Genomic DNA, 72,089 nt, shown 5'->3' with positions numbered 1-72,089 from the left:
TTCCTTTATGACTGGGCCTTTAATTTTGCCCAAACCAGAAGCTCCTGCATCATCTATGTTACCAGGAGAGGACTGACATATCACTTAGGGAGCAGACAATCTGTCTTCCCATATGGCTTTCCCTTTTCCAAAACTAATTTGGGAAGAAACAGATCCACAAGTGCAAATTTCCTTAAAATTGAGGAGCTCTGATGCTATAGTACCATAATGAAACTTGTACATACTGAAAGGAATGTTTACATCCATGATGGTATACTCAGACCAAGGAAATGCTACAGTGAGAACTGACAAGTATTCAAACTCCTTGGCATTTCTTAAAAGAACTTCAGTAGTTCTCGATCATGAGAGATGCAATATCCAGTTTAGTTGCCATGTGTGTAGACCTGCTTGTCCTAAGACAACAGTTAAAAGTCTACACACGTAGTCCAGGCCTTTTCAACCTTTTTACCCATTGTACCACTTTTAGGATATGGCAACATCCTAGTACCACCAGTCTCCTAGCAAGGTGTCAAAAACCTGATGACCAGAAAGAAAGAAAGAAAGAAAGAAAGAAAGAAAGAAAGAAAGAAAGAAAGAAAGAAAGAAAGAAAGAAAGAAAGAAAGAAAGAAAGAAAGAAAGAAAGAAAGAAAGAAAAAGGTGATGAAGTACAGGTAGTCCTCGACTTACAACAGTTCACTTAGTGACTGTTCAAAGTTATAATGGCACTGAAAAAGTGCCCCCCAAACCACAGCCAAGCAAGACGCCTGCCTGCCCGCCTGGCAGCGCTCTTCCTCCTGTCCCAGATTTTCATTGTTGTGAGCATTTCTGTTGAGGATTGGCAGTGGGGTGGTGGGTGGGGTGTTTGGTTTTTATTCCCCCCCATCTGCTGGGTGGTTGCAGCAGGTTTTGGTCACTTCACATGACCTTGACCGTCATAAATATGAATCAGTTGCCAAGCATCTGAATGTAAATCACAAGACCCTGGAGATGCTGCAACATTCCAGCTGATCAGCGCTTCTTCTGGGCTTAACAGAAGTGCCAGGATCAGCGCTGAGCTCCAGCTGGAGCCTGGTGCTGATCCTGGAGGTTCCACTGAGCCCTGACAGCCCCAAAGAACCACTGATCCTGGTGCTTTTGTTTAGCCCTGACAGCCCTGCAGCTCCCGCCGTCTCTCGCTCAGGCTTGTGCTGTGCTGCCACCGGTTCAGCTCATTCCCCTCCTCGCTACCACTTTTCTAGGATGGTCACGTACCACCTGGCAGGTGCCAATGTACCACAGGTGGTACCCGTACCACTGGTTGAGGAGCCCTGACGTAGTCTACACCTCATGCCCCAGTTCTCATCAGTTGAAGTATAGTGGCTCACTGCTCCAATCCTCAGATGTTTTCTTTAGATATCTCTATAAGCTTGCATTTGTTGTAAGTATATGCCAATTTGTTTTCAGCCACTAGAACTGCAGATTATAATGGCAGATACTTCTCTATTCATTTTCACTTTTGTTTGTATTACAGAAAGCTTTTATTTCTTTTGGTTCCTTTCTGAGGCTCTTACCTTAGCTTGGTACAAACTCTTGATTTAAAAAGAAAAATTGTTAGGGACACATCCTTAATTAGCCTATGAACTCTCTACTTATGCAGCAATCTTGTCTGAAAGTTCATGACTAGCCCCCTTTTTAAAGATGACAACATAAAAGAGTACAGCTGAGACTTGATCTGGGTAGCCTTTATTGAAGCTCGATGCTTCTCCTGACCATACACAGTAGTTGCCACATCTGCAGAAAATATGAACTGAGGAAAAGTTATTTTTAATATAAAAACAACATGATACTGACTATAACATTTTATTTGACCGCTATATTGTCCAGAGGTGGTACAAAGACCCACTCATTTAATTTCAGTTTGCTTTAGATTCGACATTTAAATAGAATTATATTTATTTGTTTGCTTGCTTTATCATAGATCAATTGAAATTGCTTTTTTGTCTTCAGGACTGTAGGAGGCAGTCTGAAACACCACATTCCCACTGAATTTACAAAATTTTCCAAACCTATATCAAGAATGATACCATAACTGTTTTCATTTGTTTGATTGCCAATATGACCTCTTCTTCCTTTAGATCACTGTCTTCTTCTCTTCTCATATGCACTTTCTTTAACCACTGAACCATTTTCCATTTCTACTAAAATTCCTTAAATTGAGCACAAAACATTAAAGGAAGGTTATTTGTAACTGTGGATGCACAGCATTCTGTTTTGGATTATTCTAATCCAGCATCAGATATATGAAATATTATCTATTTAGATCAGGGGTGTTAAACTGCCAGACCACGGACCGGATGCATCATAGTGAAACTGCACCCACCACATTACCAGCAATGGCAAAAAAGTCACAATATGTTGTGACACATCACATGATATTGCGAGTTTGACAATCCTGATTTAGATGAACTTAGTGGGAAAAGTAACAGGCAAAAGTATTTATCTAAACCAAGAGGGAAAATGCTACAAAGAGAGAATGTAGGATTTCTGGCTGCATGACAAAGAACTATTATCTAAACTCCTTTTGGCTGAATGGAGAATGAAGTAATTGGTAACACTTATCAGGTGTTGTTTTTTTTAAAAAAAGAGAAATGTTTTAGCAATAATTCTTAAAAGTATTTTTGGTATACAGGTAGTCCTCGACCTATGACCACAATTGACCCCAAATTTATATTGCTAAGTGAAACGTTTGTTAAGTGAATTTGCTCCATTTTATGACTTTTCTTGCCACAGTTATTAAGTGAATCACTGTTAGGATAGTAACCCAGTTGTTAAGTGAATCTGGCTTCCCATTGACTTTGCTTGTCAGAAGGTTGCAAAAGGTGATCACATGACCCCAAGATACTGCAATGGTCATAAATATGAGTCAGTAGCCAAGTGTCTGAATTTTGATCATGTGACCATGGGGATGTTGCAAAGGTAAGCATGAAAAATGATCATAAGTCACTTTTTTCAGTACTGTTGAAATTTTGGTTAGCAACAGCAGCATTAACTAAAACAATGTCATGAATAAATCAGAAATACTAAAAAGCAATATATTTACTTTCTTGCAATTAATATAAATAGAAAGCTTTGCACAGCTAATCCAAAGGGAAATATTTCAGTATTCTATAACTGAAATCCAAGAAATGATATTTGAACATCTGTATGAATTTAAAATGTTTGTTCCTGCCTCTTTTAGTTCTTCATATACTTTGGATGGACGGATCTGTGGACAGATCTATGTGATGATGAAAGGCATGGTGGCCTTCATAACATGGGAACTGGATGTAAATACGTCCTGCATCGAACTGCAACATGTTAACTGGTTTTTCAGATACCATCAACTATATTTAAAGCAGCCTGATGACTGAGTGCTCTTTGCGGCTGGTATGTTATATATAAAATATGCCAAGTCAGTGATAGCATTCTTATCTAAAGACAGAAGCCAGCAAAATTTCATCTAGCGGACTTAGTCAGATTGTTCCCTGACACAGACAGCAGGCAACTCACTGTGAAAAATGGATGATTGCATCTGACTCTTGAGAGAGGCTGTTTTCATTCTCTCTCACCTGCTGTCTCTGTTCCTACTTTCCTAGATATTGGGATGAAGGAACAGAGATGTTATTAACCATGCTATCAAAATGAGCATACACATATGCATGTATGCAGTCTTTTCCGATTGGGGCTTAAAGGAGAAAAAAAAAGGTCCTCCAGTGTTGTTGTATAATGTATCACAGATTGGTATCAGATGGACATAAGCTAATTGTTAAGGAAATGAGAAAGCTGTTCCTCTCTATTCACTTTTTAGAAAGCTAAGACAATCATATCCACCAAGGCTTGACATGCTTGCTTCAGAATAGTTCTTAGTCTTCTAAATATGTGTATGCATACCGAGTATACACACCATTGGGGTTGTTGCTAAACTGAAGCATCTTTCCAAATGATTAATTCAGGCTTAAGGCCAGATAGTGATGAATGAGGTGATTGGTAGCCCTGTTTTTGAGATGGTAATTGGTATATTGGGATCATGGTAGACTTTTTACTCTCAGGTCATAGGAAGATGAGGAAGAGCAACCAAATCAAGATTATGTTGTGCTTGTCAGGTGATACTTCAAGATTCTCTCCCTCTATTTCTTTGTGTGTGTTTCTGTGTGTTCCTTCTCACCCCTATGGGTAGTACGTGTCTTTCATAATTTGAAGTCCTCTACTAGAGACCTGGGGGTTTGAGGCTTCTCTGCAATATCTTAGCTATGCCTAACTCTGCACTCTTCTGTAGAGAGAGCTATAATGTTGTTCCTGGGATCTGCTGGAGACCCTCTCCCAACTTAGGAGTCACAGTGCACCATTAAGACCACTTTGATCTTTATTTTCTTTCATATCCTTTCTTGGAAAAGGAACAGCCCTATGAAATATATGGTTTGTGGGCACAAATAAAAAATGGCATATACATTACTTAGCAAAGACTCATGGTCAGACTTCATAATTTTGAAAACTTTGAGGACCTCAGTGTAGTGAGGCCATACTTCAGAGGATAGATTTTTGGAAATATTTGGAAAGTTTCTTTCCTTTTTTAAAATTTTGATATACTTATTTTAATTTATGCTACATTTTAAAGATATATTTTGTACTTAGTATGATGGGAACATATGCCTTTAATTTCAGGAACAGAATCAAGGATTACAGAAAGAAAATTTGGCAATTTATTAGGTTAGGTCATGATGTCTACTTCTGATGTTTTGAATTGAAATATTTGGTATATATTAAACCACATTTTGGAAATCTAAGGAACTGGAACAGAAAACAAAGCAAAACAGAAAACTAAGTTACAAGGACTGTTGGGGCTTGAGAGTTTAAAAAAAAGAGGAAATGATATTGCTATTGTTAAAACCAAACTTTTTTTGGAACTCCTTGGATCTTCCTTTAGAGTAATGTAACAAGAACGGGCCTTTTGGTCACTTTGAAGTACAAGTAAAAGGCAACTTGAAAAGCAACTCAAGTTTGTTTCTTTTAGCATTTTAGGATCTTCTGCCTTTAACAGAAGTCTTTCCAAGGGAACTCCAGAAAGGACAGAGAATTTACTCTTCCTCTCCTTATTCCCTATTCCACCCCCCCCCTCCACTCCTTCTCCCTTCTCAGAAAGTAATCTCATTCTTTCGTCACATATTATTGAAATCCCAGCTATTTTTAAAAAGTCTCATTTTTGCCCAAACTGAGAGCATGTCATTTGGAAGTGATGTGCAAGGCAGGAGATAACCAGGTAGAACTCAACGATTCGCCACAGAAAATGGCTCCACGTATGCCTGTAATGCTATCAGAGTCTGTCCCTCGATAGCTCTTTACTTCTCTTGAGCTCACAATCTGCTGATTCAAGAACTTTGTCTGCAAGGAGGAGGAGGAGGAGGAGGAGGAGGAGGAGGAGGAGGAGGGGAATTGAAGAGGAGAGGGGAGTTGTGAAGAGAGATACAAACAGAGTGTTTTGGGGTCTAACTAAGCACATATTAATGCAGAGGCTTTCCAGGAGTGGGCTGGGGGAGAGCACTGCTACTTCTCTCACTCATTCAGTCTTCTCATTTCATGCTTTAGCTGTGCTGATTGGACCAGCCGTATCCTCTCAGCTCCCTGCTTAGGACAAAACAGTTGCACTTAGTTTAAAGTAGTTAAGTGCCAGAGGCAAGCCAAACTGAGAATGAGAACTATGGGCAAGAATGATTTCCAGTCACCAAAGGATCAGGTGACCAAAAGACCAGATGCCTCCCAGATGTTTCTCACATTGCTAATTAAATATATTCTCATGTATTTGCATGTAAAAATGGTCAAGTGGACTTCTTTGCTCATTTTGGGATGAGCAGTTTGTTTTTCCAGGCAGGAGCTAGATGACCAAACTGAGAATAGCTCCCTTGGGAATTTGTTAATTATAAATTATCATTAATCAAGTGATTATAAAGGCCTACTAGGAGCATTTCAATCAGAGTCCTAGTTTAAATTAAAGTCTCCTAATAGGAGTGAGAACTTTCAAACCTGAGGAACTTTTTGGCAGAGTTGATGCAACATATTGAGCATGAACTAGCCAACTGCATTTTAGCCTATTGGGTTAATTTATGGTATTATATTATATGAATCCAGAATATTCGGTTATTTGATTGTTAAATATATTTCTCTGCTGCCACAGTCAAATGACTTTTAGTGGCTTACATAGAAAAAATAGAATTTGAAATAGCCATAGTACAACCCTCCTCCCCGCCCCTCCCCAACCCCCCCAATAACAACATTAAACCATGGAAAATAAAAAATAAAGGTGGCAATGTCAGATCAGCTGAAGGCCCTCAAAAATTTCATTGAGCAAAGTTGTCTGGGTATCAGTGTAAGGCTTGGGTGTCAAACTCGCCATGTCATGTGACATGTCACGACGTATCATGACTCTTTTTGCATTGCCAGCAATGCGGTGTGTGTGGCTTTGGTATGATGAAACCGGCCCATAAGCCAGCAGTTTGACACCCCTGGCATAAGGCAAGCATGAATTTTCCCCATATTCAACACAAATAATTATTACTTTTTATATATATTTTATAGTTATATGAATCGTGGTGGTTAGAATACAGTACTGCAGGCTACTTCTGCTGACTGCTGGCTGCCAGACGTTTGGCAGTTCGATTCTCACCGTCTCAAGGTTGACTCAGCCTTCCATTCTTCTGAGGTCTGTAAAATAAGGACCCAGATTGTTTGTGGCAATATTCTGTCTCTGTAAACCACTTAGAGAGGGCTATAAAGCACTGTGAAGTGGTATATAAGTCTAAATGCTATTGCTGTTGCTATATTTAGAAAACTGGATGGGGCAGCTGGATGAATTTTCAGTTGTTTTTTTTTAAACAATATTCCCTGGTAGTAACACAGGTAGTCCTCAATTTACAACCGTTCATGTGAATGTTTGAAGTTACAACAGAGTCATTTGTTGAGCTAGGGTGCTCTAAAAAAAAGAACATATTTGACTCCACCATGCACCCAATGAAGTGGACTGCAATAATAATCTTTAAAAAGCTAAAAGATGCTTTGTTTGCTTTCAGAATGTCACAGGAAGATTAGGTCAAAGAAATATATAATTTTCTTCTGTATTTCATAAAACAGTAATCTTACAGTTCTAGAAAAGCATTTTTTTAAAAAAAATCTTGAACTTGATGTGAATTCATGGCCTTCTACGACTAATATTTACTAACTCTTTCCAAATGGGCTTATTTGTTCCAGTGAAAAGAAGTTAGGCTTTTATTTGAAAGAGAAGGAAAAAGTCAGGGCAGCTTAGGAAAGCCACTAAAACATCTGCTGGTGAAAACAACAGGTCAGGGGTGAGAATTATGTGTCATAAAGTCCAGTTTTGAAAACACAGACTGATTCTTTTGGATTGATTTCTAGATCTAGTATAAAAGTCAACAGCTAAAAAGAACCACCAGCTCTCTTTGTGAATGCTTAAGTCCTGCTGAGAGTTGAGGCTGTCAGCAAAGGCCAGCGCACATCGCAAGACCTCAAGATCCTCATCTATTGTACTCTAAATGGCATTGTGATTAGATACAAACCAAAACTGTATTTCCTGCTTTTTAGTAATTACACTGGCTTCTGGGAGCTTGAAACTTTATTATTCTGCAGAATGCAGTTCTGTATAATTTGCTTCTCTTTTATGGCACGAAAGAGGAAGAAAATCATATTTTGGTCAGAATTGAGAAGAAAGCCTCTGTTATCACTAGAGAGTGTGATGTTATTTTCCTCTTGGAATTAAAAATCCATCTGGGTGTATGACCTCTTTCACCTCGGTGCCTCTCTATTCAGCCTTTTGTATGCAGATGAATGGTAACAATTTCTACTGACTCAGAAAAATGCCCCCTTTCCCCCTAGCTGAGCTTCCTCAATGAAATGGAATATATAGGGGGGATCGGAAAAGGACTGAAGAATTGCTGAGACCCCTGTAGATGCTTTTTCTGCTAAATGGGTCTACATATCCATTCTACTGCTAAATTGTCCTCATATCCGTCTTAAAGATACTTGTAGTAATCACAGTTTGTAAGGCTGTACACATAATTTATAATTTCAGTCAGCTACATCCTTTACATTAGATGGAGGTAATTTTAATAGCTTAGAGCAGGGACTGGCAACTAGTTGAGTAGCCAATTTACTTATTTCATTATTTTGTCCTCTGAGGGCCTGCAGGGTAAAATGATGACGCTACTAAGAAGAGGAGGAGAGGGTTCTTAATGAACACTTTAGTTTAACACACCTATGCTTAGTTCATCCAAAATCAAGCAAACCTTTATGTTACTTCACCCATTTTTATATCCAATTTCAGCCATTCAGTGCTAAGGAACTCTGACAATCTCTCTAGGAATTGCATATGCTAAAGAGCTGCAGGTTGGCCACCTTTGATGTAGAAGTAGGTAAACAGGCATCCTCCAGAAATTTCTAGTTGCAAGGTAATTATAGACTTTTTTGGATCAATTTTTGGCCAATTGTGACTTTTTTTCTTTAAATTTATTGGATCAAAATGTATTTTTCTAATTCTTTGATCAAGGTCAGTGACAAATGGAATTATTTCTTCAATCATTAAGATGTCTTGTGGAACTTTTCATGTTCTAAGTCTTTTTAGTCTTCTAATTTAATATTGGAACTATTGTCTTGTCAGGCACTGATAGCATAAAAGTGGCTGGATTTGCACACAAGCTGCTATTATATTCTGATAATATGTGTCATGGATAACTATGAATGCTTGGTACCAAAATTTAGAAACACATTACAACAACATGGTTAACTATCAGACTATTCTATTATATCTGGATGTAGTTGCATTAGAAGCTAGAGAAAATACGTGTTATTTCAAATTAAATGTATTTAAATTAAATTAAAATATATGTGGTATCAAGTGATATAGGAAAAGATTTGCTATTATCATTCTATGTGGAAAAGAATTAATGCTGTATTTAGAAACTGGAAGTAACCATTCTGTTGGGCATCACAATCATATGACTCACAGAGAAGTGGATCAACCCAGCACCCATTGAACATTTCAGACCAGAGTGGACCACCCGTTCTTCTTCACCATCATTCTTTTCCTATGCCTATTGAAAAAGGCAGGCAGTGTAGAAGACTGAGATATGTTCAATAAATTTGTGGAACAAGAAAGTTTTGAACAATGGCTAGACTGAAGTCTAAATACCATTCAAAGTTCACTTCCTCCATGAACTAGTTCCATGATGAGTAGCAAGCATAGTAAAAAAAATGGTTTAGTCACCTGTTAAAACTTATTGGTGGATGATTTTATACTACCAGTAGCTGGTGATATTCGAGAGTCAGACATGACTGAACAGCTGGTGACGATGGTAATAATCAGAAAAGTTGGGGGACAGCATAGTTATCAGGCTTAGCCAATTGCTTTGCTTAATACTCCTTGTACCAATGAAATAAGGATACCAACATCTGTAGAAAGCCAAAATATAGGTAATTGATATAGAGTGAGGATTGGCAATGGGTGCATGGATGGATAGCATTTTAATTTAGCAGCAGGAAAAGATCCAGAGTGACTTGCTGAAATGCAAGTTTTCCCATTTTAAAAATGTTGCTCTTATGTTAGGCTAGCCTGATTATTTTATGTAGAATGCAGAAAGGCATAGCTGAAAAAGGCATGAGTCATTGGATGGTGAGCAGTATACTTTTCTAGGTGACTATGGAGGGCATTATTAGATTCTGTAATCATGCATCCAGAGGACACATGGAAGTAGATTTTATATATGAATTGCCATGGATTCTGCTTTCTGTGTCTTTATGCAGTCTGTTGTTACTAGTGAACAGCCATTTCATGCTGAGAAGTAGTCTATCATCAAAAGAATAGGTTTGCCACCTAAAGTCTGTAAAGCGTAAAGTGCTGTAATAGACTGTAGATTCTTAATGTACAAAGTGAAACTCAGTACAAGACACAATAATACTTGTGGGGAAAAATCTCATATAAGAGTGAATTTTTCTTTAAGACTTTTCTTAATTGATATCCATATTTAAAATGCATTTAAAGTAAGCAGAAATGCTGAAGTCCTATAATATCACAAAGAAAGCAAAGTAGGAGTCTTATAATTTACTGAATAGGACAGTGCAATTGTTTGGATTTGATTCCATAAAACTGCTTCAGAGTGTGTAGAAGCATGAATTTAACACATAGTCTGAGACTCTTTGAAACAGCTGTGTATCCTTTTTTCATATGGCAGCTCCAAAGAGCAACCATGTAAATTGCAGGAAAAGATGTTGCTGTTTTAAAGAATTGTAGACAATATTATGTTCATGATCCCATATTCTGCAAACATTTTTGGAATAAAATGTAAAAGTCTCCAGGGGCTTATTATTAAAATGCTCACGAACCATTTGTAAGGAATATGGTTTTCAGAAACAGATTGCTTCACATGTGCTTGTTGAGAATAAAGGCATCCAACCCAAAGAAATATAAGTATTCCTATCCCATTATGGTATCTGATCAAATCACATGTTATGAAAACCTGCAACAGATGATATAGTTATCAATAATGACAATAGAAGAAAATATATTGAACAGGTCTATAAACTAGACTGATAGTCATGATCCAATAACAGATATTATTTTATATTTAGATATGATGCAATTTGTTAGCTCTCCCCAAGGGTCCATCTATTAAGACATCTTGTTTCTAAAAAGAGAAAAAGAACAAATAAGATTTGGTTTGGATCCAGATGTAATTAGTTGTACTTTAGTAGAATTAAAATAAGTAGAATTAAAGCATGATTAATATAGACTGGGTACAATCACTAGATCTTTGTTTGAAGACAATGCCCACGTATCACTTTGGTGTCTGTTTATTGGGAGAAAGTATAGCCATTTACTGCTTTTCCAACCTGAGAAATCTTTCTAGAATAGTGAACGTCTAAAATGAGCATGAGACAATTGCTTTCTTTACACGTTTCTAACTTTTTTGTTTGTTCTGCCAACTGTTTTCCAAATATATTGGAATACAGTATTATGTGGCATCAAAGTGCCAAGTACAGTGACCAATGCTGTACTGAGTTGCAGTGAAAAAGCTGTATTGCAACCTAATGAGGTTATTGTGGCCCCATTGATCTGTGTGTGTTTACGTATTGTAGCGCATTGAAGAACATTAGGAGGAAATGTGGAAATGCCTCACCAACATGCCACAGAAGCCTTCTGACTTCCCAGTCCTATCAGAGCCTGTCCTAGCCAGGCCAAGTGGCATTTTATTTCTGATTTATTAGTGATAATCGTATGGTTAGCCAATTGTAATCAAATATATAACAAAGATATTCCCATACTGAGAAGGAGTGATAATGCACCATTTCATAATTTTAGCATGGCTGGTAATTTGGAGAATGAATGATAATTTCTAACTCTGTGAATCTGCAATGACAGTCCTTGGTCTTATTCACTCTATGAATGAGAGACACTTCCTCTACATGTCTGGTGATAAATTCCTTTTATTAAGGCCACTTATGCAGGACTTTATCTTAACAGTCTTACATACAGGGTAGTCTCCATGGTGAGGTTGAATCATTTTTCACAACAAGCTGCAACATGCAAGAGAAAATAAATAAATGGCTGTCATCATAGGAGAACAGGCATTTGAGTTAAATGGGCTTTGAATGTGAAGTCATATGACTCAATGGGCAATGTCACATTTTAACATTGGAAATTTATGATTTCAAACTTAAATCATTGTCTTTCTAGCCATTTGTATCACATCATCATATATGTGGAAGAATAAATAGGCAAGCATGAGATCTGGAGCATATTTTCATGCACTGATTATCTGATATAAAAAATAAATTCTGAATGAAAAGGTTGAACAAATGTGATCTACTGTATATATTTAGCATGGCCTGGAAGAGAAAAGACTAAGGAAGAACATGACAGTGCTCTTCAAATCTATAATGAATAGCCAAATAAGGTGAAGAAATACTTCTTTCCCAATGCTAGTTCTGTTTGGTTTTGGAGCTGGCAAAGTTTCAGATGTGGTCCAGACCTCCCCCCCATTCTTTTAACGTGTGGCTGTTGGCTGATAGGTACTGTCAGTTAGATATGTCAGTTACGTCAATAACCAACAAGTGACCAAAACCTAATTTTTTTTATAAACCATATTTTGAAAAATGCTTATCTTCTTCAAATCTTTACAATGAAACAGAGTTAAAATCAGCATTTTTTAATGTAGCCATCGATATCCACTGAATATGCATGGTTTTAGTAGCTTGTTTGAAATAACAGGATTTTTCCATAAATCCAACACCAATGTCACATCCATAAGCCCTTTTAAGCTAACACAAGAAAAGCTGTCTGAAAGGCTGAGAAATAGTTTGGAAAGGGCAAAAGGAAAGACATCCCTCTTAAGGAAAAGTAATCTTTCAGTCCGTTTATAAAAAGAGTAACAAAGACTTCAGTTTAAATTTTGATAAAGACAGAGACAGATGCAAAGACCAAACTGAGTGTGGGCCTTGAAAGGATCTTGGGGTACCAAAATGAAAACACTAAGTGGTATATAAAATTGCATCTCGTACAATGTTTAGTCTGTATATTTAAAATTTAATTACAAAGAATATTATAAAACAATAGGTTTCTAGTGATTTTCTTCCAAAGAGGAGCAAATCTTGCTGTATCCCCAACTTAACAGTACTCTACCAAGTCAGGATTTAGGAAGAATATAGTCAGTTGGAAGTCAAAGAGTCTAGATTTCTTGGATTTCTGATCATGGAATATCATGACAGGAGATTATAAAGATAGCTTCTCTTTACAGTTTGGATAATCAAGTCCCACCAAAGTCCAGCAAGCTTGCAATACACACACAGTTGGAACTCATTATTTCTAAGCAGCATGATTATAAAGTCTTATGCTGCAGTATTATTCAAGTTGTTCAGCATGTACTTTATGGTACTATTATTGTTTCCTATTCAGGAACCCAGGTGGTGCAATCGTTAAATTGCAATATTGCAGGCAAACTCTGCCCACAGCTTGGAGTTCGATCCTGACAGGCTCAATGTTGACTCAGTCTTCCATCCTTCAGACCTTGGTAAAATGAGGACACAGATTGTTGGGGGCAATATACAAATAATGCTTACATTGTAAATTATTATTATTATTATTACATTTATATACCGCCCTTTCCCAAAGGACTCAGGGCCCAAAGATTGCCCAAAGATTACTGTAAAGCAGTGATCCCCAACCTTTCAGGCTCCATGGACCACCAGCAGCTGCAACTGTGGCAATGTTGGGGGGAGGGAATGGTTTTATGTGTGCACTTGCTGCTTGCACGAACGGAGCTTCGCATACTCGTCTGCCTCTTAGGCAGCCTGGTTCCCAATAGACTGCAGCCTGGTACCAGGCCGTGGACTGAGGGTTGGTGATCCCTGCTATAAAGAGCTATTAATAAGCCTAAATGCTATTGCCTTTTCTGCAGTTTTAGCTCTAACGGAAGTGTCTGGAAGAGGTTCAGAGGTGACATATTAGGGAGTGAGTCTCTGAGGGGATTCATTAGCCTCAGCTTTGGGGCATTTGAGCTCTGCTTTTTCTTCATCCTCTGAGTATGATATTGCAAATAGCCAGCCTAAAAAAAAGTGTGTCTCTGTGTGTGTGTCTATCCCTGCTTGAGGGGTTCATTGTAACATGAACCTAAGGAGATTTAGCTTAGCAAAAAGAATTATGGGAACATAATTTTCATGAGATCAATAGTGGTTAGAGACAGCACAAGTTTAAATCATCCAGTTTGAGATGTAGTAAGCAATACCTGCTGGCTGTGGAGGTTTCCTGTGTGTATATCATACTGTCTTGCTTCTTATTCTTAATAAGAACTTAATTTGATCTCTACCAACATAGTTCCTCTAGCAGATGGAAAAAAGGCTAGCGGACATTCAGTTGAATCACTACGCTTTTTTGAGTATAAGAAACCAAAGCAGGCATTTATCTTATTACTTCTTGCATACAAATTGCAGCTGGGGCAGATTTGTAATGGAAAAATGCTGAGGAAGGAGGGCAATTCATATCTCATCTGTAGTGCAGTTTCAGCCTAGCTCAGAGTTGCCCAGGAAAAGCACATAAGGAAAGAGATGCAATGGGTTCAAATACACTTTTAATGTGATGAAACATTTGCCCCTGGTATATAATTCTAACTTTTTTCCCCAATTCATTCTTTATAACACAGACACGGACACGGACACGGACACGGACACGGACACGGACACACACACACACAAATGGCAGCTTACATTGGTTGCATGATTTCAGGCTGAACTGAAAGGAGAAAAAATAGTAGAAACTGAACAAGTTATTTTAGTATATTTGGGCAAATGTTTTCTGTTTTCTCTGGATGATAATGCTTTGTTCGCCATTTAGATAACTTCAAATTAGCATTGAGGTACACCTGGTATATCATATGTTGGTATTAGATAACTGATTCAATACATAATGCTTCTCATATATTTACCAGTATAAAGGTTTCTTCTAAAGATATCTCTCTTTATTTGTGATCTCTTTCATTTCCTGAATTTCACATTTCTTGTGCTTAAACTTTCATATGTTCAGTATAAAATGAATTGTAGATAGTAGATCTGAAGTTAAAATAATTGCTAAAGTGAATGACCTTCATAACTATAGTTTTCCCACTTCAGTGTCTAATATTGTCATTACTTGGCAGTATAATTAAAAAGGGGACAAAATAAATGCATGCTTTTTATTTATTTATTCTGATTAGTAGTCCTGGTACAGGTGGTTCTGTCAACATCCTGCTTGAGAATCCAAATAAAATTTCAGATTAATCCCATTTCGAAGAATCTTACAGTTTATTGAATACACTCTGTGGTTATGTCAAAGCAAAGCTAACTCTGAGATTCCCACACCTGTTCATAGACTTAAACAATAGTTTTCCAAGCCAAACCCCCAATCATTTATGTAATCCATATCAATGTCAACTTTGTTATGGGAACCATTTGCTTCCAATCCACACCTGTTCTGGTGTCCTTGACAAGACTTCAGGCTCCCATAGTCTGCAGCTGAATCAAATAAGCTTTGTTTCTCCATCTACCCACTTGAAAGTAACACCTCTCACCCCCTTTATCTAAAAGCAAGTTGAAATGCAAAGGGATGTAGCTGTCAAAGTTTCCTGCTTGACAGGTTCTCAATTAACAAATACTCATTCAGCAACTGTTCAAAGTTGTGATAGCACTAAATGAATGAGTGATAGTTAAAACTGGCAAATATAGTGTCAGGGCAATTGGGTGATTGTGATCAGGGTGTTTGGTGCTTAGCTTGCAATTACAATATTGTGGCATATCACAGGGACGTGGTTGCCATTTGCAACCTTCCTTTCTGGTTTTCAGCAGGCAAAGAAAATGGGAAGCAGGCTGGACACAAATGGCAGCCATGTGACAGCCTTGATTAATAATCTGTGCTGATTCACTTAACAATGGTAATTGGGAATGCCAGAATTGCCATTGCTAAGCAGTGTGGTCATGTGACATTGCACATCATAACTGCACCCTTAGCCCTAATTGTCATTGTTATCCAAGGGTTACCAATACAGTATCTTTCTATGACAATCTGCTGTCAATGGATGTGCCATTCTGTACCAGACCTGGAAAGTGCCACGCTTTGCTATTTCACCAGCATTTAGTCACTGCAGTACCCTGTTGAAATTAATGTCATGTCAATACCATTGTACAGCCAGATTCCATCTTCACTTGCATCCCAATGGACCATAAACAGTAGCATAATGTCAAGAGCTGAGATTTTATTACTGTAAAGCATCTTTCTCTGGTATGACAAATGCAGTATTTCTTTAAATCTTCAGCAGCAGATAGGATAAGTGGAGACCTGGGATGAACAATAGTCTGAAGGCAGAAATTTACCAAACCTGCAGCAGCTTATAGCTAATTGATATATTCAAGAAAGCCATATAGTACATCCCTCGGCAGACTTTTATCTTTTCATTAAAATGGGTAAAAACAGAGTATTTTGAAATTCCTCCTTTATATAAAACAAAATATCAATACGCAAAACTATTGCATATAGAAAAAATCCTTTTGTATCCAGCTTTAAGACCTTGGGACAATAAGCTTAAATCTCAGGACCATCAGCTGGTTGCAAAAGTTTACCTTTCAGTCTTAGATTTCTAGTTTAACAGTGTGATTTCTTTTTTTACAATTATTTTAAGCTATGACTTTTAAAATATTACATTTATTTTTAAAAAAAAAAATAATTGTAAAAGAAAATCCACTACTCACCTATAGTGTATTAACACTATAAGAAAGAATGGAAACTATACAGAAGAGGTTTAGTTTATGTATGTATGTATGTATGTATGTATGTATGTATGTATGTATGTATTTCAGTGTTTATATTCTGCCTTACCCCTGGGAGCTAAATGGAAGCAAACATGGGTTTTCCTTCAGTTTTCTTCCAGCTCTATAAGAGACATTGGAATGAAAAAGAGAGTCTGCATAATTGGCTTAAAGCTATCTAATGTGTTCTTCCAAGTACCAAACTACAATCCCCAGGATCCCTCACTATTGACTTATTAGAGAAATTGAGGGCTGTAATACAGTAACATCTGGCAAGACCCATCCCTAATGAACTGGTGATGATCCGATTCTAGTAAAGTTAACAAAAGCTTATTTTCATGTGGAATAAAACCATATCCCAGATGCAAACCAAAAATATCTTGAGTCTAGCTGTAAAACCTTTCAGTGCTTTCACCATGAAAGGGTCCTAGATTTCTGCACTGTCTCCTGTCAGCAAAGTGCTGAGACAACAAACTTAACCTCTCTGTCCACAATGCACCTCTCAGCCTCGGCTATTAAATCCCACAAAGGGAGGGAGACAGAAAGTGAATGGGTCCCAAAGAAAAGCACTTTCCCCATTTGGATTACCTCCTACTGAACAGGCTCTGCCAGAGTGTAATTGTTGGCCTGAAAAAGAAAGACAAACTATAAAAGGAAAGAAGGGGAGAAAATTGATAATGAAAATTTATCCTCTGAGCTAACGGTTAATTAATTCTGAAAATATCTGTCAGGCTAATAAAAAGGGGGGAGAGCACGTGCCACATAACACAATTAGTAAAATAATAATAACAAAGAAAAAAAAAGGAAAGCGGGAAAAAGATTTTTGTAAGGTGTTGCTATCTTCCTTCAGAGCAGGCCCTTGGCTTCCCAATGTCATTCTTTACACAGTTCCCCCCCCCCCCGCCCTTCGTCTCTTTTCAGAAATTGTACTCATGAATGATTTATATATGTCTAGTTATCTGGAGTGATTTCTATGGACCCGGGTGCGCTGCTGCATAATTGTTAATTTTAATGCCATAATAGCTTCAGATGGAGGAAGAGATTAGGCGTTTATTGCACAATTAAATGAAACATACTTGAGAATCACAAAAGGTTCCGTAATTATTTCAGACCATTAATAAAATGGGCATTAAATTATATGGGACACAAAAGGGAAAGGAAATAGATTTTCATTACAGCAATAGAAGCCGAGAGTAGTAATAGATCCTTGTTGAATTCTCTTTCTCTCTCTCTCTCTCTCTGAAATTAATTGTTGCCCAGCTTATTTCAAAGCAAAATAAAAGAGAAATAAAGTGTGTTAAAGAAGCCCTGATGAAAGGGCTTTGTTTGATAAGGACAATAACTACAGATAAACCTCCGAATAAAAGGCTGTGCTTTGATTTTGCGTTCTGTCCTGAAGGCTAGAACGTTTTTACAAACAGAGGGTTTTCTAGCAGAATAATGCTAATATGGCCGGAAAAAGAAGGGGAGCCAGAGGTGGGCCCCCTCTTTTAATTCCAGAGGGGAGGGAATTTGAACCTTTTAACTCCTGCCTTGCTGCTTCCTTTTCACATATTACATTCCTCCTTGCCCTTCTACTATTTGGCTCTCCCAGAGGTCTCATCTCGAAACAAATGCCTCAGCCAAAGTCAAGCCCAACAGGGCCGCACCATTGTTTAGCAGCCCACTCGAATACATTCCCATTGATTCATTCTGTCTGCATTACTCATGTCCTGATTTCATACCTGTAAAATGCTAGATTACAAGCAGCTGTCATATCAACTCTGAAGAACAGAAATTATATCATTAGTAGCAGACTATTCAGTAAGAAGGCCAATGGGTTCACTTAATCCAGCATATGCCTCTCACGGTGACCAATCAATATCCAGAGGAAGCAAACAATGGATGAGGGCAATAGCATACTCCCTTGATTTCCCTGAGCAACATGTATCAGGAGACATACTGCCTCAGTTATCTCATGCTAGATCCCACCCTGAAAGACAGTTTTCATCCTGTTTCCAAACTTTCCTTTCTGGGGAACAGCACAAGAAGCAGTCACACTGTAGCTCCAGAGGATTCTGGAAGAAGTGGAGTATCTGGAATCTATTCAGCCAGAATTGAGGCCTAGATATGGGGTGGAAATGGCACTGGTCATATTCTTGAAGATCTCTGGTGAGAGAGGGTCAGAGGCAGTGCATCTATCCTTTCTCTACTTGACCTCTCAGAGGCCAACAGATTAAAACTGAACCCTAGAATGACAGAGTGGCTTTGATGCAGAACTCCTTGACTCTTGGGGAATTGCCAGCAGACAGACCCAGTGCATAATCTGGGATTCTTCTGGATTCACAGCTCCTGCTCATAGCCAGGAGGGCCTTTGCACAACTGCATGTTGTGTACCTGTTACATCCATTCTTGGACCAACACACCCTTCTCACAGTCACCTACTCCCTTATCAACACCCATTCGGACTATTGTAATAAGCTCTATATGGAACTGCCTTTGAAAAGTATACAGAATTTTCACTTGGCTCAATGCAGTGATCTACATAGTTTTGGGCAAGCCCAAATTTACACATGTGCTACCTCTTTTGATGGAGTTGCATCAGTTGCCAATTTGTTTTTGGGTGGAATTCAATATGCTGATTATCACCTTTAAACTACAGCTCTTGCAACCAGGTTATTTGAAAGACCACTTCTCCCCAGTTACATCTACTTGGCCCACCATAGCAAGAAGGCAGGATATATAAAGTGGGACCAAGAAAAAGGGTCTTCTCTGTAGTGGCTCCCTCGCTTTGGCACATCATTTCCTCAGATATAAGATTGGTGCCACTTTGTTATTCTTCCAAAATACCTGAAGACATGATTCTGTCATTGAACTGGGGAACTTGGAGACCTGGGTTGACACAGAGGCGATTAAGTGGTTTACTTGATTGTTTGTTGTTGCCACCAGGGGGGGGGGCTTTTAGGGGGATTAAATTGTGGCTCTTTATTGCTCTGTGCCATCTAGAATTGTGTTTATTTGTTTAATAAAGAAATGAATTATAGAAGATAATATATTTCCATCCTAACAGGTCCTACTGTGGTGCCTCATTGTGGCACAGGGGTGTTGCTGGAAGGGCTGAACAAAGAATGTTGGGTGTGTATGCCAAGAGTATAAATTCCCAGCAGGGTCACCCAAAGTGTGAAGGTCATCTCAGCTAAAGCAATCATTCACCTGTTTGGGGTAGCAGTGATGTAGAAAGATGCTGGAGGCCGATGATCATTTTAGTGACAATGGGAAAGGCATCATCAATTCATACTGGGTGAAAGAGGTCAATGGCAAACTACTTTTGTGTTTTTTTAAAAAAAATTACATGGGTAGAAAATACAAAATTATTGGCAAAAATTATGTGGCCATTAAGAGTTGACAACAGCTTGTTGGCATATAATCAGTCAATGAATCAATTAAGCAAATAATAATAATAGAATGAATATTCTTAACCTTCATGCTTGATTTGGATTTTAGAATAGAACAAAATATAGCTGGAAGGGACCTTGGAGGTCTTCTAGTCCAGTCCCCTGCTCAAGCAGGAGAACCTATACCATTTCAGACAAGCGACTGTCTTGTCTCTTCTTAAAAACCTCCAGTGATGCTTGCCCACGATTTCTGAAGGCAAGCTGTTCCACTGGTTAATTGTCCTCACTGGTAGGAAGTTTCTCCTTAATTACAGGTTGCTTCTCTCTTTGATCAGTTTCCATCCATTGTTACTTGTCCTGCCCTCTGGTGCTTTGGAGAATAATTTGACCCCCTCTTCTTTGTGGCAGCCCCTCAAATACTGGAATACTGTTATCATGTTGCCCCTGTTTCTTCTTTTCTTTAGACTAGCCAAACCCAAGTCCTGCAGCCATTATTCATATGTTTTAGTCTCCAGGTCTTTGTTCATCTTAGTTGCTCTGAACTTTTTCCAAACTCTCAACATGTTTTTTTATAGTATGGTGACCAAAATTGGCTGCAGTATTCCAGGTACAGTCTTACTAGGGTTTTATAAAGTAATACTAATACTCCACGTGATCTTGATTCTATGCCTGTTTATGCAACCCAGGATTGTATTAGCTTTTTTGGCTGTTGCTGCACATTGCTGGCTCATGGTTAACTGATTGTCCACTGAATTCCAAGGTCCCTCTCAGAGTTACTAATCTGTACTTATACTTTGATTTTTCCTGCCTAAATGTAAAGCTTTGCTTTTCTCCACATTAAAATTCATTTTGTTGGATAGGGCCCATTGTTCAAGTTTGTCAAGATCGTTTTTGATCCTGAGCTTCTGGGGTGTTGGAGATTCCTGTCAGTTTAGTGTCATCTGCAAATTTGATTTCTATTCCATTATATAAGTCATTTATGAAGATATTAAAGAATACTTGGCCTAAGACGGAGCCTTGTAGTACCTTACTGCTTACTTCCCCCCATGTGGATGTAATGCCATTGAGGACTACTCGTTGAGTATGGTTTGTCAGCCAGCTACAAACTGTATAACTGTCATCTGTGTTTATTTCCAGATATCATGTTTTTTCTTCTTGCCCTAACCCTAGGTTATTTTGGCAATCTTTTAAGCATTACTATATTCTTTTTCATGTGCAGCAAATATATACTTTACACTATACATAGTGCTGAACAGTGGCTTAAAGGCACGATAACATTGGCAGTTTTATTCCTGATTCATTTTTAATGACTTTTAACATATAATTTGCTTTTTTCACAAACCACATGAGAGCTCACAGATTTCCTGCCTTTTTATCCCTTCTAAAAGTAACCTCTGAGAAAGATGACTAGGATCAAAATTGTGATATTGGGAAGGAGGGAATTAACTCGTCCTCTGCTGTGTTTCTCTAATGGAAGTCATGTTGCCATATCTACCATTTCTTGCAAAGAGGGGGAAAATACTGTAGTTACATTTTCATTGAAAATATTATCCATTAATACTATACCAAAAACTGACTTCCAATTTCTCAAAAGCCCATGCAAAAAGGCTTCTATTTTATTTTCAGGGTGCTTTAGAATTTCATTTGTTGATGTTTATGAGTTCATTTTACTGTTAGAGCTGGTGTAAATTGCTATTCCTATTGCTACTCTTTTCTGATAATGCATACAGTACAGTATTTCTGTCATTTCTTTCCCCAGACTTCCAGTTTTAAAAATCCTCAGAAGTAGTTCCCATTGAACATTTTCTTTTGGGAGTTAATTGAAGTACGGGAAGCCAAGGTAACTACAGCCCTTAAGACAGGTATAAAGGAACGTCACCACACCTTCAACAAAATTCTCTTTTACTCTGAAGGGATTTCTGAAGTGAATTTTTTTTCATCAAATCGAGTAAGAATTGATAGACAGAAAGAAAAGCAGAATTTTGTTGCATAATTTTAATCTTTTTGCTAAATGATGACTGAGTGCAAAATTAGGCCTTATTCACCTGAGTCACCTGTGAAAATTTGTAATGGCATTTCCAGAGACAAAGCTTATAGACCATACACCAGCTTGCTAATGTATGGCAAGCTGAAATCCACGTGGGTTTAATGACAGAAACTGAACCCATCTTTGCAGTGTTTAGTACTGGCATATTGGTGACTGTTGTAGTTCTTGGCATCAGGTTTAGGAGTTGACATAATGGCCGAAAACTATAGCTGCTATAGGTCAAAGGGGGCATAGGAAATATAGGTATGTTGGTGATGAATTGCTATGTTTTTATAAGTTGCAGTGTCTAGAATCAAGTAACGATAAGAGTAAACAGTCTTCAGATCACGAGCTCTGAAGCCTTGTGTGTTTGGTCAGTCTGTTCTACTGCAATTTGTAGAATTTTAATATCTGCTGAGCAGAAAACAATTGCGATGACCTCCTCCAAGTTTAAAGTTTTAAAATATCATTGGCACACGTACACATTCTTCTGAAATTGTTCAGAATTTTTGCATAGGGATCTCTGTACAATGTAAGCATTTTTCCTTTCATTTCTGAAGAAAATCCTGGGGCAAATCAAGAGGAATGAATCACAGGTTCTCTTTCTCTCTTTTTTTTTTCTTTCCTTTTCCTTTTCTTTTTTAAAGGAGGACTCTCCATTTGCAAGAACATTGTTGTGTATCCTTGCAAGCGGTTTGGAAGAACTGCTTCAAATTTGAATGACCACAACACCTTTCCTTTCTTAAAGCAGAGCCTATTTTTTTCCCCCAGTGTTCTCCACAGCTTCCATTGAAGCTGGGAGGGAAAGGGAGGGAGGGGAGGGGGAGGGGAGGTTGTTTCCTTGAATAACAATTTAGTGTTGTGCTCATTTGCCCAAAATTCAAATGACTTTTAGATTATTTTCAAACTATGCAGAGTTCTGATGGCCGTTATTTTTTTCTTAAACTTCGCCAGTTTAACTAAAGACACCATTATGCTGTCTGTTATTTTTTTAACAATTGCCCACAGAATAAAATAAACTTTAGTGCAAAACTGCAAAATATAAATGCTGTTGGATAAAATTCTCTAAGCCTTTGAATCTGAAGTTTAGCAAACGTGATCTTCCTAGGAAGGCTGTGTATGAAGAAATTCCACGAAAAATAAATATTAGCAAAAAAGAGGAAGAAGAGGGGGACCTGAATACTCTACATATTTGAATTTGGGCTGCTTTAGTTTCCTAGTTAAGCTTTATTACTATTGCAAATTTAGTGCAAGTGTTAAATGAAAAAATACTGTAGAGGTTCGTTACTTTCTCAAATATAATATATAAATAGAGATTTAAGTTTCTTAATTAAGATTCAAAATTCAACACTGATAGGTCAGACTGTTTTGTCTAGCAGTGAATTAGTATACAAGACAGTTTTTATTTTCAGATATGTTAGTGAACTAGAAGGGTGCCAATTGCAGAGTGAAGACCAAACATTTCCAGAGGGCTTTAGAGCTATGATAATTTTAGAGCTATCAATATTTTACATTGTTTCAATTTGCCCTGTGGTTATTATCTGGGGTTTTGATTTATCAAGAGTGTATTAAGGTAAGATGTTAGGTTGTGAGTTAATTTTTCTTACTGTGGGCATTTTATTGTATTTATATATATTTTTATTACGGTTGATATTTCATTGTAGGTTATATTATAAACTCCTGTGAGACTAGATAATTTGGTAGCATACTATACAGATGGAGATACCCAGTCAGTTTTTAGTACTGACTCCTTCCTGGATATTACTTTGTGTTAATAAATTACTCCAAAATTATTTTTCCCCTCATGGCTTTAATAGTGAAAGCAGTTTACTAATGAAAGAACTAAATCAATGGAAAAGGTAGAAGAAATAAGGAAAGATTAAGCAGGGTGTTCATTACTGTCTTCATTGTATTCCTAATAACATCACCACTCAATTTGTAAATGATAGGGAGAGTACAAGAAAAGACTATCCTAGTATCAATTTTATTTAGCACTTGGACCAGTCTTTACCCAAGCAAAGTGGGTTTTTTTAATGCATGCAGTCAGAATTCTGTTGTAGCACAACTTTATTGCATAGTGTGATATCCAACTGAATGTTTGGTATGCATGTTCAAGACATAGTTTTATACTTCAGATTCAAATACCAGCTAGACCCCAAGAGGCGCAAGAAAAAATTAAAATGTCATACATTATTGTAAATTTGTTTTAGAAACTAAGATACAGAATTAAACAGGTATGTATTTTTATGTTACAGTCTCTACCTAAAGCTGAAAATCTATTTAATCCTTGCATCTTTTATCAAGAATTTATAAAAAAAAAATACTCAAAAGAATGCCCAGATGTATTTTGCATAATGCTATTTTATGTTTCGAAGCCACTGTGACTGGGAGGCTTCAAAACTGTCCTAATTCAACTATTATTCAGTTAAGAATAGACAAGAAGAATGTACCTAGGTTTTCTTTTCTTTCCCCAAACCTACATCAAGGTGCATCTACTGTGAATCCACATTTTGAGTGAAACAAAGTCCTTCTTTTACCCGGACTTAATGTAAAGGTTATTTTTATTTTCTAGGTTGTAATGATTTCATATATTTTTATTCATTTATCCTTAATCTACTAGTCTACTATCATTTTTCCAAATATATCACAACAAAATCATTCAAACCTAATGTCTAGACATCAAATTACAACTATGTAAATGGAAATTAGACAAACAGATGAACACAATAAACCATGTATGTCTTTCCAAGAACATTTTGTGGTGCTACTGTGTTGGTTCCCATTTACAAAAGGGCTGCCATGCTGGGAACAACCAGTCAGAAAATTTGTTCTTCTTGCTGTCTCTGGCAACTCTTTAAGAGTCTTCCTGCAGTTCCTAAAATATTTCTTTCCTAAGAAAGGAGGTATATAAATCTAACAATAAATAAATATACTCACTCCTTCACAATGCCATGAGATCGTTTACTATTGGTTCAGTGGTTGATTAATATGGCTACCACAAAGATTTCTAGCATGAGTACACAACGTTTAAGAATAGTGGTCTTTAGTTCAAGAGTACGGTATGACTGCCATGCTCTCTCTGTGTGTGTTTGTTTCTGTTTAATATTTTAGAAGCACCAGTTCTATACATATGCCCATCATTCTTTTTCAGTGCCTTCAGACTCTGCCTGTTATTAGTTCAATTCCTATTTCATACTAATGTATGGTTATAAAAGAAATACTGCTGAGTTAGACATATTGAAAATGCAGACATCTCAAATTCCTAAATAGAAAAATAGCTAAACTGAGATTCAGATGTATGTATTCTTGTAGCTAAAACTAAGGTGACTTTATTCTCACATCAGGTACGGCAATCCACTGCAGAGAACTGAGTACTCCTAGTTTAATGGTGAAATTGCCACTTAAACTCCAGGATAGAACATTTCCCACTTTTTTCCCCAGACATGCATTAAGAAGCTATCTGATCACATGGTAAAAATAAAATGTTTTTTCTCTATAAAATATGTTAATTGTTGCCAAAGTCAGCATCCATTATTGCCTCAGTAACTTGTATTTTATTCCATATCAGTGTATTATTTTTATTTATTTTAGTCATTCATTCATTCATTCAGTTTCTAGAGCTGCCCAACTTAACCAAGCTAACAATTCTAACGATTATCCTCCTTTTTTAGACAAAAGACAGACTGTTAAAAGAAACATGAAAGAGAGACTTCCAGTGAGCTCCACCATGTCATCCTTGAATTGTTTAAAAGTAGATGCAGCTCAGAGAGTCATCTAGCGGTTGGAAAACAAAAATCTCATCAGTCCATGTAGATCTCATCTGAAGAAAAAGTCTCTCTCTCTCTCTCTCTCTCTCTCTCTCTCTCTCTCTCTCTCTCTCTCTCTCTCTCTCTCTCTCTCGTTTTGCACAGCTTACACAGTTGTGACAGCTGAGACAAGAACTGCAGATTCCTATTCCTTCTCTTGCCTCAAGGGAACCCTTTATTAAATTATAATCCTTCTGCAAATTTACTGAAGGGCTGTAATTGGGAAACACTATGTTTGTAAAGATTTAACTGACAACTTAATTTGGCCTTAGGAAGTTTATATTGTAGCTGATGATGACTGAGGCAGGAAAAATTCAGGTTTGCTTTTCCACCCTAGAAATAAGCCTTGCATAATCTTACTGGAATTGAGACTCAAGTCAGGAGATATGGCTCAGTCGTATGCAAATCTAACTTGCCTGTTGTGTCTAATCAAGCCACTTGGGTTTTCTGATGCTTGCTTTACTGAAACTGCTAGAAGAGCCTAACTCTAGAAAGACTTGAAGAATCAGAATGTAGACTAACAATCACTTTTTTTTAAGGCTCTCAATGTCTGAGTTTTCCCCAGGCACTAGGAGAGGAAGCATTGTGTTTCTTGATTGTTTTTGAGCAGGACAAAAAACAATGGGTGGAAACTAATCAAGGAGAGAAGCAACCTAAAACTAAGGAGAAATTTCCTGACAGTTATAACAATTAATCAAACCTGCCTCCAGAATTTGTGAATGCTCCAACACTGGAAGTTTTTAAGAAGAGATTGGACAAGTATTGGTCTGAAATGGTATAGGGCTTCCTGCCTGAGCAGGGGGTTGGACTAGAAGACCTCTAAAGTCCCTTCCAACTCTGTTATTCTGTTAAGGGGGAGAGTGATTATTTATGTTTTTTAACTGTGCACATTACCCTGAGTGGCACATTATTTGGGCAGCTATATATAAACCAATTAAATCAATAAACAGTAACTGAATACATTGCTGTGTTAAAGGCCATTAATACCAGTGTAGCTGCCTGAGAAAGTTGAAGTCCAATTACCTTCAATTGGCCAAGGATGCGAAGCCTTGGTCTAAGTGATACCTTTCAGCTCTATGATGCCAGACCAACATAGTATGTATAACTGAATTGATTGTGTATACTTGTTATATCACCTTTTCTCCTTTCTATCTCTCTCAACTACTGAATTTCAAATGACAAGTGCCCCACGGAAGGTACATTTTTTAAAAAATTATTAGTTTGTATTATATTAATATTACTATAACAAATGTAATAGTCATTTCATTTCAGCATGAATTTCTCTTTAAGTAAGTAAAAACAAGTATTGAGGGGGAAAAATCAATATTATGGAAATAGGAACTGCAGAAAGTTTTATTTTGAATGGGAAGATCTGTAAAAATGATAGTGGAACTTTTGCCTTTGTGTGGTCCCCACACTTAGATATATTTCTTTGATTTATGTTCTGTGAAACAGGTCTGGTTTAGCTCACTATCTTAAAAGCATTCATGCTTTCTTCTTTCTTTCTTGTTGCTTCAGAGTGATTTGCCTTTGAAAGTAAAGAGTAATTGCTGTTATCAAAGTTAGGAGGACACACAATAATTAGACCCAAACTGAGGGCTTCCTGAGTAAACTAGAAGTTGTGTTGCTTCCCCATCTTCCTTTGTTGCAACTGAAGCCTAAAATCTTTCTCAGCAACCTGAGTGTCTTCCTGCCTCAGAAATGATAAAATGAAGCAGTGTGACAAGAAGTTCATATTGTTCTCTTCTTAGACTCCAGTGCATCTCTCTCTTTAAAAAAAAACACACGTCCCCCTGCAGGTCTGGTGGGAAGAACACAGAGGCTTTGATCAATGCAGTGGAATATGACTGACTTTTTCTATTTCATTCAGACCCAAAGATTGCCAAGGTAGTGCCTTGAGGGAACAGAGAGAAGGCAAGATGCAATCCATCTGTCAATAATGGCTGATAAAGAGGGGGATCAGTGTGGCTACAGGGCTGCTAAGTAGTTATACTGGAGAAAAGTTGTGAGTAAGGGCACAGTTGTACCTGTACAGAAGAAAAGTCTCATGAGAATCATTGTACTTGGGCATTTGACAATCAAGATACTATAGCTTCAGGAACTTATTCAGTGTAACCTTTGCTGGGAAAGATCTGTACCGGCAATCTGAATTCCAGAGCCCTTTGTGGGGTCAGCAAGAGAATTGGCAGTAGGGTTATTTAGGTGCCAGTAGATACAGTACATCTTTGCTTTGTTGCAATGGTGGTAGAGGCAATATTATAGCATCATTGAGATGTACTCAGAGGAGGTGAGGAGTTCAGAAATTTGCTTTCAAGCTGCTGTTTTTTCAGAGCATAAAGTTAGATTTAATTATGCAATTTTCATTGACTTATATATTAATCAAATACTTACTCATGAGCCACGGTTTTCCTTTCATGAGACTGAAATAGACATCAGGCTTTGCATTTGATTAAAACTAAACGAAAAATTGGCTGGAAACTACAATATGCCTATGTAACTTATCTCTTCCCCTTTCCTCAATCATCTATCAGGTTTGTTTTTTTTAAAGAGAAGCCTTTGCAGAATGTCTGTTTCAATATTTTCAAGATTGTTCAAGCTTTCTACTTCTACAAAATATATCATTTAGATCAATGTAATGTAGATCAGCCAAACACTCAAATATAAAGTTTCACAGTCTGATGCAGAGAATCCCAAAAATAATCAAATTGTAAGATTAACCCCCCCCCAATTCTATTATTCTTTAGTTTAATGTAGAAAAAACATAAATGTCTATAACACACTGGGATGCAAACTATAGGCAAATTTGGATCCCATTAATTATACTGAATGGGATACTTTTTTGTTAACATTCATGGAAATTAATTCAGAGACATTCCAGCAACATTCCTTTAAAGAGTGATTTTTTAAAAAAAAAAAGTTCCAGCTTTGTTGGTGACAGAATAAAGTTGAGAACTTGACTTTAAAAGCTAGTCTTCCTTAAGAAAGACTTTTGGTATAATTTTGATATTATGGTTACCTAGAAATCCTGAGCTGACATGGAAAATCTGATTAATGGAGTGTTGCTCCTCTTCCCACTTCTTTCTGCCTTTTCCTGGCAGAGAATCAGCCTACCTACTTCCTTCCAGTTTTGCTTGCAAATTGATGTCTAAAGAAAATAATTCTGAGGGTTTTTTAAACTGCATCCCCTTGAAACATGATATTATTTGCATCACATTCTAAAAACAATTGACCTTTTGTTTGGGCCATAATTGTATCACGGTGCAAATAATGTGCATTGGATAAAAGATTACTTGACTCATTTACATGGCTTCTCTTTCTTTCTTTAGTTCTAAAATACAGAGCCAGTGATTGTTGTCAGACATAACATCCATAGAGATTATCTGCCTTTTTAGTGATAGTTGGGTAGATCTATTATGTTTGTGTTAGTTTGTGTTAGCTTATTTGTGCAATCATCATAGCTATGAATCACCATTCTGCTCAGAAGGGGATTACTGATTATCAATAGATTTAGAACAAAGCAAATTAAGAATCGAACAGAGGCATTTGGAGAAAAAGTATGTGTCTCTGTAAAGGTGTTCAACTAAAAACAGGCCTGAAGACCATTGTTAGACTGAGAAGCTCAATACATGACTTGGGGCCTGTCAGTAATTTCTAATAAAATTTACCTCACTGGGTGGTTGTTCTGGGAAGGAAAATTAAAGAGGAAGTGCTATGTATATATCTTGAGCAGCTGGAGGAGAGGTGGGACATCATCACCATTACTAGCTATCACAAAATAATAAAATGATTAGAGAGCAGGCCTAATCCTATTTTTTAAACATAGGAATTGGGTATCTAATTCCTTTCATTCTACTCAAGACTCAAGTAATCTTTATTCAATGACCAGCATATAATAAACAGATCAACAAAATACAGATCAACAACCACTGTCCCAAAACATCTCAAGCAGGGGAAAGAAGTAGCGTAATAGTACATTATGACCCTAAACTATGGTCTATAAGACCAAATTAATTCTCAAGAACTTTAACATTAAATTATAATTTCTAAGATTAAAGCTTAATGAAATTAAAACCCTTATAAGATATATCCAAAAACAAAAAAATATAGTAATTTAACAATATTACTATAGCATTGTGGTACTGAAAAAAGTCAATTAAATTTATACCTCTACCAGCTTTTGACGTATTTCCATTGTGGTAGCATAAAACCTAGTTACTAAGTGGATTGTAGAAGGTTTCAAACCTTATAAAAGAAACTTCACAAGGTGTTTCTCTGATCTTTTAACATGTTTGTGTAAACCTGTTGAAATGGCCTTATAAAAATTGCAGTGTAGTAATATATTATTATTATTATTATTATTATTATTATTATTATTATTATTATTATTATTATTTGTAATGATTTCTATCTCATTTGTACCATAGTAGTTTGTAGAAAATCTTCCAAATACTGTTTTTATTATGTTGCAAGTTTGATGCTTACCAGTCATTTTATTGTTGTAGTTTTCATGTTACAGAATCTTTTATTTAAGTTTCATTCAAAGCCATACTGTTAGGATACTAAGAATTTTTTCTTGTTTTTATTACCCTGTAATCCCTTTCTTTGGGTGGGGTGGGGACAACTGAATGAAGCTGAGCATTAACTGGCTGGATGCCCTTCCTGACTCCTATGCAGAGTTCACAGCAGATATTTTCTCTTGGCATCCTGATAAACAGCTTTAGCTGCATAGGATTGAACTCTCAACCTTCCGAGTGGGAGGCGAACATTTTTAGCTCTTGGCTACCACACTGCTCTAGCATAGTAAGAACTATAAGGGTACTTTAACTTATATTATTTGGTCCTGTCCAGCCTTAGCCCTGTTTTAGTTTTAGTTATAGTATATGTTAATACATTTTTGAAAGAAATACATCAGACAAAGTTGTGTTATATTAAATTATATTCTTAAGATATGGAAATTGTCATTTGATTAAGAATTTTGGCTTCATCAACTCAGAATCTTAGCAAAGAAGGTAATTTTTACATAAATGGGGAAAAACTGATCTTCCTGAGTTAAGGGATGAATTTAAGATATGTTTGTTATCTATTTTTAAATGTTCTTATATTCTAAAGATGAGAAGATGATATTTTTCTATAAGGTGTCGACTGAATAAATTTAAGGATTGAATTAATTTCATATTGATAACAAACTATATCATACCAGTTTTATTCCATCACTGTAGTGTATGTAATATTTTTATACCCCATAATCACTAGTGTATTTTTATAGTTGCTTCTTGTCTCACTAATAAAACAAAGAGATAGACAGATAGACAGACAGACAGATAGAGACTCATGACTAATGATATATTTATACCTTCCTCAGGCCTAGCCTGGTTATTTCCTACAGGCATTTTGTGCAAAATTCCATGCTTTAGGAAAACTGAGATGATGATAGGTTTATTATACAAATATTTGTATGCCTTCTATTACAAATATTCTAGACAGCTTACAAATATAATTAACACAACATTTCTAGCCTTTCATTTCAAAAATAATGGAGTATTATGCCAACAGTACTGGCATGGAACTAATAATAATATTGACATGCCAGCAATACTAATGTGAAGGTAATTTAAATTGTTTGCACATCCTTAATATAGACTACCATCAGTCATTGTCTGATTGACTTCTGAAAGTTCACAGTTCACTGTTCAGAGCAATAATAATGAGTTCAATTTGATGGAGTAGAAAACACTAAGAATTCAGATTTGTGCCCAATCCTACATGTATGTATATAGCATTGAAGATTCAGTTCCACAAGGAGTTGATTTGCTGTGATTAACCTTGAATTGTCATTTGCCCAGTGAAGCTGCTTTGAGATAGCTCCAAACTCATTATAACTCATTCATATTGTTAATGAATCTTACAGATTTTGAGGCAGTATGTTATATTTGGAAGCCTATCAGTCTATTACCATTGTAGAAGCTTTTATACAAAATACATCCAAAGGGCATCAAGTCACGGAAGGTTGATGAAAGGGATATACATTGAGTGAATGCAAGTAGGAGGTGGCTCCATATTGTTTCCATTTAACCAACCTACCATAGGGTTAATTCATGTTTCCAAACTGAGAACAATGGCAGAGGAAATAGTAGGCAAAAATAATACTAAGTATAAATCCTAATTATACACTTGGAGTGTTTATTTCTTAATTAGCCATTCCAGAAATAACTGTATGGGTCATTTAGCACAGGCTTGTACAACTTGTGACCTGTCAAGCTGAATGAAGCTAACAAGCCATGTATGGTGGCCCATTAGGTGTGCAATAAATCTGGGACTGCAGTATGGAGAGTTTTTCAAGGTGCAAACTAGTGGACAATCACTTAAATATAAGCCAGCAGTATGCTACAGCTGCCAAAAAATCAACACAGTTCTAGGCTACATTGAGAGAGTGATAGAATCAAGATCACGTGAAGTCTATAAAATGCCTTGGTAAGACCACACTTGGAATACTGCATCCAGTTTTGGTTGCCATGATGTAAAAAGATGTTGAGACTCTAGAAAGAGTACAGAAAAGAGCAACAAAGATGATTAGGAGACTAGAGGCTAAAACATATGAAGAACAGTTGCTGGAACTGGGCCTGTCTAGTTTAATGAAAAGAAGGACTAAGAGTGACATAATAGCAGTGTTCCAATATCTCAGGGGTTGCCACAAAAGAAGAGGGAGTCAACCTATTCTCCAAAGCACCTGAAAGCAGGACAAGAATCAATAGATGGAAACTAATCAAGGAGAGAAGCAACCTAGAACTAAGGAGAAACTTCCTGACAGTTAGAACAATAAATCAGTGGAACAACTTGCCTCCAGACGTTGTGACTGCTACAACACTGGAGGTTTTTAAGAAGATATTGGACAACCATTTGCCTGAAATGATATAGGGTTTCCTACCTGAGCAGGGGATTGAAGTAGAAGACCTCCAATTACCCTTCCAACTCTGTTATTTTGTTATTCTGAAATACATAAAAAGAACCTTAAAGTAAAATAAAAAAAGACAGATAGCTTTGGCTGAACCCAAATAACAGAGATTAAGTCACAGAATAAACTGAGTAACACCAGCATCTTGTAGCTGTGTGACAGATTTCCCCCATGGATTCTTACAGAGATAATAGAAATTCAAAAATATCCAAATAGGGAGGCTATCACGTCATCTATGTGGTGTTCAACAATTTTTGTGGATGTTCTGTACTGGTAAATACTAGTAATATGTGACACATGTATTTCTGGTTAGCTGTGAAGAATCCAGCAGCATGGTTAGTGACACATCAGCATATTTTTATTCATTTTTACTGTCTATATCATAATGCTTTCAATATATTAAACAAAATTTTATGTTCTAAGTATCATAAAATATTAATAGAAAAGCTAGAAATAGCAAAGATATTTTCTGAGTAGTAGGATTATGGAATAAGCTCTTAAATGAGAAACTCCTAATCCTCAACTTTCAGTTTTATAGCCAAGCAAGGATGGCAGAATGGAAGAAGGATAATAATATGCAATAGCCTTAAGCAAATGGAGAAAGGTATCATGGGAATTTCCATTTGCTTTAAAAAAAACACCTAATGACCATCTTTTATTCTTCTAGATACCAGGCTGACCAAAATGAGTTGATACAGAAATGGAACATACAATAATTATATAAAACAAAATTATAAAAGCAAATGGTTCAAAGAAAGTTAATAGACAACTTACCATAGCACACACTGGGTGACTAACAGAGGACCACTTAAAACAGAGGGAAAATTAAAAAGAAAAGTGTTGACATAGCAGTTGAAAGTTTTTCAAATTTTGACTTTTGATTTGCCATTGTGGCTGCCATGGATGCTGGAAGGCAAGCCCCGTCTTCCGCATTCAGTTTTGCTCCACTGGTGGACCCTGGAAAGGGTCAAGAGTTGTCCTGTAGGGGCAACAATCAAGGAGGGGACTCCTGCTTGATCTCGGGAGGGCGGTAGCCCTTCTGCTCGATCTGGGGCAGCTCTCCAAACCGGCGGATGAAAGACCGGCCATAGAAATATGGCTCGTCACTAGGCTGCAGACAGCCCAAGTCAAACTTACCACCAGACACTTCTAAAGCAGCACTCTTCAATCCCAAGTATTTTCTTTTCCTGTAAAAGCTGCCCAAAAAGAGCCTTGGTGGAGCAGAGGGCTAATGCCTCCTTAAGTAACACCAGCTGCCTGCAATTAGTGCAGGTTCGCATCCCACCAGGCTCAAGGTTGACTCAGCTTTCCATCCTTCCGAGGTAGGTAAAATGAGGACCCAGATTGTTGGGGGCAATAAGCTGACTTTGTAATAATGCTTCTTGGGGGGGCCCAAAAGCCCTAATAAGCAGGCATATACATAGAATGAAGGCTACTGCTAAGCTTGTAAGCCGCCCTGAGTCTTCGGAGAAGGGCGGGATATAAATGGGATTAAAATAAATAAAATAAAATAAAGTATCCCCACCCCCACCCCGTTACAGGGAAGGGAAGACAAACATATCAGGACAACTATGGGGATCTGGAATAATAGAGAGATGATTCACTAGACCTTCCAAAAAAATGGCGACTGGATGGTCTCTTTTATGTCAAATAATATATATAACAACAGAGGGAGATCTATTTGATGACTTAAAAGAACTGACATGGAAGGTGAGCTGGCAAAGGAAGAAAGCCAGAATAAGGCTGAAGAAAATTGGGGGTTTGATTTATTAGAGAGGATTTTATATTACTAATTAAAATAGAATATACTCAAATAGACAAGATGTGTATTTTCAATACTAGATTTTGTTATGAGTTGAGATGAAGAAAACTTTGATCACTTAAAACTTGGAAGTATAAATATTAAAAGTTAAATTTGAATATTGATGGGAAATTAAAAATTGGGAAAAACAAATAAATAGGATATTGATTGTCTATAAAGATTGAATGTAAAAGTAATTAAGATATGTATAAGCTAAAAATGTATTGATAAATGTAATAAACATGTTTTTACTTTGTTGATATAATAAGAACTGTATTAGCTTAAATATGAGACAGTAGATATTAAGGAAAAAAGAAAGGAAATATTAATGTTGAAAATAGGGGAAATTTTGATTATTAAATTTAAGACATTTGAAAATTATCTGAAAATAAGGATGTTATACTGTATTCTTAACTAGATGATGTAAGATGGTGGGAAATAGAATATACTCAAATAGATAAGATGTGTATCTTGAATATTAGACTTGGTTATGAATTGTGATAAAGGAAACTTTGGTTACCTAAAACTTGGAAATTATAAATATCAGATGTTAAATTTAAATATTGATGGGAAACTAAAAATTTGGAAAAACTAATTACAGGACATTGATTGTCTATAAAGATTGAATGTTAAAGTAACTACGATATGTATAAGCTAAAAATTATTGATAAATGTAACAATGCTATTTTTACTTAATTGATATAATAAGAACTATATTAGTTCAAATATGAGACAGTAGATATTAAGAGAAAAAGAGAGGAAATATTTGATGTGGTAGCTTGAGATTTGTATTAAAGATTTTTGTATGTTATTGAATTATCGATTAATCCAGCCACCACATTGCTTTTTAAATACTTAAATGTAAAATTAGGAAATTAATAAAATATTACAAAAAAGAGAAAGTTTTTCAAATTTTAAACTAGACAATTTTTTTGCAAAAAGGGTAATTTCATAAATGAGAACATTACATATGTGTGTATGACCCCATGCAGCCATACACATACATATTTATACATATAACCTTGTAACATATTATGTTTCCTATAAAATGTGTACTTAGAGAAGTATCTTATCTGATAATCTCAAAGCATGGACAGATTAATATTAAAAACCAATTTTCCCAAATTGTAAGATAGCCCATAATATAGTTAGGCATGAAAGCTAAATGTAATTGAATTTCTTTCCAAACATTTTAAGCTAAAACAGTTGCAGTAAAAAATAGTTTGATAAGGAATATTATCAATAATAGTTGACAATTGATATTCCATCTGGAATCAAAGACTGCCTGAATGTATATCAGAGTTATTTTAAATGATTAGCCTTAATTTACTTCACAAGATTGCAATTATTGTATGAAGACAAGCACACAAATGTGATTCTAGTAAATCAACTAACAGCAGCTTCCATGCTATGCTAACTGCAAACTTATATAAATTATAGAACATCATTTAAGTTTTATGAGGAATATGACTGGCTGTTTTTACAGGAGTGGGTAACATAAAGAAAAACTGCCCCCAAACATTATTGCTTTCCTCCCCAAAACATGTATAGCATAGGACTGATTCAATAGTGTAGCATTACTTTGTGCACATTCAGTATTTTGAAGACATTTGAAGCAACCATGGCTTATAAGGAAGATGTCTAAGATTTCTCTGCCAACTTTTCACAGCCACAATTAGTTTAAATATTATAAGATGCATTTTAAAATTGTATTGACTTAGGATATGTTTACAGCTACATGGAAAAGGCTGCCTTTGCCCAACCACTCATCTATTATGATTGTCTCTAGAGACTCATTTTAAATTGAAGTCTCCAAAAATATGAATACAATCAGGAGACCATTTTCTTGACTGTACTATAGTTTTTAACCTTTCTTCTTAAAGTAGTTAATTAGCTTCCTTCCTAAATGGTTTAAACGAGTTGAAAACAACAAGAAGAACAACACATGATTCAGAAAAGGCATTTCGTTTGAAAGCTTATCAAACTGGCTTTAACTATTTCTGCTGAATTGTGCCCCTGTAGACATAAATCTGAAGGATAAGGTTATTGTGACTATTAATCATGACTGCTACACATTACCTTCAGTAATAGGAGGAGTCCCCTTCATGGATTACTGCCTTGTCGTGGCGAAGGGGCTTGCGTAATTCAATGAAGCTATGAGCTATGCCGTGCAGGGCCACCCAAGACGGACAGGTCATAGCAGAGAGTTCTGACAAAACGTGATCCACTGGAGAAGGAAATGGCAAACCACTCCAGTATCTTTGCCATGAAAACCCTATGGACAGTACCAAAAGGCAAAACGATATGACGCTGGAAGATGAGCCCCTCAGGTCGGAAGGCGTCCAATATGCTACTGGGGAAGAGCAGAGGGCTAGTACTAGTAGCGCCAGAAAGAATGAAGCGACTGGGCCAAAGCCGAAAGGACGCTCAGCTGTGGATATGTCTGGTGGTGAAAGGAAAGTCCGATGCTGTAAAGATTTTTTCTCCATAGGAACCTGGAATGTAAGATCCATGAATCAAGGAAAACTGGACGTGGTCAAACAAGAGATGACAAGACTGAACATTGACATCTTAGGTATCAGCGAACTAAAATGGACAGGAATGGGTGAATTTAATTCAGATGACCATCAGGTATACTACTGTGGGCAAGAATCCTTCAGAAGAAATGGAGTAGCCTTCATAGTCAATAAAAGAGTAGGAAAAGCAATACTGGGATACAATCCTCAAAATGACAGAATGATCTCAGTTCGAATCCAAGGCAAACCATTCAATATCACAGTAGTCCAGGTCTATGCCCCAACCACCAGTGCTGAAGAGGATGAAATTGACCAGTTCTATGAAGCACTACAGCACCTTATAGAACTAACACCAAAAAATGATGTTCTTATCATCATGGGGGATTGGAATGCTAAAGTAGGAAGCCAAAAGATAACTGGAATAACAGGCAAGTTTGGCCTTGGAGTGCAAAATGAAGCAGGGCACAGGCTGATAGAATTCTGTCAAGAGAATACGATGGTCATAGCAAACACTCTTTTCCAACAACCCAAGAGACGGCTTTACACATGGACATCACCAGACGGTCAACACAGAAATCAGATTGACTATATGCTCTGCAGCCAAAGATGGAGAAGCTCTATACAGTCAGTAAAAACAAGACCAGGAGCTGACTGTGGCTCAGACCATGAGCTTCTCCTTGCAAAGTTTAGGCTTAAACTGAAGAAAGTAGGGAAAAGCACTAGGCCACTCAGGTATGAATTAAATCATATCCCTGTTGAATATACAGTAGAGGTGACAAATAGATTTAAGGAATTAGATCTGATAGACAGAGTGCCTGAAGAACTATGGACAGAGGTTCGCGACATTGTACAACAGGTAGCAACCAAAACCATCCCAAAGAAAAAGAAATGCAAGAAAGCAAAATGGCTGTCTGAGGAAGCTTTGCAAATAGCTGAGGAAAGGAGGGAAGCGAAAGGCAAGGGAGAAAAAGAAAGATACACCCAATTGAATGCAGAATTCCAGAGAATAGCTAGAAGAGATAAGAATGCCTTCTTAAATGAACAGTGCAAAGAAATAGAAGAAAATAATAGAATAGGGAGGACCAGAGATCTTTTCAAGAAAATTGGAGAAATGAAGGGAACGTTTAATGCAAAAATGGGCATGATAAAGGACCAAAATGGCAGGGACCTAACAGAGGCAGAAGAGATTAAGAAGAGGTGGCAAAATTACACAGAAGAACTATACAAGAATGAGCTTAACGTCCCTGATAATCACAATGAGGTGGTCACTGACCTCGAGCCAGACATCCTAGAATGTGAAGTGAAGTGGGCCTTAGAAAAGCTGAGCAACAACAAAGCTAGTGGAAGTGACAGTATTCCAGCTGAGCTATTCAAAATCTTAAAAGACAATGCAGTAAAAGTGCTACACTCAATTTGCCAGCAAATTTGGAAAACTCAACAATGGCCACAGGATTGGAAAAGATCAGTTTACATTCCAATTCCAAAGAAAGGCAGTGCCAAAGAATGTTCAAACTATCGCACCATTGCACTCATTTCTCATGCTAGTAAAGTCATGCTTAAAATCCTACAAGCTAGACTTCAGCAGTATGTGGATCGAGAACTACCAGAAGTGCAGGCAGGATTTCGAAGAGGCAGAGGAACTAGAGATCAAATTGCCAACATACGCTGGATCATGGAGAAAGCTAGGGAGTTCCAGAAAAACATCTACTTCTGCTTCATTGACTATGCTAAAGCCTTTGATTGTGTGGATCATAACAAACTGTGGCAAGTTCTTAAAGAGATGGGAGTACCAGACCATCTTATTTGTCTCTTGAGAAACCTATATGCGGATCAAGAAGCAACAGTGAGAACTGGACACGGAACCACTGATTGGTTCAAAATTGGGAAAGGAGTCCGGCAAGGCTGTATACTGTCGCCCTGCCTATTTAACTTATATGCAGAGCACATCATGAGAAAGGCAGGGCTAGATGAATCAAAAGTTGGAATTAAGATTGCCGGAAGAAATATCAACAACCTAAGATACGCAGATGATACCACTCTAATGGCAGAAAGTGAAGAAGAACTAAAGAGCCTCTTGTTGCGGGTGAAGAAGGAGAGTGCAAAACTTGGGTTGAAACTTAACATTAAGAAAACCAAGATCATGGCATCTGGCCCTCTCAATTCCTGGCAAATAGATGGGGAAGAAATGGAGGTAGTGACAGATTTTATTTTCCTGGGCTCCAAGATCACTGCAGATGGGGACTGTAGCCAAGAAATTAAAAGACGCTTGCTCCTGGGGAGGAAAGCCATGGCAAATCTAGACAGCACACTAAAAAGCAGAGACATCACCCTGTCAACAAAAGTGCGTATAGTCAAGGCTATGGTCTTCCCAGTTGCAATGTATGGCAGTGAAAGTTGGATCATAAGAAAGGCTGAGCGCCAAAGAATTGAGGCCTTTGAACTGTGGTGCTGGAGAAGACTCCTGCGAGTCCCTTGGACTGCAAGGCGATCAAACCGGTCAGTCCTAGAGGAGATCAACCCTGACTGCTCTTTAGAAGGCCAGATCCTGAAGCTAAAACTCAAGTACTTTGGCCACCTAATGAGAAGGAAGGACTCACTGGAGAAGAGCCTAATGCTGGGAAAGATCGAGGGCAATAGAAGAAGGGGACGACAGAGAATGAGGTGGCTGGATGGAGTCACTGAAGCAGTAGGCGTGAGCTTAAATGGACTCCAGAAGATGGTAGAGGACAGGAAGGCCTGGAGGAATGTTGTCCATAGGGTCGCGATGGGTCGGACACGACTTCGCAGCTAACAACAACAAACAATAGGAGGAGTAGAACTCTCGGTGCCACTTTCTGGGAAACATAAATGGAAAGATGCTGCTGGACTCAAGTTTATAATTTCTACTGGTCTTGGCTGGTCACCATGAGAATTGAACCCCAAATCAGAGGCATTGGTCAGATGGCTCAGAGTCATTGTTCGACCATACAAATATTCCTGGTTATAAGTACTTGTGATTTCAATTATTCTCTAACTAGACAAACTTCCTTAATTTGTATATTGTTTGTTTATGGTTAATGGTTAGTTAATGGTTTTCTCATGGCTATAATATCTGATTTATTGCATTTTCCTATATGGTAATCGAAGTATTATTCTAAAGGAGAGCAAGGCTGATCAGTGATTAAATAATTTAATCATCACACATATCTTTTTAAATAAATTTAAAGCTCAGGATGTAGAAGAAGGAAATATGATTGGCATAGAAGCCTATGCATTCCTGCAAGCATGTTATTTAAGGGAATCATAGTTTCCAAGAAATAAAACATTGTAACCAGAACACTACTGGGAAAATACAATGTGTTAGAAGCAGAATTACATCCTGAGTGAAGTTATTTGAAATTTTCACAGGAAATGGTGCTAACTATATTTTTATGGCCCCAAACTATCATGTAAAATTTATTTATGATGTTAGGATTTCATGATTAGTGACAGCAAAAAACTACTAACAAATATTAACAGTACATAAGTTACTACTAAATAAATTAAATTCTTTTTTTCTAGTAGAAACCTGTATATATTCACAGTACTGGAATTAAACTTAACTCAGTTTAATGGGACCAAGTCTCTGGAAAATTATAGTCTTGGCTTTTAAATTATTGGTTAAAAATCCACCACATTGAGATATTATTAAAATGTCAGACCAACAAGCACAAAATCATCTCAACCAGCCCAGTTCTCTAGGCTGATCCAAAAGGATACCATGGTTAATGGTACTGAAAGCCACAGAGGTCAAATAGAGCAAGGATGGATGCACAATCTCCTACCTATATTTTTTGCAGGAAAGCTGCAGTAGTTAAAAGTTTATTAAAATATCTTGCTTTCGGATTTTGGCTTATTGGTGATCATTTTTTAGGCCTGCTTTGTAAGAAAAATGTTATTGAGTTAATTGTTGGTACTAACTCCAGTATAAATTTTCTTAAAGTCTAATGCTATTTGTAACTGTTAGTCGAATAAATGTCTGTGAATATTCCATCTGTGAATGTCAAGAAAGTAGATCAGACTGAAGACCAAGTTAGCTTCAGAAGATTTAATTTTGAAACGTTATCTGTGGCCTTCCAAAGACAAGTGTTTGTTTTACATTTACTGATCCTGAATGAAGGAGTAAATAAAAAGCTATAAAAACAGACAGCCTAGAAAGAATGTTTTAAAAGCTTGCTTATTTACTCATTTCTCAATCACATTTATAGACTGATTTACTCATGATGACGCCAAGTGGCATACAAGTTAAAAACAGATCCAATTACTGGAAGAACTGAATGCCAGTCTGCCTATGAATTTGCTTGTAAGTTTTTTGGGGGAAATGAGGGGGAGAGACAGAGAGGCAAAAACAGAGATATTGTACATAAACCTACTTAGCATTTTCCTTTAGATAGAACATAATATGTCCAACCTTTTGGCTTGCTTGGGCCACACTGAGTGAAGAGGAATTGTCATGTAAATATATCTAAAAGAATTAATATTTATATAGTACATAACAATGTTAAAATTTTATGATCTTGTACGGCTGCATTACTAGCTGTCTAGGGCTGCATGCAGTCTTCAGGGCTTTGGGTTGGACATGTCTTTTTGAGAAGCTCCACTGTTTTTCATTTATGCTAATAAGAACTAAAACTGTAATCTTTCAAATGAATTTCCAGTAGTTTCTGAGAGCTACTTTTCCAGTTAAACCAAAAGTTTACATTTCCTGGATCTTTTACTACTGCATTATTCTTTTTTAGCTGTTAAGTGTTGATGGATGGAATGGAGGGAGGGATAATAGTATTTGTGCACAATGTTTCTTTAGAATTCTTCTTCAACAATTCTCAGATTTACAAAGCTACTGATGCAGTATTTTGGAAAGGAGAGTGATATTTGAAAAAATCAAGTTAGCTTGAAAATGTATAAACATTCTTGTCTGTGGCCTTTAATGCACTAATAATATAGTACATGCCTTTACTGAATCCCATTCAGTCCCAGCATTACAACAAAGCTGTTCATCTCTCAGTACCAGCAACTTTCAGGCCACTGGTGTTCCTGTTCTGAAAAGGCAACTTCAAGTAATTAAATCAGTCTGGGAGAAAAACCAATCTGTCCCAGCATACTAAGATACATACTGAGGACAGAGAGGAAATTGGCTGCTCCTTTTCAAGGTACTTCATTTTGCTGCCAACTCTTTTTGGGTTGTTCCTGTCCTAATCTTTGTCAGGGCGGTGATAACGGTGAGCTTGGGATCAAATTTTAAGAAGCTAGATTGACATTTGACTGTTTGGCTGATGAGTTTTAACCCACTTGTTGACTATTTGCAAAGGAAGAAAATGAACCACCAGGTCTAGCATTTATTTAGCCTTACCTCTGAAGATGCCAGATTGTTTGGGATCCCTCCTCTTTCTGGCCCCTATTTTGGGATTTCCTCATTGAAAGTTATCTGGGAGCACATCTTAAGGAATCTTGCAATAACCTGGGACCACAACTTGAAAGATTTCAACACCGCCCCCCCTGAACCTCTATCCTCTCACATCTGGCAGCAGGTATAGGTGTCCCAAAGCCAGAAATATTGTATGTTGTCTATGAAGAGTGTATGTGAAAGAGAGGCAGAGAAAGGGGGGGGGAGGATGTAGGTGGTGAGCATGTGCTCCTATGACTTGGACGTTTAATTCCTCCGTCTGCCCAGGAGTTATTGCCAGAGTCACCTGGCTCCGTCCATAGTCCAAACAGTGATGAAGCTATCTGAAAGCTTCTCTTCCGTAGCCGACGAAGTATCTACGAATTAAACGGTTGGTTGTCCTGATGCCCCGCTTATCGAGGTGGCGCTAAAACAGAGGCCGGACTTTTCTTGTTGGGGGGGGGGCAAAATGGCACCAGCTGCATTTATGGTCCCAACTGGAAGCTCCTTCCTGCCGACAACGATGCTTAGCATTTTTATGAGAAGATACTTTGGTGAATGGAAAGCACCAAAAAGGCTGAGGTCTGGGAAAGAAGGAGCTGCATTTTCTCCAATGAGGAGGGTGTCCGATCTTGATCGAGCCTCCCATTCCCAAAATTAAATCTGACTTCCACAGTGCCCAACCTGATCTATGGTTGCTCTCTGATCCCTGAAAAACGGGCGCAGCATGAGCTTCTGAGCCTTAGCGGCTGGAGAGATCCAGAAAGGACTTTAAGATTTGGAAGAGGAAGTAGCGATACACCTTGGGAGACGGGGGCAAAATGAGGTGGGGGGGAGGAGCTAAGAAGTCTGATTATCCCAGCTTGGCCCTTCTGGCCAGTAATTCCACCCTTTACTCTTGTTAGGAATCGAGGTGAGGCCGTTTTCATTTCTGTTTGCAAAAGACTGCCTTAGTTTTCTTCCACAACGCACCTTAGAGCTTATTGCCTCTCCTACCGATGAGGAAATTAAGGCTGAGCGAGGGATTTGCCGAGACAGCAATATTTTGTTTGCCACTGAGAGTTCGCCCAATGTCAGCTGGATGCCTGAACCCCGGAGGCGGCTGCGAGCAAGAGTAGGGTTGCTCTGGAAGGACTCCACCTATCCGAATTCTTAAATTGCAGAAAAGAAAGTCGCTCGGTTTCGGATCACTAGCACTGACTACTCTATTCCTGGGTGGAATGGACTCAAGAGAAGTTTTCGGAAAGGGAGGCCAACCAAGCTTTCACGCCAGACGAAGTAATCGGGCAACTGAAGCTTTCTGAGCTCCCCTTTTTTGAAATTTCCTATTGGGACAACAACTTAGAATCTCTCAAATCCTTTTTTTTTCCTCCCCGACGCCTCACTTAAAATGTTTCTCCAGCGGTTTAAGGCAAGACAAAAAAGACAGATGTGCGTCTCTTGTTGCGTGCTTCTCGCTCTGTGATGTTTGAAGCAGGTGAGCGTTTCTCTCCGCGCTCTCCTCCCCCCCCCGCCCTCCCCGCCCTCCCAGAGCTGCTGCGAACTGGAAGTAGCGGAATTGTGATTCTTTTTCCGATCTGGTTAATGTTTTACACACACACACACACGCAAACACAACCACGTCCCGTGTTAGGCTAGTATAATATCGTGTATTGCGCCTTTATTCGAGGTTTTACAATATCAGCTTTAGTGAAAACTCTAAAAATGAATTTCGGGGATCTCTACTGGTAATCTCTACGGAGATTCTCAGTCATCCAGGTCATAGTTAAAGCAGCAGCTTCTTGGATGAGAAGCGAAATGTCTTCAAAGGAAAAGAAGAATGTCCCGTTGCCTCGTGGAAAAGCAACTTTGGGATACTCCCAAACCAGGAGTTTAAGTCGGCCAAGAAAACACGTGCGCGCCAGATGACTGTGTGTGCGCGCGCGCATTTAAGTTGAGTTAGATCAATTTAAAATTGGACGTTTTTGACCGCGTGCTTGGATTTTCCTAATGATTAGAAATCGCTTCCTTTTGGAGAAAACAGTCTGAATGGGGCTGCTGGGCGAAGCTTTGCCTTCACACTGTTCATAAAGTACAGATGCGTTGCGCGCCGTAGCTATAGGCCCTTCTGAAGAAGAACGCGTCTTTTGTGCTTCTCTCTAGGCGCGGGGCGGGAGCTTTATGGTGTGTTTGGAAAATGTATGTATGGGCGTGTATCGCTACAGTGAGACAAGACGAAGCTTTTCAGGTTTGGAGTCAAGAATTTTAAGCCAGGTTCCCACTTACATTTTTTTAAAAAAAAACAACAACACGTGCCCACTCAAAACAGGCAGAATAGCGAAAAGAAAGCCACCTTTTACATTGTTAAGTTGTCCTATCAAGAGAACTCAGTTCCAGGGACACACAATCGACAGTTGTCCTTGGAGTCAAATCAAAATTGGGGATGTTATTGTTTGAAGCCGGAATCTACTAGCCTCCACTTCCACCCTTTTGTGTGGGCAGTGTATAGGAAACACAACAGAAATGAAAAAGAATCGAAGCGATTTTGTCGGAGGTACACACACCGCTTCCATACATACCAGGACGCTTCGCAAAGCACGACTTCTTTTCATATGCATGAACCAGGCATTTGTCTGGCGTACGTATGTAACCTCTAAATATACCTTGGGGAGCAAGCACTGAACGCCCCGGGCAGAGACGGAAAATGCATCTGGCTGAAAAATGACTAGTGGTTTGCAACCCTTTCCAATCAATCTATTTACCTTCTCTGCTGCCAAACGCTGAGAACGACCCGCAGCTCATATTTACCGTCCCCCTAAACGGGAATTTGAGTTGTCTTAAGGCCAGAACTTTAAAGAAGATGAGAGAAAGCCGGCGGCCCTGGCGGACAGTGGGGTTCCCGAAAGGAGTTGGAGAAAGGGGCTGTTTTGGCTGCTGTGGGTGCCGGTCTGGATGCCGACTCAGAAGAAAACGCTCGGCTTCCCTTCGAGAGCGCCCAAGTCCTGCCAAATCCAGATGTCCGAGATCTGGTAAAGGTCGGCGGCAAGGAGAGGTTAGGGAAGCGAGGAAAACCGCAATTGGTTCCGTTTGCCGATTGGTATACATTCAAAGTGACAATAAAGTTATCATTCATTATTCTATCTGTTTCCTTACCTGCTACTCTAATCATAAGGTTTCATTATAACTGTATGTACGGAGCGTGTATGAACGCTGAGTATATTGAGCATGTCTTGTGTGCCTAATACGCTCCGAAACTTAATCGAAATAAAGAATGCGGAGATGGTTCAATTCATCAAATACCTACCCAATCTCTCTTCTCTTTTAATTGGGAAATGCAGCCGTCGCCTTGCGAAAGAGGATAGCAAGTCACCTCTTTCTTAACCCATCTTTGGGGGGGGGGGAGTGAGGGGGAGATGCAAAGCCCGTCTATTAAAAAAAACCAAAAAAAACCGAGACAGCCACTGCAGTCTGTGTTCTGATGAATTATTGGAAAAATCCCTTTATGGGGAAAAAACTAGGTGAAAAGGCTGCTGTTGGGCCAGTTTAAAACTAAGCAGATGCACAAAGCCAATACACCCAGCAACAGAACGCCGGCCTCTTCGGGGATTCGGGGGAAATGGTTTCCATTTAATAAGTATTTTCCCCAAGCCCAAGGGCATTTTGCGTTAGGCAGCAATTATTCAAAGCAAACAGGCGTGAAAGGGAGAAAGGGCTCCTATGGGTATTTCGTTTTCTTAGAAGCCGATCTTTAATAGCTTGAAAATAACAATAAAAAACTCCAGGACGGAAAAAGGTGAGCTCTGAAAACGGGGGACGGGGGGGCAACTTAAGAGAAACCCGCCACAAAAGCATCTTCCCCGTTTTCGCAGCGTTCATCTGAGCGGGGACTGGATGTCTTGTGGGTTCCCTTCTTTGGCCCTCCGTTGTAATAAATTCTTCGGAAGAAGCGGGAAAGGGTGGGGGGGGAAGAGAATATAGCCCCGATTCCCTCTCTTCTTGCCGGTTGTCAAAGCTTTTCCGAAGGAAGAGTTACCGCGTTTGCTTCCCACCCAGCCCAACTCGGTCTATAACGGGCCCAGGTTCTGTCCGCCCTCCGAACTCCGGGGGGCTCCGGGAGAGGGAGGGAGAACGAGGGGCGCTGCTGGTTCGCTCTGACTTTCGACGCCCCGCGTGCTTCCTGTTGTTGGCAAGTTGACAGGCACTCAGCCTCCTCCCCCGCCCCGGATCCGGGGAGGAAGAAGACGAAGGAAAAGGAAAAGCCTTTGCCCTTGACTCGTGTGCTGCCCCCATTGATAAAGTGACTCGTTTGCTCTCCCTCCCTCCCCCCCCCAGCAAAAAAAGGAGAGGATTAGAATCCAGCCCTGTCCGTTTCCCTCCGCCCCCACTCGCAGCACCGGCGTTTTTTCCCCTCCTACTCCGCCCCCAAACGAGGGGGCGTGAGGCGTTTTATTGGCTGCCGCTATTAGTGCGCCGTCGAACAAAAGCGGCTCCTTTAATCCCGAGTCTTTAGTGATTTCTTCTCCGTTCGCCCCCCGATTCCCTCCCTCCCCCGCCTCTTTTTCGCTCCTCGCCTTTCCGAAGGTGTCCTTTCCCTCGAACTCCCGCTTTGCCGGCCGCTAATTGGGCCGCCGGGTGGGAAGAGTGAACGCTCCGCTGCAGCTCGGTCGGCTTGCGCGCCGTCCGAAGCAGGCTGGCCTTCGGAAGCGTCGCCTTGCGGCTGCCACTTTGCGCCCTCCGCTCGCCTTCTCGCCGCCGCCTCTCGCGCCCCGCCGTCGCGGCAAACTGAGATCCTGCGACTTCGAGGGGGTTCCTCAGCGAGCCTCGGGAGAGCGCGCCGCTCCGGGCGAGGCCTGGCGATTCCGTCGCTGCCCGCCTCCGTCTTGGGCTCGCCGGCCAGCTCGGGGAGACTGGATTGCTGAGAGAACTGGTATGATCAGCTGAGAGGGGGGGAGGCGGCGGCGGCGGCCTTGGCTGGAAGACAGGCGGGGAAGAGGAGCCGGCGAGCGTACGGCTTTACCAGCGGGCTGCTGCTGCTCCTGGAGGCACCAGACGGTCCCGCGCAGCACCATGTCCAAGCCTTCGGATCACATCAAGCGCCCCATGAACGCCTTCATGGTTTGGTCCCGGGGACAGCGTCGGAAGATGGCCCAGGAGAACCCTAAAATGCACAATTCGGAGATTAGTAAGCGCCTCGGGGCCGAGTGGAAGCTGTTGTCCGAGGCCGAGAAACGCCCTTACATAGACGAAGCCAAGAGATTGCGCGCCCAGCACATGAAGGAGCATCCCGACTACAAGTACCGGCCCCGCCGCAAGCCTAAGAACTTGCTCAAGAAGGACAGGTATGTCTTCCCTTTGCCTTACCTCGGGGATACCGACCCCCTCAAGGCGGCAGGGCTCCCCGTGGCAGCCACAGACTCTCTGCTCAGCTCCCCGGAGAAGGCGAGGGCCTTCCTGCCCCCCACCTCCGCACCCTATTCTTTACTTGACCCCAGCCAGTTCAGCTCCAGCGCCATCCAGAAGATGACCGAGGTGCCCCACACCTTAGCTACCAGCACTCTGCCCTACGCCTCAACCTTGGGATACCAGAATGGGGCTTTTGGCACCTTGAGTTGCCCGAGCCAGCACACCCACACTCACCCGTCGCCAACCAACCCAGGCTACGTGGTGCCTTGTAACTGTACGGCTTGGTCTGCGTCCAGTTTGCAGCCTCCTGTTGCCTACATATTATTCCCGGGCATGACCAAGACTGGAATAGACCCCTATTCTTCAGCGCACGCTACAGCCATGTAACACACAAACCAAGCTCCCACTGGCAGTCCCACACATTGCAGGCGACTGGAATCTGTATGGGGCCAGCAAGACTGGCCAAAGGAAGAAATCGGAAGCTGATCCGTTGTGCATGTAGCATACCGTACTCCAGAAACAAACAATCCGCCTAATTGGAAGCCACTTGAGCGTGGAAAGATGCCCTGAGGAAATCTCTTCCACCTGGGCAAAGACTCTGAGACTCTTGGAGTGGGGTGGTGTGGGACACAAAAACCTTAGAATCCAAAAAACAAACAAACAAAACTCACAGTCTTACAGAAGACTTTCTTTCCTTGCTTTCTGCACTTGGGGCTCAGATTTGCCCAAAACTTGTACAATTGTAAATGTGTCAAACTTTTAACTGCCCTTTTGGCTAAAGGTGAACAACGATCCTTTTGATTTTTTTTAATTTATTAATTAATGTTAATAAGTTTGTATGACTGAATGTTATTTGGACTTTAATTCTTTGAACCCCAGAAATACTCTAGCCTAATGATACCCTACCTTTTTTTTCCTTTGCACATTAAAATCAAGACTTAGCTGTGTTATATATATATTCTATATATCTATATTTTATCATCCAGCACTAATAGATAACATTGCTTTTCATGTCAGGAAGATTAAAATAACACAACAGCTCTTTAGAGTTGTTAAAGGGGGGTGGGTGTTAAAAGTTTTATATTTCAAACATGATATGATAGTATTTGTTTAATTTTAAACAGATAGTCCTTCAATTTGTGTGAACAAGTGCAAGTAGGCCTAAGTTTACTTTAGACAGAATGTCAGCTATGACATCAGACTGTAGGGTTTTTTTTACTAAAAGGAGAATAAAAGTAATTTTAAAAAGAATAACATGGTGATAAACTAAATATGGTTTAAAGTGTATTGGGGAGATAATGTATCCAAAGGGATTTTACCTCGTCAGTTCTGTTCATTTGTTGAACAAAAAGGCATTTTGAATAAAGACAATCTGTCGTGCAACTGGTCAACTATGTTGTGTGAATCCCATTCCAGTTCCTATGAACTTTCATATAAAAGTTTAATGGACTGCAAGGAAGTTGAAAACTTAAGTTTCCTTTGACTTGCCAAGGTCTTGGGCTTTAGGTCCTGCATAACAGTAGCTCTTCATGAAAGTAAGGAACCACCTAAAGCAGGATTGGAGTGTTTTGAAATCTGGGCATAATCCACTGAAAAGTTCTCCTGCACAGTTATACTGAATTGAGCCAACTGGTGCCTGAATCAATGTTAGTGATAGAGAACTTTTGGGTGAATTCTGCTCACCTTGTTAAACTCTGTTTCCTGTGGCACATGTGCTGTGCAAGCATGCACATGTGTTTGTATGAATGCATACACACACATTTGTGGCCAATTATTTCTAAGGGTCAACTTCATTCTTCTTAACCATCTTTTCCTGTATTACAGAAGGGGGCATAAAGGATGAGCCAGAAGGTGTGACTAGCTAAAGTGCAATTCTATATTTCATTCCTTAGTATAAGCCTTTTGAGTATATTGCATGATCCAGGAAATGTAAGATGAGTTCTGCATCTCCACATTTTGGGATCTGTCATACAGGAATTACACTAAAACACATTCCCTAAGAAAAAGTGGGACTTATTTCTGAGTCAATGTGCATAGAGTTGTCCCCCTGGGAACCCCAAATGTCTTAAGTATATGCACATTCCCCCCCCTAACTCTATCCTATTATGTGCAGCACATTCTAAAGTAAGTATGCCCCAAACTACAGCACTTTTTTGTGCCAAAGGGGTGTTAGTCCCAGTGAAGCCGATTTACAAGAGGCTGAACCTGCTTTAAAAGCCTGAGTTATCTCTAATCAGAGCTAAGTCCCATTAGGTTCAGTGAGACTTACCCTTAGGTATCTGTGTACAAAACTGATGACTTAGCAGAAGTGAGGAAGAGGAGTAGAAAAGCACTTGGACTATGGTCCAAGAATCATTCCTATATCCTCTCTCTCTACCCCCTCCCTCCCTCCCCCTCTCCCTCCTCCCCCCCCCATGGAAAGATTATGTTTTTGAAATGTTTCCAGGACATCAGAAAGTAAAATAATGCATATTTTTAAAAATAAAGGATACAATATTTCTGAGTCAAATTTGATTCCTGCTGACTTCATGAATCCATCCATGTACAATAGTTTTTCGTGGTAACTTATGGCCAACATTATACCAAAAACTGGTTTTTTGTGGAGATAATTTTCTAACTTCCCTCTCTGGCCTGGAGCCCTAAAATTCCTTGTGGTCCCCTTTCAAAGAACTAGTGCAATTGTTTCTGCTTAGTTTTCTAGTCCTTACCTGCCAGCCAGGTGCTGCTACCAGCGTATTTGTATTTGTTCACAAACTGAAACAGCTGCCAATGTGGGAAACGTTAAAGGTTTCTTGGAAGGTAGAGTTCGCTGCAAAGAAGGTGAAGTTAGAGGTGAATTTGGTGGCAGGGTAAGTGTCATCTTAGCTGCAGCTCTGCTGGATGGGAACACTTCTGCCAATGTGCAAAATACCTTTTTGATGTTGCATCTTTCAGGATTAGATGCATGCTTAAAAGCGTCTAAGGAAATCATAGGTAATTTTGTTTAATTGGAAGTATCTATCAGAGAAGCAGCAGGATTTTTTGTACTTTAGTTATTTTGATTGGGTCTGTGGCCTACATTTCCTTCAAGTCGCAGTTTCTACTCAATGTGGACTAACTTTCCCTAATCCAATATATGCAGGTTGGAACTTGGTTGGCTGACAGCCATTGCAACCACGGATGCTGGGAAACAGCCCAACTCATTCGGAAACTCCCAAAGCTGGTGGAGACCTTGGGGAACCTTAGCTTAGTGACTTTCCTTGCCCTTTTGCACAGTCTTCTTTTCCTCGTTTCCAACATTAAGTCAGAATCCCGCTTTACAAAAGCCTTCCGCTTGCTGCCCCCCCATCCTCTCCCTGTTTCAGCTGAGGGTTCCCCAAAATCCCAAATAGGAGGGCGGGAGGGAGAATCTCTGACAGACTCAAGGAGCGAAGCTGGAGCTGTCCAGATTAGCATCTTGTCCCAAACAATTAGCGGTGTTTGGCGCTTCTATTCATCAGGTCTCTCTCCTTTATATTACCGAAAGGGTTTTCATTAAAAGGGGGAGGACGAGTGAAGGGAGAGGGCCGCGGTTGTCCATCTGGCTGAGCTGAATAGCGAGGGTGATCCGTGTTGTAGATGTTTTTCTCATTAAGTGCTCTTTTGAGACCGCTGTTCGAATTAAATGGCACAACACAATTAACATACACGGAACCTGAATGGCAGGGTAAGCAGTATAAAGAATAGGCAGATAAATAACGGAGCGATCGGGCGAAGGTAAACAAAAGAACCGAAGAGGGAGGCTTTGAAAAGCGAGGTTAGGATGGCTGGACCACGCTTGTTTAGCATGACAAAAAAAAGAAAGAAAAAAGAAAAAAGAAAAGAAGCAGAAGCAGAAGAAGCCCGCTTACAAACGGGCGCAATGAAGATCTGGCGCGACCTCTGCGGAGGAAGGGTCGAGGTCAGAGGAAGTGCCGAACCAGGATGATGGGACCCTCGGAGGTTGGTTGACGCGCGGCCAGGGAGGCCAAGGGAGCTGCCGGCGAGCCGGTTGGGCGGGCGGGCTGCCTGATTTAACCCCAGTTGACAGTAGCTGTCAGGACCTGTGATAACGTTCATAGCTCAGTGTCCTTTAGCATCTCCCGAGATTAGGTTTAAGGCGAGCCCCGAGTGAGGCGGCTGACAGTCTTTTCCACGCCGGAGATCGGGGGATGGAGAGTCCGAAGGGCGGGGCAGTGCAGAAGGCGCTTCGCAAAGCCCCCCGGGGAGACTCCCCCACCTGCCCGCCCCTCCTTCTCTTTCTCCTCCTCCTCCTCCTCCTCCTCCCCCCACCCACTCCGTCTTCGCTTCTCTCTGCCTCGGTTTTGGCCGCCCTCTGCGTTTCTCCCGGCCCGTTCGACGGGCAGCCCGATTCTTCTTGGGCCAACCGGGGGTGGTTTCCCCTTCCTTGCGGACAATTCCTTTAAACGCGTTTGGCCACCGCTGCTACGGCGGTACCAAACGGCAGCTTTTTCTTCAATCCTGTCCGTTAGTTCTGTGTTCATCTAACGATCCACGAGGCAGTCCTCCTTTTTCCTTAGCCGTTGCTGTAATTTGCGGGAGGTAATGTCCCCGCCAGAGAGGTAGGCGAAAGGGAGCTGCTTCTTTACGGAGCCAACTCTGTTGGAGGAAAAGCAGGCAGGTTTGTAAAGCTACACAGCATTCTTCGCCAGGAATTATGAAAATGCAACCGATTCTCAACGCTCTTCTGAGTAATGCTATCTTCACCCATAACTCGAGATGCCAGGTCAAAGCCGTTTTGTCAGGAAGTGTTATTTGTGAGATAAGCTTAATTTCACTAAAGTACTAACAATGTTTGTGCAACGGAGTTTATTTGCTTATTTAATGCCAAAAGATAGACGGTCCGGTCGATTTTGTTGAATTGTTGAAGACTGTCACCAAAAATCCTCTATGCTTCGGAAGCCAGCACTTTTAAAGTGTTATAAATGTGCAGAGGAATTACTTTCTGTAGAGTTGATTTTAAAAAATAAAATAAAAGATTGGTATTAAACATGCAAGAAGCTTCAATATTTTTACTGTCCACCCCTTCACCTCCATTCTGCCCCCATCATTTTTTTTCATTCCTTCCCAAGTTCCATCTTCCAATAGGATTTTTCGTTTGCAGGTGTACAGCTATTTTTATGCATGCAGACGTCTCTCTGTGTGTACACAGAGACATGTGCTTTGACACTGAAATGAACAGATTACTGACTTTGATGTCAAAAGATCAGGGGGGGGAGGTGAGAGAGTGAAAGAAGATATTAACTAAATGGGCAGGAAGGAGAAAGAGTGAACGCAAGAGGGTCCCTGTCAAACCTGTTTAGCCACAACTGTCTCCTTTTTCCATAAAATCATTAAACAAAAGGCAGCAGTTAGGAGGAATACCACACCTGCCAGAGAAGGGGCGGATGAGAAGGGGCATCCTAAAGAACCAGCCCTTGCTTGCTCTCTTTTTCTCCCTCCCTCGCTTATTCTTAGCTGGGATTTGGGCTATCTGGGGGGCTGGGGTGGTGGGGGGGAGGGGGAGGGGTGGTGGTGGTGGCGGGGGCAGCTTCCTTGACCTCACCTGGCAGGAGGATATCTGGGGAAGCTGGAGGTGGCACTGCAGAGTTGATAGAATTTCGCGAGAGGAGGTTTGGAGATTAGGCGGGGGGGGGGGAGCTTTCTTTGAAGTGGAGAAAAGGGCTCGCGGGTGGTGGGAGCTGGAATGGATTAGGAGAGGGTGGAGGTACTTGTCTTCGGATGCAGCTTTGGTTTGGAAGGCTCCGGTCTCTGCGAAAAAGAGTCCCCTCAAATCTGTTGGGTTCCACCTGCAGCCACCCTGTTCCAAGTCCCAGTAAATTGAGGATCCCTCTCATTTCTGGAAGGGATTTCACTGAAATCCCAGTGGCCAGTGGGAAGTGGGAAGGCTGAGCATTTTGGATGCCAATGGCCCTCAAGTCTGAATTTCGTTGCCTTGTAAAGACAATTTGCAAACTGGTTGTAAATCTTACCCACAAATAAACCCATTCAATGCAGATAGATTTACTTCTGAGGAAAGCAGAATGCTGGAGATTACATCCTCGGATTAGAGCCGATGATTCATTGCAATCAGGGACAAAATAATTACATATTTGCCAGTGACAAATAGCATCATGCATCAGTTGAAGCGCAAATGTACTGCAGCAGGTGTCCTTGTCCACACGCAATTGATTTCAAATAATTCTTTCAATGGAGCAGGGGGAAACCTGGAGAACAAGGGAGAAAAAGAGCAGAGAAGAGTAGAAAAGAAAAGACAAAAAACAAAGATAGAGGCTCCCTCTCCTCCTCTTCCCCTCTTCCTTCCCCCCCCCCCACCTTTCATTGAGAAGAAAGGGATTCTTAGAAAGGCGTAATCAGGTGTGAACCTCACTGGCGCTTTCTCATCTTTTCTAGAAGTTTAGCCGGGGACACTTGCCCCCTCGCCTAGTCCCAGGTGAAAATGCGCCGTTCTTGGCTAACCTTTGCTGCCTCTGAGCAGATGACAGCAGCAGAGCTCTTAGCAAGAAACTTTTAAGGCCACGTGAAGAAGTCTTAGTAATTTTTATTTCGGCTTATCATTGGTACAGAAGGGGGTAAATTGGTCGCTATCGAAACTATTGCGACAGTTAGCTAGAAATTACAAGGATTCACGGGTTGTGCTTTTGTTTGTCTTGCTTTTTCTTGATTGCACAGTTTTGACAATTCTGAGTGAAAAGGAACCGGGGATCAATAATAGCACCTCGATTCTCTACCCTAGTAGGCTAAATACCTCGTGCATAAAAGACATTTGACAATAAGACCAGTAACAAAAATAACAAAAGCGGCGCGCGGGGAGGGGGGGGGCTTGTCTTCCTGTAAAAAAAAACCCGAAACCAAGAGCGAGCCAGGCAGCCACATTCGAGAGGGAGAGGAAGATTGAAGGCAATTTGAGCCACTCCTTGAACTGGGGGGGGGGGGGGGAAGGGCGTCTGGAGCTGTCAGCTCGGGAGGCGCAGCGAGAAACGTTGATTTAGTTGCATCTTGTATTAGACATCTGGAGACGCATCTTCAAAGGGGTGGGGGAAAGGTGCACAGGTTGAAAACACGTCCCCAGAGGCGGAACTGTCCGGGGATCGACACCGATCCGCTTCATGAGCTTCTGCCTCCAAGCGATCTGTGAAATGCAAACCACCTCTCTTCCAGGCGGGGGTCGCGCGGGAAACGAGTTTTTGCGAGCGGCTCGTCACCTGTTTCGAGCGCTCCGAATTCTACGGCGAAGGTTGGGATCGGACGGGCACGTCCCCGCCTGCGCCACCTGGAGCTGAAATCGTCTAGCACCTGAGCAGGGGCGTTTCAGTTCACTCAAAGGACGTTCCCAGCCGTCGGCTCTAGGGAAGCCCTCTCCTCTTGGCCCTCCCATGTTCCGAGAGCAGGTCCGGAGGCGAAGGGAGGGGAGGGGAGGGGTGGGCAGAGAAGACAGGGGAAATGAGAGGGAGGGTTGAAGAAGAATCGGAATCCAGCAAGTGCAAAAGTCACCCAGTGGGGCAGAGGTGTCATATCTGGAGGCAGCTGTTACGAAGGAGAACCATCCTGGAGAAACAGGGACCCCCAGAAAAAGTGGCAAGGGAGGCAGGTGTGAGCATTTCCCCCAGTCTCTTTTCAAGTAGTATTTGGAAGCGAAATCCCGGCCACGCCAGTTACGGAGGGCCTTTTGATGTCCCCCGGTTGTTTTCGGCTTTCCTCGTTTCTGGTCGCATAACTTTCCTAGCCTTTTTCCCGCACTCCTACCCTCCAATAAAAACTCTTTCGTCCCCTTTCGCACCCCTTGCTGTAGTTTGAGTGTTTTATAAATACATCAAAGGCGGGACAGAATTTTGCTTTAAGTTTGGCGACTGTTTTGTGTGTGTGTGTGTGTGCGCGCGCTTCTGCTCGTGAGCATGTTTTATTAGGACAAAACGCCTTATATTTCAATAGAGCCCAACACGCTTTCACCGAACCTATTGAACAAGAAATGTTCAGATCCGTGTAGAGTCTGCTGAAGAGAGACCAAAAGCCTCGCCTGGGAATCGAAGAGGTAACCCAAGAGAAACCCGCTTCCGAAGGGGGACTTCGGCGGACTGGGGGAGGGCAAGACCAGAGTAAGAGCTCTCCGAAGTGGAAAGGCTGAGTAGGGCTGGGGCTGCGTTCAGCTGGTGCCGCCGACCGCCCGGCTTGGCTGCGGTTCCCTCGCCGGGGCTTTGTGGTCCCAGGGCCCACCCTCCCCCGCCGCCGCCCGCTTTCCACCACCCATTGTCACACTGCGATGCAATGGGATTTGCACACTTGAGGTGTAATAGCATTACTGCCTTAATTAAAATTTTCATTTCACGTCCAGATTGTTTACTTATCTACTGGAAACATATGTCGGGCGAAGTTAAGATTCTGGACTCTGCACTGTTGCCCAAGGTGCAATTCAATACTGGGGGAGGGGGCGAAGGAGTGGAGGGAGAACGAGGGGGGGGGGAAGACGAGCGCTCACACATACATATTAGTATTATCCGGATATTCCCGAGCCTTATCTCGGCGACTAGAAATTATGAGGCTCCTCTGCTGAGCTGCATAGGAAAGGGTGATTTTGTCTCCCGCCCCTTCGCCGGGACACCCGCTAAGCAGCGTCCGCGGCGTCTCTTTTGGGAGCTGGCAGAAGGACCTGGGTGCCTGCTTCGCTTGCCCGTCGAGAACCGGGCTTGGGGCTCTTCCTAAAAGAAAGGGCCTCTACCCCTCCCTCTCACCCCTCGAGCCTTCGACGAGCCGCACACCCATCCGCACACTTCACTGGAGGGAAGCTGCAGGGCGGCCCGGGCTAAGCAGCGGACGAACCGTCCAGGGAAGTTCCCCGTGGTCTCTGCGGCCAGCCCAGGAACCGGGAGCCGGCTGAGCGCGGGAGGCAGAGCTGTCGGCTGGTTTTTTCCCCTAGAAGCAGCCCGGTCGCTCTGCGCGAGGAATCCAATCTCTCCTTATCTCGCAAAGGCTCCTTTCAGGCTGAGATCAGAGCGGGGAGGGCTGCGGGGGACGGGGGGGGGGTTTCAGGGAAAAGGGAAGAAGCAGCGCGCGGGGCAGGTCATTTATATGCTTAATTTAGTGATAAAAGTGACTAAGCGGAGGATCACAGCGTCGTCTCCTCCTTGTAAATATTGCAGCGAAAGGGAAACCTCGGAGGAGGGCCGGGGAGGGGAAAGGGGGCGGAGGGGGGGGGGCGGCAAGGAAAAGCAGAATTTGCAAAATCCCCGGCCGCATCTTCTTCAAAGCGACCTTCTGCTGGATCAAAACCAAACCAAACCATCCCTTTAAAAACGAGTAAGGGAGGCGGGCGTTTTGCGTGGGCCAAATCTGGGAGGTATTTTATTCCTCCCCGCAGGCTAAATTTGGGATGGGGGGGTGGGGTGTTTGTTTTGCTTTGGATGGCATTGGTACCCCATTTCCCACCAGGACAATGCCACGGAGTCGCCCGCCCGTGGAGGACGAATCGGCTCCCTCCTCCCCCAAGAGCAGCGGCACTTTTCGAGGAGTGGGGCGAGAACTCTACCACGAATTAAGCAAATTTCTTTCTATTTTGATTTCTCTCCCCTCCCCCCCCCCTCACTATCCGCCCCGTTAAAGGGACGGGTGTGTGTGGCTGCATCTGGCATATGGGGAAGAGGCATTTTTGTAATTTTTTGAAAGAGAAATGGCAAGGTGTCATCTTCCTCTTCTCCTCTATCTGTAATTGAATCTAGGTCAGTTTTCTAAAGCACGAAAAGTAGGGCTTCTGACTTCCTACATCAACCTCGAATTTAGGGGAGGCTCCCTCCCCCCCTTGCAATTTCATTTAAAATGTAATGGTGGATGAACTGATAAGCAAATGGGGGGGGGAGGGAAAAGAAACTGGGGCTCTGTTTAAACGAAAAAAAAAACGGCATGGTTTTTAATATGCTTCCAGGTGGGGGAAATGATTTACATGGGAGTTTGCTGATATGAAAGAATTACAGATACAAAACCTACTGATCTATAGAATAAAAAAAGAAAGGGAAAGAAAAGAAATGTTATTTTTCTTAAAAAGGTATCAGTTCATTTATATTCATCTAACCATCCATCCATCAATTTAGTTTCTCACTCCTTGCACATATTCCTTAGCTCTGTTAAAGCCCAGCAAGCAACATACTTTTCTGGAATATGCAATGAAGCCCCCTCAAAAACAACATTGAAATAACCAGAGAAGATGGTTTCTGTCCTAAGGGAGGGACACACAGACACACAAAACACAAACACCCACACAAATTCTATAGAGACAGTCATGGTCAAGAAAAACATCCATTCATACAGTATGCAGTTACTACTGCAGAGTTTCTTTAGATAAATATTTATACAGTTATGTAATCAAATGTTTTAAAGGAAAAATATATGTAAAACCATTTACATAGATACCATGGAATTTATGCAAATATACTATGAACATTAATGCAAAAATATAAAGTACACTATTCTACTATCACTTGACCCCCAAATCAGTTTTATTTTTATGTAAGTCAGTAACAATACTTGTACTGCAGTTATTGTGTATTATTATAACTTACAACATCTATTGTAGCAAAAAATCAAATAAAATGAAGACCCCTTATTTTTTCCAGTCACACATACATATAGACTTCTTTATTCTTCCTTTACAGGATAAAAGAAAAAGAAGGTCAGCTTAGATTTTCATAACACAGAATGGACTCATCTGGTTTTTAAAATCAATAGGAGATTTTCCAAGGAAGGATGATGAGAAAGAGGTTGGCATGCAGGTTGCTCTTTGTAAAAAGCATTTATTCAGAGAAAGCAAGGCCAAATTCTCTCTTCCTATCAGCTCTGCATATGGCCAATCTTAAAGGTAGCAAGACTATTGTAGGGGTAAAATAGTGCTACTTACCTTTGCTATCTACATATTAGGTAAAGATATGCAGTGCTTTAAATAGCTTTTACCCCTATTTGATTATTGAGAATTTATTCAGTGAGAATTTTTTTTAAAAAAGTAACTGGATGATTAGTCAATGATAATAGAGGTGGGGACTGAGGTAGGAAGGAAGAATTTTGTCTCCTTAGAATATCACATGGAAAAATGTAGTTTAAATTAAACAAAAATATAGGGCAATGTAGCAAAACCTAGTCCTTCTGAACAATGCAACCCCATTTAAGCACATGAAATCCACTGAACTAGATGGATTTGTTTTTGAGTAGCATGCATAGATTTCTGTTATATGATTTACTGAAATATCTTAAACTGAATCAAATAAAATGAAACACTATGACTGGACAATCAGAAGTAAGTATATAGTATCTAACATTGCTTATTCTAAGGCAATAGTAAAAACTTGCTAGTTAGCCATTTTACTGAATGTGCTCAGTTGCTTTTGCTAGATTTTTATCTCAAATAAAATAGTGTGTATCTAGTGTTTTAGATTGCCTTTTCAATTTTGCATAATTACATGCACTGATAAATAGATTTAGCAAATATTCCAAACATGCATATAATATTAAGTAATGTGATAGAAGGGCCTCTAGATTTTGCTTTGCATCTATTTTGTGAATAATATAGAATCATAATTTAATTAATATTAAGATAATTACTGTCCTTCTGGAAATCATAAATATTTGCGTAAGCTAGTTTTATATTTCAGTTTAATTTTGTGCTTGACTTTGGCAGAAGAAGTGTATAATACAAAGACATATCCTACCTAACTATTTTTATTTCAGCCACTGGGGGTTCAGTTATAAATTTGCATGAGAACCCAAAGGGATTTAAAGGAAACTAAAATGATGTTGCATGTTTAATTTTATTAGTCTTTTTAACCACAACTTTTGAACAAATGCCTGTCTAAAGCAAATTTGCTTAATTATTACTTTTAACCATACTTTAGTTGAATCATTATGATTATCTTTGGTTGCATGAAAAATCTTGAGTCTTTGATACTAATTGTCTTTTGAGCTCTTTTTTTCCTCCCTCTGAAAATTGTTTGAGATTCTCTGCCGCAAGAAGGCTTGGTCATATCAAACTGTCCTGTTCCTTGAAATGGTGAGTAAATCATTCTAGCATTCTTCAGATGCTCCCCAGAATAGAATTGTGTCTGGCAGCTATGCCAGAATATCTAACTGCTTCCATGTAAGATGTCTATTTGTTTCAGATTGTTCTTTTTTATTATTGTGATACCGTGTGACTTCCAGTTAAAGCTGTTTGGAAGACAGGTAAATAATGATAGATAAAAGTCTGAGTGACATAGAAATACTCTTAAATAGTTGCGTCTAGGATGAGGGTAGGATCTGGGATAAATGTCTTGTTCCATAGATTCCAATTTCATAGGAATATAAGCAGCTGTTTATCCCGCATTAAAGATTAGTGGTAATTTCTCCAGGCAGATTGCATCTCTCCTATATTTAACCCAGAGCTTTTCCTATTCTATCTGGGCCCTTATTTAAGGCACTAGCAATTCACACATATGCTTGTATGAGAGAATATTCCCATAAATTACAGCTTCTAACTTCTTTCTGCAAGGATGGATGGATGGATGGATGGATGGATGGATGGATTTATTTATTTATTTATTTATTTATTTATTTATTTATTTATTTATTTATTTATTTGTCATGTTTCTAGACCTCCCATCTCCTTCAAGGGGGAGTTGAAACAATTTCAAGAAGGACTATATTTCATGAGAGAACTGACGCAGAAAGTAGAGTTCAAACTCTCAACACCTTTTAAAAGACTTATTATGTTTGCCTGAGAGTATGGAGAACCACTGCCCCTTTTTGATAGATAATACAATAATAAAGATGATACCTTTCTCTATTTCTATATAAATAGCAAATATAGATTTAGTGATTTGAAGATCAGGAATGATTTTTTTAAAGTGGGTTCATTTTTCCCCTAATATCTGAAAGAATAACCAATGATGGAAGGAATCTATGGTGAGTCAAGAAGACTATTAGAGTTATTGCAAAGTCTTTCAAGAAGACACTAAGAAATGCTGGTGGGATAAATTCAACATTTTTTTTCCAGGAATATGACTGTTATCCAAGACATTTAGATATTTTGTATACCTTTCAATCTATAAATTGAAAAAAATGATGCTGAGGTCTTGGTGTAGAGGGCCATTTTGGTCTAGTGGTTAAGGCTAGCTGGATGATTTTGGGTGACTAACTCTCTCTTAGCCTAACTCAACTCACAGGAGGGCGAATAAGTATTAGGCATGTTCACCACCTCAAGTTATTTATAAAGGTAAATAAAAAAATCTAAACAAATAAATTTTGCTTAAAGTGTACATTTGATTATGTTTAGTCTGAAATCATTTGTGCACTGAGTGTAAAAATGTGTGTCAGAATGGACAAGATTTTGTTCCCCTTTTCAAATATGGAAGTGCTCTTTCATTTTTATAAACTGGACCAGCAGTGTAAATAAAAACAATATAGATAAATAAAAGTAACATTCAGTGTTTACAGCTCACAATTAGATGCTGACCCTTGGAAATGCATGTATGTGTATGTTTCATATTTATGTATTGATCTCATTTACTGTATATGGCCATTCATTTCACAAAAAGTAAGTATGAGCAGCATTCCATAATCATTATATACACATACACAAAAATACATATATGCATATGTTTGTGTGTGTGTATTACAATGAGGATACACACCACTATACATATGTACTGACGTGTTCAGTTGATTGTCATGAGAGTTTTTCCTCATGATTATGGACCCTGATAAAGTAAATTTTTCTCTCCCTCTCCCTCCCTCTTTCCCTCCCTCCCTCCCTCCCTCCCTCCCTCTCACACACACTCACACACACAAATGCACGTGCACACACACACACAGAGGCATATATTCACAATTCACTCTACACAAGTAAAATTTTCTAGTCTGAATAGCTCCATCTCTTGACAGAATGGGACAACTTGCTGCTGCCAACTTGCCACAGGAAAGTCACCATGGCCAACTCAACATGGCCAATTTGCCATGAGACAACTCAGCACAGCCAACTTGTCACAGGACAACACTGTGGGACAATTCAATAATTCAATTTAATTATTTAAAATAATTTTAAAATATTTTAATTTTTGTCATTCACATTTCATTTTGTCCCTCCTTTGGCATTCTTTCTTTAATGTTTCTATTCCACTATTTCTTTGATATTATTGTAAGTCTTGTCCCACAGCAAGCTGGCCATGGCGAATTGTTCTAGATCCATTTCTTGGTCTGCCTTATGCATTTCAAGGAGTGCATAATGAGGATATTTAGACATGTCTCTACGTATGTATGTATGTATGTACGTATGTATGTATGTATACTGATTCATGGCTTTTCATCTCAGCATTATATATTTTTTTCTTCTTTTGTCAAGTCCTGTTTTCCCAGGCCATACAGGAATTCACTCATGGAACCTTTGTCAGTGGACTCTTCTAGAATTTTCCATTCTCTGGAGGATAAAAGTTTGGAATTCATATTAAGCCCAAACTCATATTTGGACTCTGCTGGAAAAAAGTAAGCATTTAAAAGTCTTGGATTATTAAGCTGTTCTGGACTTTTTATATACACCAAGTAGTTGAATATTCTATGCGATTTCTAGAGCTGAAAATCAAACTGAGTTTGGATTTGTTCTCAAAATTTTGCTTTGGAATGCTGACCTGGAGTGATGTAATTATAATTTAAAATTGAATTATTGAAACTTTCTTAGTAGGAAATAAGCCCTTACAAATACATGGGGTTTACCTCAGAGGAACCATATATAGGACTGAACTGTAAGGAAGTTTAAACATTGCTCCTCTGTACTGTGGGAGAACTTGTAATGTGGTCAAATATCACTAGCTGAACTAATGGATACTTTCAAACCTTCATTTCATTTTTTAGCCTGTTAACCATTCTGATTTTTAAAAACACAGCTATTCATTCTGAAACACCCTAACATTATCATGTGATTAACTGGATCTTAGTTTCTTATAAGTCATCAAACATGAATAACATATATTTTGCAAATTGATGATAGTTTCACAATTCATTCTGTTTTTTTAGTTTTAAACCAAGGATCTTGCTTTGGTCAACAATAACAACAACAACAACAACAACAACAACAACAACAAAGTTGGAAGGGACCATATAGGTCTTCTAGTCCAACCCACTGCTCAAGCAGGAAACCCTATACCATTTCAGACAAATGGCTGTCCAGTCTCTTAAAAACTTCCAGTGTTGGAGCATTCACAACTTCTGGAGAACATTCCTCTGATTAATTGTTCTAATTGTCAGGAAATTTCTTCTTAGTTCTAGATTGCTTCTCTCTTTGATTAGTTTCCATCCATTGCTTCTTGTCCTGGAGAATACTGTAGCTTGACTCCCTCTTTTTGTCACCCTTAGTCCTTCTCTTCATTAAACTAGACATACCCAATTCCAGCAACCATTCTTTATATATTTTAGCTCCCAGTCCCCTAATCATCTTTGTTGCTCTTTTCTTTACTCTTTCTAGAGTCTCAACATCTTTTTTACATCATGGTGACCAAAACTGGATGCAGTATTCCAAGCATGGAATTACCAAGGCATTATAAAGTGATATTAACACCTCACGTGATCTTGATTCTATCTCTCTGGTAATGCAGTCTAGCACTGTGTTTTGGTAGCTGCAGCTCACTGCTGGCTCATATTTCAGTGATTGTCCATTAGGACTCAAAAATCTCTCTCACAGTTACTATTATTGAGCAAGGTACCACCTATATTGTACCTGTGCATTTGCTTTTTATTGCTTAAATGTAGAACTTTACTTTTTTCACCATTGGATTTCATTTTATTAGATAGTGCCCAATGTTCAAGTCTGTCAAGACAGTGGTGGGATTCAGCCAGTTCTTACCACTTTGGCAGAACCGGTAGCTAATTTTTTGTTGCCCAGGCCCAGAATGGACTTCTGGAAGCAGCATCCACATACAGAACTGGTTGTTCACATATTTGAATCCCACCACTGTGTTAAGATCCTTCTGTATCTTAAGCCTATCTTCTGGAGTGTTGGCTATTCTTGCCAGCTTGGTGCCATCTGCAAATTTGATGAGTTCCCCATCTATCCCCTTATCCAAATCATTGATGAAGATGTTGAAGAACACTGGGCCCAGAACAGAGCCCTGGCACATCCCACTACACACTTCCCTCCATGTAGATGCAGTTCGTTTAGGACTACACACTGAGTATGGCTAGTCAGCCAGCTACAAATCCATCTCATGGTGATGCTGTCTAAGTCACATTTTTCTATCTTATCAAGTAGTAGGTTGTGGTCTACTTTATCAAATGTCTTACTGAAGTCCAAGTAAATTATATCCATAGCATTCCTCTGGTCCACTAATTTTGTTACCTGGTCAAAGAATGCAATAAGATTTGTCTGACTTGATCTGTTTTTGACAAGCCCGTGTTGTCTTTTTGTTATGACTTTGTTTGCTTCTAGGTGTTCATTGATTTGTTGCTTCTTTTCCAGAATCTTCCCAGGTATTGAAGTCAGGCTGACAGGTCAGTAGTTTCCTGCATCCACTTTTTCCTCTTTTTTGAAGATGGGAATTACATCAGCTCTTTTCCAGTCTTCTGGTAGTTCCCTGGTGTTCAAGGATCTTTGAAAAATATAATTCAGTGGTTCTGAGATCGCATCTGCCAGTTCCTTCAGAAACGTGGGGTGTAATCCATCTGGTCCTGGTGATTTAAACTCGTCTAGGGTGGACAGATGCTCACTTACCATTTTCTTGCCTATTTTAACTTGTGTTTCTAATCTGTTTTTGATAGGTTGGACTGTTTTTTCCCTTTGTGTAAAGATGGGTGCAAAAAAACAAGTTAGGCAGTTCTGCTTTCTCCCTGTTGTTTGTCACCTTCTTGCCACTTTCTCCCACTAATGGACCAATCATTTCCTTAACTTTTTTATTGTTTTTTACATGTTATAAGAAGCATTTTTGGTTATTTCTTACTTTTGTTGCAAGTCTTAGTTCATTGTGAGCTTTAGCTTTCCTCACTTCATCTTTGCAGGCTCGGGCTATTTGCTGATATTCTGCCCTAGTTATGTGCCCCTCTTTCCACTTTTTATACTTATCCTTTGGTCTTTCAATTTATCAGAGAGTTCTTTATGCAGCCATGCTGGTTTCTTTTGAGAGCTGTTATTTTTCTTCTTTGTTGGTATTGTGCTATGCTGGGCTTTTATAATCTTTATAATTTTAGTTAGGCCAGAGTTCTGAATTCCTCAAGGCCAAACAAGGCAGGTGTTAAACAAGTCTATTATTAAAGTGTAACAAAATTCCAAAACAACTCCTCCCAAAAATTCTCCCTCTGGAACTCAGCATATTTTATTCCCAGTTACTCCTAGCTAGCAACTTTTAAGGGATTTTAGGTTCTTATCTAAGATTACAGAGCTGTAGGAAAGTAGATAATATTAGAGAGCAAAGAAATGCTTTTCTGGCAGACTGTTTGTGGAATGTTCATTCAAAAATCAGTGATAATAGCAATCACTTCTCTTTTCTGAGCTAACTTATCTCTAAACTCAACAAGAGGATTTCCTAAAAGGAAGGAAAAGCTCATAGTCACCTCAAAAGTAGGGCTATATCCAGGTTTTATTTATATGTTTGGGATTGTATACGCTATTCTAAGACTCATCCAACTTTGAAAGCCCTGGCAGCATCATATGATCTCAACAAAAGCTCACAAAAGATTTCCCCACAAAATCATAGAAACTTTGCCAGATTGCTAAATCACATTCTAAGATCTCACAAAATCCTATTCATAAATTCCAAATCTTGTGAGAATACACAAATTGAATATTATCAAGTAAAATCTCAAGATGTGAGGATCTTGGAAAATGTCAATCCTTTCTTTTTAATTTTAAAAAGTACTCTAAATCAGCAGACGTACAGATGTTGTTTTATTGGATTTTTATTGTTTTAGTGGACACTGTGGGACACTTTCGCTAGTTGTTGCTCTGCCTGTTGCCATGTCTCGTGTCTTCTGAAACTTAAAAAGGAACCAATGCTTAAAACATTCATTTTGAAAATACCATTCCATTCATCGGACAATATTGCAGTGCAAATAGATACAGAAATGGAAGAAATAGTTTGATATGTATACAAGGAATATATACATATACATATACATATACATATACATATACATATACATATACATATATATATATATACATATACATATACACATACACATACACATACACATACACACACACACATATGTAATCCTGGTTGTTGCTGAAACCACAGAGGCATTGGATGAATTAATGAGTGAGCATGCATGTTTATACACCACATCCCTATATATAGAGTTTCTGCATCATGGAAGAAGTTCAGCACTGCCTCTGAGAACTCAGAGCGGTAATTTTGGTCCTATGTAGAGTTCCTTTGCCTGAGAGGTTGCATATCTATTTATTATAATATCTGGCTTCTTCAGAAGATTACCTGAGTTTTGCAAAACACATTGAGCTATATGGCTTAGGACTGTATTATGGGAACACAGCCATTCTTGTAACATGTTATATGAATTGGGACATTATTTTAAATTTCGATTTATTTGTGCACAGCAAATATTAATAGAAGCACAGAAATTGTGACTATGACAGAGAATCAAATAATTTCACTCATGATAATCACTGGTAATTATTTGTTTGTCCTAAAGGGGCCCATAAGATTATTTGTACTTTGGAAAAAGAAGCTCTTTAAGATTTATGTTAATTACAATAGAAAGTTTGAAATTAACTTCAAAAATATAGTGATATTTCATTGGCAGTTCTTTTATGTTCCTTTAACTAAAACAAGCAATGAAAACTACTTTATTAAATTTCTGAAAATATGCTTTATACTTAGACCATGGCACGTATGAATGTATGTCTGCACTGATATTTTCAGTTTCATTCTTAAAGCCACATAAAGGAGTTTCTTCTCTCACTTCATTCTTATAATAACAAACCTATAGGATGGATTGAGCTGAGAAGAACTGCAAAAACACAGAGGGCAACTTTGGCTAAGGATGCTGATTTCTGTTTTGCTATATGATTGATCTTCAGGATTGCTTTTTGTTCCTTACATGTTTTTCAATGAAAATTGCTGCCATTTTCCATTCAATTTCTGAAATTCAGAGCATGTATTTTGAAAAGTTATCATAAAAACAATAGCAATAGCAATAGCACAGACTTATATACTGCTTCACAGTGCTCTACAGCCATCTCTAAGCAGTTTACAAGTGTATGATTAAAAAGGTTGCCTACAAAAAATATAATATGCTTGAACATCAACCCCAATTCTTACTCAATTATGTGCAAATGATGGGTGTCTTGTTGCTAAAATGTATAAATCTGTGCTGAGGTTTGAAACAGAACCTTTATTTAAACTTCAACCCCAATTCTTACTCAAAATTGTGAATTCCAATTAAATAAAGATTTCCTCCTTTTAACAACAGTAACAACAATAACAGAACAGACTAATTTGATACAGGGTATATGTAGATAGATCCACACATTTGTGCCCATAAATATTTTGACTGATATGTACTTTCATTTTGCCCCATTTGTGGATGAATTGGCTAATTAAGAAAATGCCACAAAGGTTAATGCTTTAATATGCACATATCTTGAGCCTTGGTGGAGCAGTGGGCTGATGCCTCCTTAAGTAACACCAGCTGCCTGCAATTAGTGCAGGTTCGAGTCCCACCAGGCTCAAGGTTGACTCAGCCTTCCATCCTTCCGAGGTAGGTAAAATGAGGACCCAGATTGTTGGGGGCAATTAAGCTGACTTTGTAATAATGCCGCTTGGGGTGTGTGTGAAAGCCCTAATAAGCAGGCATATACATAGAATGAAGGCTACTGCTAAGCTTGTAAGCCACCCTGAGTCTTTGGAGAAGGGCGGGATATAAATGGAATTAAAATAAATAAATAAATAAATAAAATATCTACATATATCAGTAAGTGCACATTTATAATTACTTTTTAAAAATTATTTTCATTATAGAGCTATTTAAAATATAAAACTAACACATTTAAAAGAAAAAGAAGACAGTAAAGTAAAAGAAAAGTAGTGAATAAGTTATAAAGAAGTTACTATTAGAAATATAATTATTACAAAAAGAAAAAGAAAAAGTCTATTAAGAAGTAGCTTTTGGTCTTTTTTTTTACAGCACTTATAAATACATTTGTATCTTATTCTCTATAAGATTATTTCATGATTCTCTTCTCTAGCTTTTGGAATAGTCAAACTAAGAAATCCCAAGTTCATTTTTTTCCTGTTTTAGCAAAAAAATCCATAAAAGGTTTCCAGTCACTGATGAATGTAACTTTTTTTCTGGTCAATTTGGCAATTTCTGTCTTCTTCACCAACCATTCCTCCACTGTAGGCATTTCAGATTACTTTCATCTTTGTGCCCACAAGAATCTCACTGCAGTTACTATGTACAAAAACAACCATCCATTCTAATTGTCGGTCCACAGCTCCAGCAAGAAAACCTCTGGTGTCAGTTGAATATTAGTCTTTAAAAATTCTTTGTATTTCTGGGTGAATTTGAACTCAAAATTTAAATCTAAACTTTTTTATTTCAAAACCACCAAGAATGATAAAATGTCCTGTAATGTTTTCCACATTTCCAACATAGATTTGAAGTACCTTTAAACGTTCTATAAAGTTTTTATGGTGTCATATGCCAAAAGTACATCCTTTTGTCAAACTTCTCTTTTAAACTGTAACATAATGTCAGTCTTTTAACTATATCATTGATTCATCTGTACATAATCAAAGTTTTTTGTCCATTTTATCATACACTTTTTAATTTGTTCTTCTTCTGTTTCAAACCTCAGCACAGATTTATACATTTTAGCAACAAGACACCCATCGTTTGCACATACCGGTAATTCAGTTTCAAATTCTGTCCTATGTTGTTCAGTTCCAAATGTTCATTTATCTACTTTATATCTTTGTCTCAACTCTACATATGAAAATCACTGAAAACCAAATCCATCTGCAGTCAACTGCTCTTTTGACTTCATCTTACATTCTCCATGTTCTTGTTCTAACAATTCATAATCTGCCAACCATTTCTCTTTGTCACTGTTTATTTTCTATGAAATGCTTCTTGTGCTAAGGTTCACAAAAAGGTTTTATGGCACAATCTGGGTTATATTATTCCATATTCTAAATGTGGCAATTTTAACATAATGTTTTTTTTAAACAAATCTACATTGATCTTTACTTTATTGTATCATGAAAAACAATGTTATCCAAATCTTGGGTCATGCGCTTCTAATTCTACAATTCTCTTATTTCTTGTAACACCTATTTCATCAAAACCAAACAGTAAGCTGCAAAATACAGTTTCAGAGCAGGAAGTCACAGCCCCCCTTGTTCCTATGCATCTTAAAAAAAATTAAATTAAATTCTTGTTCCCCCCCGCAGCCGTATAAACCTAGATATATCTTTCTCCTATTGTACATTTATAATTACTTTTTTTAAAAAAAATATATCTCTATATTTTAAACTATATTTATAGTTTAAAATCAATGTGATATGTTTTATGCCCACAATTGGCATTACAAAATTCAAGATATGTACTGGAATATGTGGATAAGCTTGGGGAATGAGGGAAAGTGATGCTGCTTAGGGAACAATCAGACCAGACAAGAGAGAGAGAGGAGTGTGCCATCACTTAACAGTTAAAGAAACCTAGGAAGAACTCACCCTAATGGAGCAGACAGTTAAAAGTGGCATCAAAAACTTTGTATCTTCAGACTTGCAAGATTCTGTAAATGTAGCCTTGCAATAAAGTAGATTTAGCTCAACTAGTCGTGTTTCCTGTCTGGTTTGTCCATGGGAGATACAAAGAAAATACAAAATCTGAAAGATGATAGAATTGTGGAGATATGAATTAATTCATTGCATACAGTGCAATCTTCAAACATTCTTAGATACTGGGTTGGTCAAAAAGGGACATTTAGAAGTGTATGTATGTGTTTTCATATGTCAACCTATATTTTTTCTTTGGTAATATATTTTCATATCTTGTTTTGTTTAGTTTGGGGAGCCTTTGTAATATTTTAGCCAAACTATGCCACTGCCTGTGTGTAAGCGTAAAATAAAATGCTAAAAAATGTGTTATGAACTAAATAAGGAATTCCCAAAGTTTGCTCAGGCATGGAGAAAAGCCTTTCAAACCATTTTAAAAAGCTTATTTAAAAAGTAACTAAAGTGTTTTTATCTGTCTTAATATTTTTTCGTCCTCTTAAATCCAAAGGAGCAAATATCAAAAAAAAAATATTCCCCAAATTAAATCTTCCTCAACAGAACTTTTCATTAAAGAAATTCAGCAATATTCTAATGACAAGGAAGAAATGCAACAGGTATAATGGCAGAAGAGTAAAAGCTGAGCTAAAACGTCCTTTGGAAGTGGAAACAACCTTATTCAAATCTTTAAAAGGTTTTGCTTTGTCCTGAAGGACATATAAAAGCTTTCAACTTGCATGTGATTGTGTATTACCCTTATGAAAAGATATATTTGAATAATCCTTTCACATATATATTTGTAAAAAGGAAAGAGAGAGAGATGGAGCCTAATGGCAAAGCTGAAGCATTCTATAATCCCATTGATTTAGTGGGCTAGAACAATACATAGGTTTGAGTCTTTTTTGTTGAATTCAGTTATGCTCAAAACTGCTTGACCTTGGCTGTTTTTCTCCAGCTTATAAATGGGGAGAGATAATGTTTTCTATATTGTTTTACAAGTTTGAAGTTGGTATAAGGCTGAATGTGCTGGCTTGTGGAGACATGTGTTCAAATCCTCACCAGCCAAGATGACCTTGGGTGAAGCCTTACTACTGTTATATAACCTGAATATGTAAGCATGTAACAGAATAACAGAGTTGGAAGGGATCTTGGAGGTCTTCTAGTCCAACCCCCTGCTCAAGCAGGAAACACTATAACATTTCAGAAAAATTGTCCAATCCTTCTTAAAAGCCTCCAGTGTTAGAATACCCCCAACTTCTGGAGGCAAGTCGTTTCACTGATTAATTGCTCTTGTATTTTGTGTCTTTTTAATATTCTGTACATAGTACATCAGAAAACCATTTCCATTATTCTGCCATCACCTGCAATCCCATTTTGAATTGCTAATTCAATACTATACATATACCAGCCTTGTGACTTCCAGATGTGTTGGACCATGTCTCCTTTCATTCCAGAACAGCTGACTGGGATAGCTACTGCATATCTATGTCTCTGAAAACCCTTTAGCTTAGTTAAATGTTTCCAACTGTTGCTTGGCTTAGCTTTCTCGGACTCCAGTTTTGTACCCAGAAAATGTTTTCAGCCAAGTTTTTGGAATTTGGAATAATAATTAATAATAATAATAATAATAATAATAATAATAATAATAATAATAATAATAATAATAATAATAATAATAATACAACAATAATAATAATAATAATAATAATAATAATAATAATAATAATAATAATAATAATAATAATAATAATAATAATAATAAATAAGTTGGAAGGGACCTTGGAGGTCATCTAGTCCAATCCCCTGCTCAGGCAGGAAACCCTATACCATTTCAGGCAAATGGCTGTCCACTCTCTTCTTAAAAACTTCCAGTGTTGGAGCATTCACCGCTTCTGGAGGCAGGTTGTTCCACTGGTTAATTGTTCTAACTGTCAGGAAGTTTCTCCTTAGTTCTAGGTTGCTTTTCTCCTTGACTAGTTTCCATCCATTGCTTCTTGTCCTGCTTTCAGGTGCTTTGGAGAATAGCTTGACTCCCTCTTCTTTGTGGCAGCCCCTGAGATATTGGAACACTGCTATCATGTCACCCCTCACCCTTCTCTTCGTTAAACTACACATACCCAATTCCAGCAACCGTTCCCTGGAATCACTTAGACTGGTTTCAGAAGTGGAAACAATGCATTTATATTCATTTGCTATTGTTATTTTTCTATTAATAGCATAGCCTTGAATACAATTGCATGGATTTGTTTGTGTAGTTCAGGGGTGTCAAACTCAATTTCATTGAGGGCTGCATCAGCATTGCAGTTGCCCTCAGGGGGCCGGGTGGGCATGGCCTGGGTGGGTGTGGCCTACTGGGTGGGCGTGGCTAGAGTGCGTATGGCCTACTGGGTGGGCGTGGCCAGCTCTACATGGTTCGCATCAAGGGTGCCTATGGGGGCCTGGGCAGGAGTGGGACAGATCTGAGGGTCTCTGGCAGGAGGAGGATCTCTGGGCCAGGGCCAAGGCAGTGGGGGCCGTTCCCTCACTGTTTCCAGGATGGCTTCGCGGGCCGCATGAAACCACTTCGCGGGCCGCATCCGGCCCCCGGGCCTTGTGTTTGACATGTCTGGTGTAGTTAATAGAAAACCAGACTGACTCAAAGACATACACTTAACTGTGTATCCACAGTTGGCCCCAGCCTTTAGTTCCTTCAGTTCATGCATATCTCTTCTTTATATTAGCAATACAAACATAGCCATTAATAATGGCTTATGGA

At 39.2% G+C, this 72,089-nt stretch overlaps 1 protein-coding gene across 1 annotated transcript; it reads left to right on the top strand.

Annotated features, from left to right (window-relative positions):
- Positions 1-47,249: 47,249 nt before the first annotated feature.
- Positions 47,250-47,972, top strand: SOX14 (SRY-box transcription factor 14; the record flags this gene model as incomplete). The annotated part of the gene is made up of 1 exon (XM_081330112.1): positions 47,250-47,972. The coding sequence occupies one exon, from the start codon at positions 47,250-47,252 to the stop codon at positions 47,970-47,972; it is 723 nt and encodes a 240-aa protein (XP_081186238.1).
- Between the last annotated feature and the right edge of the window lie 24,117 nt (positions 47,973-72,089).

This window comes from Vipera berus (assembly GCF_964194415.1).
Source record: "Vipera berus genome assembly, chromosome: 5".
Lineage (NCBI taxonomy): Eukaryota > Metazoa > Chordata > Lepidosauria > Squamata > Viperidae > Vipera > Vipera berus.
Note: the sequence above shows the minus strand (reverse complement) of the source record. Positions and strands in the feature narration are given on the sequence as shown.